Source organism: Lepeophtheirus salmonis, chromosome 10, assembly GCF_016086655.4.
Source record: "Lepeophtheirus salmonis chromosome 10, UVic_Lsal_1.4, whole genome shotgun sequence".
In the NCBI taxonomy this organism is placed as follows: Eukaryota; Metazoa; Arthropoda; class Copepoda; order Siphonostomatoida; family Caligidae; genus Lepeophtheirus; species Lepeophtheirus salmonis.
This window is the reverse complement of record NC_052140.2, coordinates 22,424,587-22,496,675: the sequence shown is the minus strand read 5'-3', so window position 1 is coordinate 22,496,675 and position 72,089 is coordinate 22,424,587. Positions and strand designations below refer to the sequence as shown.

Sequence of the window (72,089 nt, the reverse complement as noted above, 5' to 3'; positions counted from 1 at the left end):
ATATGGACCGACTGCAAACTCAATAGTATATATAGAGTTGGGATTTTTGTAAGGAAAAAAGAGCCAAAGGAGAAAGTGGGAGAGACTCATATGGTTAATATGAATTCATACCCGTCTTAATATCAGCTCTCTTTTATATGATTTTGGGACAAGAAAACGAATTACCGCTATAAGGAACATTTAAAAATAGCATTGTTCCAGGGGAAAAATTATATATATATATATGAATTGCAAATGTCTGTGTATGTGTTAAATTGTATTTAAATTCTTATGTCTATTTTTTTAAACAATATACACCAAAGAAAATTACGTTTACTTTAGAGGGAGAAGTTAACACACCCACGACTGATTAAATAATAAACAAAAAAAGAAAAGAAAAAAAAGAAAGAGTACACGCACCAAAATTTATTTTTCTTTTTTAAATTTGAAATCTAGTTTTTTTTGTTACAAATATGTCAACTCTACTTATATATAAAAATATTTCTACTAACTTTTTTTTTCTTTCTTAATATGACACATTCAGTTGTTTTATTATTTATTAGATCAAAACCCTAAGATACATTCAAAAATAACTTTACTTGAAAGAATAAAGCAATTATCTATTCAATGGTTTATAAAGTGGATCCATATCTTCAGAAACATTTAAAATACAGCGATTTAAAAATAAGGTAGGTGGGGCTTACAATTAGTTTTAGAGAAAAATATTTTTTTAAGAGTTGTAGATAATTTAGTTGGCTAAATATTATATTTTATAACGGAAGACATTCAAGCCTTTTCTAATTAGATAAAGGCCGTTCTGTAAAGGTCTAAAAATTAAATCATTTAAGAGTTATTATTTATTTTTAGACCTTTACGTAAATGACAAAACTTTAGAGCCTCTAAATCCTTAACTGGAGGAAAAATAAGGCTGATTTCAAGTAATTTTAACACATCTAAATGAATCTGCATAATTATTCTATCAAAATAACCCCTATACTTCGGGTATTCTATATTTTAAAAGGGGTGGTGTATATTTGACGCTTAAAGACAAAGTAATTTCTCTGCCTCTTCAAAATAATTTATTACATAAGGTTTTTTGGTCAATGGGAGTTAGAAATGTTTTTCACTAATCCGTAGTTAAATTTAATTATGGTTAAAATACATTTTATTTATACTGAAAAGGTCCTCAAACAAATTAACTTACTTATTGAAAATAAGGGCCTATATCAAATCCGAACTAACAGGTAATGAATATAAATTCGTAGTATATAAATTTACAAAATAAAAGAAGAAGTCATCAAAATGAAGAAATGATAGCCTTTTTGGGTTTAGGATTTAGAAGCTTCTAAAGTTTTGCCTTGACCCCACCCACTCTATTTTTAAATATCTGTATTTCGAATGTTTATGAAAATATCGATCTACTTTAGAAACTGTTTGATATATATGATTGTTTTATCTTTTTGTTGTATTTTACTCTATAAGTAAAAATATGACTTTTTTACACATAAGGTCACGAGGTCAACATTTTGACCTACAAAAATAAAAAATGATTCAACATGTCTATATTCAATTTCCCTCAATTTTTATAATTTAATTTGTAATTACGTAATATATCATATATATACAATAAGTTTTAAGAGATGAATTCGATTCCACTGACATTTTGAGTTTTTAATTGATATTAAAATATATGCCAAATTTGAAAAAAAATTGAAGATGCTGATGTTTTTGAGTGATTGATTTCACTTGGAAGGATCCGTTAGTGAGGTATCCCCGTACTAAATGAACTCTGTTCAAAGGTTTTCCCATTTGGACGTTTCAAAATGAACCCAAAGGGTTCTCATTTCCTGCTAAACCCCCGGGCATAATCTGACATGTGTGGCCCATGATTCATTGTGAAAGTTTCCTAAATTTAGAATATGTTGTTATGCTTTAATTTAATGTTATTATGTACCTTTTTGGCTTACAAGACAATACTACATACTTAATACATACCTTCATACAAATAGTAACGTATCGATGTCATGTGAAAGTTTTACTGTTGCTATACTCAATACATCTACAGTCCACATAGTACATAATGTTTCATGTATATTCAATAAGAGTAAAACAAGTTTGGTCCTTTTATAGGTTCACCTTTCCATGGCAAACCCAAAATACTTTTATGGCCACATACAAGTAGATATTTATATAAGTATCAGAGTTACGTTTTTATTTCTTTCAGGGAATGATTAAATGATGATATCTATGATTCGTTGATCTATTAGAGTTAATGCATGGAATTGATTTTTTTAATGTCCTTTCTCTGCAAGAAATTGCAGCCGATTTCAATACTCATTCTTTATTATCGTACTGAAGTGATGTGTAAAATATGTACTAAAAATGAAAAAAAAACCGACAATGCACAGAGTAAAATCCTGACAATTTGAATAATGTTTGGAAAGGCAAGCAGCTTAGCTGCCGTGGCCTTGTATTTAATCAGCTGCATGCAGCTGTCAGAAGAAATAAATCAATTTCACTCTAATGCAACAAGGACTTACCGGTAGTTGCATAAATACGCGGACTAATTTTTAAACGCTTATAGCTCCAGGTTCCGTGACCGAAAATAGAAAATTCCAGCACAAGTATCTCGCTAAATCTTTTGGCTTTGTTTTTGTTTTTCTTACTCGCCTCAAACAAAGTCGTTTACGATGAATGACGAGGCACAACGTCATATGGTTGCCACTCTCCTCCGCGCGAGTAGGTCAGTCAAGGAGATAATCAAGGACACTGGACTATCCAAGACTACTGTGTTGAAGGTCCAGAAGCTTGTCAAGGAGGGAAAAGATCTGAAAGACCTGCCCATACCCATACAATGACTCCGGATTAGCTCGCTGCCAACATTCCATTTTGGAACAAAAACATTTGGCCACCTCAATCACCTGATTTGAATCTCCTTGACTACAGTGTGTGGTGGCAAATTGAGAAGAAGGCCTCTGCTACCCGCCACCCGAATTTGGACTCATTGAAGGCCAGCGTCAATGAGCAATGAGCAGCCATGGAAGACCATTACATCATCAATGTGTGCAAGGCCTTTCGCGGGCGCTTGGAGGCTGTTATAGCAGCTGATGGCGGTTATATTCTGTAATTATAGTAAATTTTATACCAGAATAAATTCTCTATTATATTACTATCAAAAAAAAAAAAATACGTTATACGAATTTTATTACACATTTAATTATTTACCACATATAGTCCGCGTATTTATGCAACTACCGGTATAACCCAGGCAGCGATAAGAAATTTTTTATGGGGGTGCTACGGAAAAATATGAGGATACTTATTACAACTGAGAATTTTTTGCTAATAAACATTTTATATATGTATCAAGTAAGTCAACAGTAAGAAAATATATAACCCTATATATTTATTTACATAAGTACAATTCGTCTAATTATTGGGATTTAGAGCAAAGACGTCTATAATTTCATCATTCTCATAGTTCTAGATACAATTATTGATAGCATAGCTAAATCACTTGTACGATTATCCCCACTTTTATTTCTCAAATTGCTTTCAAGTCTCTAAATGCATGAAAAACTTATTTCTCAAGCTAACTGACGTTACAGGAAGGGTTAGAGAATGCACATTAGCTTAAATAAATCGATAAAAGCATATCTGTAAGAGCACATGAGATGGAAAAAATCTTTCAAACTATCAATACAATGTCCTTGAAGGGCTTTTCTTTCTGTTAACTGTTGCACTTGATGAAGTTCCTCTGTCAAAGTGTCTTCATTGATTCTATAATGCTTTGCCATGGGTAAGAGCACATTCTTGTCTCAGAAAGTTGAATGCTTTGGATAAAGTACCTGAACTTTTCTCATTATGTTATTGATTTCCAAGGAAAAACGATCTCCATAATTAGTCTGTCCAGTACAAATTAAAATGATGAAATAATTATATTTTATGGACTTTTTTTTGTGAACGTATTAAGAAATGTTTTTTTATGGGTGTCCTGGAGCACACACTAGCCCCTTATCACCGCCATTACCTATAATCAGTAATGTATAAAATATGTCCTGCTGATATGTAAAATAAAATAAATCCAAAATGAACGTTGTATAATCCTGACAATTTGATGAGTGTTGGAGAGGAAAACAGCATGGAAGACAATAAGTTTTATTAGAACAGCTGCAAGCTCCCACTCCGTATATATTGAGGACATATAGGCTGTGATTACCATGACGTAGCTCCTCAATTCTACTCCGAGTCCAGAAGGATTTATAGTTATAACTCTTGAGCAAGCTCTCATTGTAACCACGAGTGCGTGCGCATGAGTCATGTGCACGAACTGGTGGTTGCACTTAGCAATAGATGGTCGCTTTGGTCAAGTTTAAAAGAGTAATGATAACAGCTTGAGAAAATAAAAAACCTGTTCAGTCTGCTAATACAAAAAGTTGATCCTCGATCTAGGACATCTTTTTATAGACCTCTAATCAAGTTGTACATACCAAGACCATCGTTATTATTTATTCCTCTCTATTATGCAAATTTTGACAGGTTAAGATATATTTTCTTACAATGTTCTCAAGGGTAATGTTGCTAAACACATAATTAGCTGTCGATTGCTAGGAGAAACATTGCCTTAGTCACCACTATGAGCACACAGTAGGATAAGGGGATTGAGATCGCAGCGTTACTCCGCACACAATTGTCCAGAAGGCCATCTGGGAGTAGACTGGGGACTGGGAGAAGATGATTTACTATGTCTTCATGCGGTTGAAGGTCGGAGAGGACCTCATACACTCTCTGTAAGCATGTAGGAACCCCTCCGTGTCGGTAAACCATCTGAAGTCGGCCTTCAAGGAAAAACCCGAATTCTTCAATTGCTGACATGCCCAGAAAGATGATCAAGTCCCTATCAGCGGTGTCCAGGGCTCTAAAAAAGACCGGAGGAAGCAGAGATACTGTAGAGCAGGGGTCGGCAATCTATGGCACGCCCAAATTAAAACATATTCCTGAGGTTTGTGTACCGGGCCGTGCAGAATTATTTACCGATTTTTGTTCAGGATATATCGCGGACATAATGACATTTCGAATGACTTGAGGAACAATTATTCATACATTTTTAGAATAATAAAATAGTTTGTGATCAAATTTAATCAATGTAGCCACCATTTGACTCAATGACACTGGTCAGGCGACGTCTGAAGCTGCCACAGACTTGCTGGATGTAATCGGCGTCCATGGAGGCCCAGGCCTTGTTGACAGCAGCCTTTAAGGCATTTATGTTCTTGTGTCGTTTTTTGCAGGCCTTGGTCTCCACGTGCGCCTAGATAAAGAAGTCTAGTGGGTTCAGATCTGTGCTCTGAGGGGGCCAATATTCCTTTGGCCAAAAGTTCATGTTGTCCTTGAGCCACTTCTGAGCCTTCTTGGAAGCGTGGGCGAGTGCTCCATCTTGTTGAAAAACCCAAGAAGAGTTGCCGACTATGGATTTGATCCACGGAAGGACCTTGGCTTCATGGCTTTCCCGTTGGAGGCCACGAGACCCAACATCATCACCGAAGCAAGGTGCTTTGTTGTTGCCACATAGCAGTGCTTATCTTGCACATCTCCAAAGCTCACAACACGGTCATTTTGCCTGTTGAAAACAGGATCGACCGTAAAAGTTTTCTCATCTGAAAAAATGATGATGCGTCCAGATGACCGCTTGATATAATTCAAGATTTTCTGGCACGCTCAAGTCTGACTTCTCACTAACGTTCAGTTAGCAGAGGGCGTTCAGTACGCCTCAGGGACTTTCCTCCAGCCCTTTTCAATGCCCTTGAAGCAGTTGATCTCGACGTTCCCATCTTTCTGGCCATGTCAGCAATGGACCTGTTGGGAGTCCTCTTAAACACTGCCTTTACTTGCCTTGTTGAGACAGTGGGCTTCCTGCCAGCCCCAGGGGAATGCTTGAGATCACCCCCAGCCTCCAAGGGCTTGGAAACGTTGTAAATTGTCTTCAACGAGGCCCCAACCTGTTCTTTAATGTTGTTGTGAGGCACTCCCGCTCGGAGGAGGGCTGCAATTTCGATCCTCTTTGTTTCCTGATTGGACATGGTCTCACGTGTGGAAGTTGTTACGCTCTCACAGGAAGGATTTTTGTTTATTTTAACAGTAAGAATACGAAACAATCAGATTGGTTGCCATAGAATCTCTTAAAAAGTATATTTACATCATCGGTAAATAATTTTGTGGCACAATCATTAATTGGAAATGTTGAAGTTGGTACTCCCTGTCTCAAAGGTTGCTACCCCTGCTGTAGAGTCATTGTGATCCTTTCTGATGAGAAGACCTTTATTGTTGAACCTGTCTTCACTTATTTTTATGTTTCTTTTATAAAGAAAGTTTGCGAGAGACAAGAAAGATCACAACGTGCCAAAAGATAAATCAAACCTTAATTATATCTATAGGATTTTTTTTCTTTTTTGACTATGTACTCATACCTATTATGGAAGTTAGTTATGTAACAGATCAAAGAAGAAACTGTAGCGACGCAAAGATATCATACGGGGTGTTTGAAAACTCATAGAATGTTATTAGTATTTAAGAAATTTTGTAGATATATTTTGTAAACATCCAGTTCGAATTTTTGATGCGATAGTTTTAGAAGTAAGGTCAGATTAAATACACTTAAGTGGAAAATAATATATTTTATAGCCTATATAAGTTTTTGAAACAAACAATCTCTCACTGTAGCTTTACACACATGACATTGACTTTTACGAGGCTAAGTAATCAACTATCATGGCTAGTGGCTATGTTCTACCAAAATAATAATTTGTACTTTAGAATATGTTTGGTAATTGTGATTGTATAGATTATAGAGTACGTTTAAAAAGTGTGAAATAAACTTATAAATGTCTTAACTCTCAAGTATCATAAATTAATAGTACTTAATACCTATAATTTATAACCATATAGAAAAAAAATTAATTTAATACTTAGATTATAAATATGTTTTATTCACATAAATTATAATTATTTTTGTAGCCAGAGTCAGTACAAATTTTCTGACTCCTGAGTCCGACTCCAATAAAAAAAGGCATCTACCTCAACTCCCAAGCCCTTCTTCTAAAAAAATGGCTCCAAAAAGTTTGGACCGGATGCTTATAAAAAGTTGTATACCAAACCTTTTATAATTTAATAATATTCCAAGCCTTTCAAACTGATTTACCTACATATTTTCCTAGAATTCAGGCGTACCCAGGATTATATTTTGGGGGGTGAAGTTTTTGGATTTTTTTTTTTGAAAAAAAAAAAATCAGAAATCAATAGATATTTACAAAAAATTTAAAAAATACCCACCTGTTTCCGAAAAAATGTCATAAATTTAATTTACAACGTTAAATCTTTTTGCCCTGATGTATAATTTGTCCAATTTTTTCATCCTAACCAAAAATATATATATAAGCAAAAATTCTTTAATTTGGGGAGGGTTTCTTAAAAAAAACACCATAATTTGGTTCAAAGAGTTCCAGAAGAAGAACAGAATCATTCAACGAGGAAGTGTGAACGTCTCTTTTATTGTTTAAAGCTATCTTATTTCCTATTAATTATCAAATTCATTTTTTTTCTTCTTTTGTTATATTTAAATATTTTTTATAAAAATGGACGAAAAATGGGATCCAAAAAAAAAAAAAAAAAAAAAAAAATTGGGAAGTGGATACAGCCCCTCCAGGCCACCTCCGCTGGTCGCCACTGATCTGACCTAAACAGCTGACTTCACACTCAAAATAATGACTCAAAAAATTTGGAACTGGATGTTTACAAAAAATAGCCTATCAAACCTCTTAAATTTTTAATAACATTCCATGACTTTTCAAACAGCCTCTAAATTAGAACTATTAGTGTTGAGACTCGGTGACGCACCAAATTTATTTTCGGTTCGGTCTTAAGGGATTTTTCTAGACCGATTTTTCGGTCCAGAGCGTAGACCAAGTTTTTTCAGTCTCAGTTTGTAGACCGATTTCGATTCGGTCTCAGTGAATGGACCGATTTTTTTTCGGCCACGATTAATCGACAGATTTTTTTTTGGTCTCATATATTATGGGATACCTTTTTTTTTGTAGATCAACTGTCACTCATTTTTTTTAAATCTCAAAAAGTACGCGATAAGTTCTTAGATACCGAATACAACTAAGAGACGGCAGGGCCAAAAATAATGCGGGCTATCTCTGTTTAAACTTCGTATAACGTCATTGCACTCGACAATAAACAATTATAAACTTGATTATAAACAATTTATCTGTAAAACCGGTCTAGACCAATTTTTTGGGGAAGGAACTAGACCGAATTTTTCCTTTGGACCGATCTATAACGAATTTTTATATGAGACTGGTCCAGACCGAGGTTTTCTGTTGGACCAAAGTAGTTCGGTCCAGAAAAAATATAACGGTCTCAGACAAGTTTAGCATTTCCAGACCGAAACCCGAATGTAGCCCTCTTTTCACACTTTCGGTCGTGAAAAACTTTTTATTACTTACAAATTAGATATCCACATTATATAATACATAGTCCAAGACTCTTTTAAGCAATTTTTGGTGTTGGAGTTTTATTGCATGACTCTAGACATTCTTTCCATCTTTGATGTGTTTTTTAAAAAAAAAGAAATATTGAACATTTTTCTTGTTGTTATGATCAGTAAGTAGTATTGTGCCAGTCCCTATTTATTGAACCCAGTACAGTCTTAGGACGGGTCCTATCAGTCATTGGAATTGTTCCTTCGGACTGTCAGTACCTTTGATGTATCATGCAACCTTTCATCCGAAAAGAAACATAAAAAAGGCCTGGTTTTTGACTCATTTATGAGTTTACATGTAACTATCAATGTCAATAGAAATACAAGGTTAGACCATAATGTAATCGGGCATCCTAAAAAAATTCAATCTGATGTATTGTATGGATTGCTGGGCAACACAGGCAGATTTTTGACAAAACAAACAACCACTCATAGTCTTCTATGACGTCACTATTGCTAGAATTTTCAATTTAATGTATTGTAACGACTCCTGGGCAAGAAAAACAGATTTTGACAAAGCACGCAAACAGTCATACACTATGATATCAATATTAAGAAGCGTGGTGGAAGTCAAACATCAGTCGTACACGCGTTATGCTATGACCTTGTATTTTTATTAACCTTGAGTAACTATGTAATTAATATGTGGGTGAATACTAGTGTTGAGACTAGGCCCAGCACCATTTTTTTTCGGTTCGGTATTATGCAATTTTTCTAGACTGATTTTTCGGTCCAGACCGCAATGTTAGACCTTGGACTGATTTTTTTCTATCTCAATTTATGACCCGATTTTTATCGGTCTCACTCAATGGACCGATTTTTTTGGTTTCATATATTATGAGGGACCATTTTTTTTGTAGATCAACCGTCATTGATCAAAAGTACACGATATGTTCTAGAGCAAATACTGGATGTATATAAGAGAGGAAAAAATCATCCAAGCTATCTCTGTTTAAACTTTGTATGACGTCATTATATTTGAAATTATATATGATGTTATGTTATAAACAATTTATGAGTAAAAATGATATAAACCAAATTTTTTAGGACCGATCTAGACCCAACTCTTCCTATGGACCGATCTAGACATAAAATTTTCCTTCGGACCGATATATATCGAAGTTTACTTTAGACGGGTCTAAACTGAGCTTTTTGTTGGACTGGATTAGTTCGGTCCAACAAAAAATATAACGGTATCAGACCGGTCTAGAATTTCCAGACCGAACCCCAACACTAGTGTATACCAAGGTTAATATAAATACCAGGGTAGACCATTATGTAATCCGGGTTGCTATAATTTACAATCTGATGCATTGTTCTGACTGCTACTCAAGAAAAACAGATTTTGACGACACACGCAACCACTCATAGTCTATGACGTCAATATTAAAAGCGTGGTGGAAGTCATACATCAGTTGTACACGCGTTATGGTATAACCTTATATTTCAATTAACCTTGGGTGAATAATAGTCAGACATGATTTATTAATCCCCTTACTCCTGAATTTCTATTCAACATAATTCATTAGTATTCACCTACATACTAATGACATAGTTAGTTATAAACTCATAAGCGAGTCAACTTTTTAATAAAATATGACGTGGTTTATTATTCTTTGACAATATTTTACTAATTTTGTATGAATATATCAGGCAAACCAAATTTCATTTTTGGATAATAACCTAAGTTATTAATAATAACAAAATTTGATAACATAATTACGGCATGATAATTCAAAAATATAGAGCATTTAAAAAAAAAAAAAATCAAGAATACCTATTATAAAAAAAATATTTAGTCGTTAATAAAAGGGCCAATGTTTTGATTTTGCTTACGGTAAAATCAGCCCTGCCTAATTCCCACACTTTAACGTACTAAACTAGGGGTACCGCACGAAATGATCTTCTTTAAAGAGGGAAAAGATTCCAAATGACTTTCTTTAACAAAACCAAATTCTGGAATTCATATTTTAAAAAAGAACGAAAAGTGTCCCTGGGCAAAAATGTTGTTACACGCCCTGCAGATATATATTTGGGGCTATGTACAAAGTATGTAGTCAGGTTGAATGGTATAGTGTAATGAATGCAAATAACGGCTAGTTGGAGAATTAAATGACAAAACAGGGAGGACCGGCCCATTTGCCGTAGAATCCGTACATAGTAAAGACTGACTCTGAGTTAGAGTTATGAGTGATTTACGTGCCCAAACCTACATATATAGTTTTATTATTTGAAATCAGGACTGTGAATAGTGGAAGCGTATGGCAGGTTTCTAAACTCCCTTGACTAAAATCTAGTTGTCCTAAAATCAACGTTTTTTTTGTCAAAAATGAATTTACGTTGTTAAAATTTGCAATAAAAAATGCCTACTGTTATCATTTTTTTTTTGTCTTTTCTAAAAATAAAAAATGGCATAGTTTTGTTGAAAAGTCTCTCCCCCCCCCTCAACACCCCACTCCAAAGAAAAGTTTTAGTAACTAACAGCTTGGATTGAAGCCCTTTTTATTTACCCATTTTAACCAACAAAGTATTGAAGTACATGGCAGGATTCTTGTGGAATTAGAAAACAAGTTTATTAACTATTAATTGAAACCCAAAAAACATGCTGTAGTCAATGTGTCCGCCCTCAGAATTCCAGTGGCAGAAGCCTCCAGGTAGTGGCAGAAGCTCGAAGTCCTTTCCAATTCAAAATGAGAATAGTCAAATTCAAAAAAATAGTAACATTCCATTTCAAAATAAGAATAATCTAGTTCAAAATGGAATAGTCTAATTCGAAATGGGAATAGTCTAGATCAAAATGGAATAATCCAATTAAAAATGAGAATATTCAAATTTCAAAACGAAAAACTTCAATTCAAGCTGGGAATAATTATGTTCAAAATGGGAAATATTCAGTTCAAAATATAATAACTCAATTCAAAACAGAATAGTCCCGTTCTTTTGGGGATAGTTCAGCTCAAAATTGAATAATTCAATTCCAAATAGTGAATAACCCAGTTCGAAATAGATTGATTCAATACAAAAAGGATGTAATCGAGTTCAAACTTGGATTTGTCTAAATCAAAATGAGAATAGTACAATTCAAGATGAAAATAGTCCAAGTTCAATTGAGACCAGTCCAATTCAAATTGAGACTAGCACAATTCAAAATTAAATTTTCAAATTCAAATGTAAATAGTCCAATTCAAATTGAGACCAGTCCAATTCAAATTGAGACCAGTCCAATTCAAAATGAGAATATTTAAACTTATTAAGCGTAGTAAAAAAATATTTGGATGTAAAATGAAAAGCAAGAAACCATTTATATAATAGGTAAAATAAAAAGTTCTGAGCGATTGTTAGCTTTATTTTGGATGTATTTGGATGATTTTTACATGTTAGGATTATCCGATTTAGATGATTTCAAACGGGTTTCAGGGTAGTTTTTAGTTCCTTGGCAATAGAATAAGTGCTCACATACCGATCCAAGCCGACGATTTCCATTACTTTATGCACATTTTCTATGATTGGCCTACCAAAGCATGCCTCATCTTCGACGTCCATATGACTAGAACGGAGTCGTTGGAACTACTGCTTTGCTGTTTCATTTGGTATTGGGTTTATAAACTGCATAATTCTTTTGGCCTGCCTCTTCTGCCTTTTCATCTTGGTCGTAGTGATACTCTAGAGTGTATAGACTTTTCTCTTTTTTGACTTCCATGTTGGAACGCTGAAACACACAACTGGGTTCACCCAACACAAAACTCTAAATGAGCTTTTCTTATGTGTACGCTTCACCTTTAAGTATATTTTATGCTTTTTTTGATCCAATGTATTAATTCTGAGATATCGCTCATTAAAGATATCTAGCGAAAAACGCTCAGAGCTCTTTACTTAACTGAATACATCAGATGTAAAAGTCAAAGACCATATATTTACTTGAACTTGAGATAGTCTATATCGAGCAAGTATTTTCTAAAGAAACTACAAAATCAAATAGAGATGTTATATTGAACTGAACGATATTACAATTAATGTAAAATAATTTGAAGACTCACTCCAATGACAAGACAGAAATGATGTTGTGGATTCAACAAGCATCTTTCTTAGTTTAAGCATTGTGTGGTTCTTACTGTCGTTGGTGTGAGGCCTGAGTTGGGTGGAATGATTCGATTCCACATCACCTCTGAAAATAATAAAAAAACTTACGTGAGAATAACACAAAAAAAAAACATTCTTACATCTCTTTAGAGTTATGTATGTATATATCATGAGAGGTCTGACATAGATCTCTTTCCTGTTTCCAAGAGGGAGATGACCTCTTGGAAGGGAGTTTTGTGTATATATTATACTCATAAATACGCATGTCTTAGGTTTGTAATTCTAATTTATTCTGATGGATTTAACCTATGTTAAATCAAGTTGATTTTTTATAGCTCTTGGGTACTTAAGATTCGTTAATTAATTCAAAAAGTATCTAATCAGAAAACTCATTGTACGTATTTATATAATAAAATGTACGGGGTGGGGTGATTCATTGAAGTCTGAGTACATACTAATTCAATATTTAACGAAGGTTGAGTGATTGAAATTAATTCATCTTTCAGTATATTAAGGCATACACAATTAGTTACCAAACAATATAAACTTGAGCTCTCCATCTTATGTACAATTCAAGAAAATAACACATGAATATGTTTAATGGATTTCCATTCGCGCACTCTAAACAGTTGGGCGTCCCCAGGACCACCGTTTTCGCCGTCAGCATGTATGAAACATTGGAGAGGAAGAAGGGCTCTATGAAAGAGGCCAAACTGGACCCGTAGGAGTTAAAGAAAACAACCCAAGTCAGTCACCTCAAGTCCACGTGGGCCCATGGAAGAGATCTCAGGATTGCACACCAAACTGTCCAGAGAGCTAACAAAAAAGAGGGTGGAAAGAGCTTTGTGATGCTGGAGATGCCACTTTTGACTTTCAATTACTGACATGACCAGAAAGAGGAACAAGTTCCCATCAGCTAAAAGTCCGAATGGAGCGTTCAAAAAAGATTCTGAACCACCACAAGGGAATCTGTAGACTCATTGTGATCTTTCTGATGAGAAACACTTTACTGTTGACCCTGTTTTCATCAGGCAGAATGATCGAGTAGTGACACTTGGGGGTGTAGCCGAGGAGAACCGATATTTTATAACCCACCAAACACCCTACTTCATTGATGATGTTAGCCTCGGTTGCATCCAACGGGAAGGGAATGAATCCCGTGAGTTTCACTTTAGCATACATGCTGAAGGCGGATCCGTACGTTATAATTCCGGACACCAAAGTTCTCCCATGTATCAAATCCATCGTTGAGAATTCCCCCTGGTTGTTCGAACAAGATAAAACGCCTGTCCTCACCGCAAAGAAAACCCCAAGATTAGCTCCAGGCCAGCATTCACTTCTAGGCAAATGACGTCTCGCCTCAAGGAAACTATAGCGATGAAAATCGTGTGTATTTTGGGCATGTTAAAAAACTGAAAATAAATATGGTAACCCTGACTATTTGAAGAATATTTTGGAGGAGAGCAGCTTAGCTGTCATGACGTTTCATTAGATCAGCACCAATCAGCTGTGACAAGCGAGAAGGAAATAAACAAGGACATTGGCAAGAATTACTCCAATATCAAACCTCAATTATACTCTAAGACCAACTATGACTTACAATGATCCACTCCACAACAAATCCTCCAGGTTACTCTCCGTCTTTTATGAACGGACACGAATATTCAAACAGGATTTGAATATAATTTAATGTAGTAGGAAAAAAAGTTCACTACTCAGAAGTTAATTAATAATGATCAACGCTAAGGAAAAGATAATTCACTCTGCAGATTATCGATTCCAAAAAAGTGGGCGAGCTAAAAAACACACGTGATTTATATCTATATTTATTCATAATGGGGATAGTTAGTGAGGAAAATCCTTTGTCCAATGGTTATGTTAAAAAAAATGATAATCAATATGGTAACCCTGACAATTAGGAGGAGTTTTGGAGGAGAGAAAGAATAATCCTCATGACGTTTCATTCGATCAGTTACAATCAGCTGTGACAAAGGAGGAAGGAGAAAAGGATAAAAACAAGCACATTTGCTATAATTACTCCGATCCCCAATTTTACTCTGAGTCCGACAAGAGCTTACAATTACAACTCTGCAGTAAATCCTCACACTTGAATGTCCAATCAGGATTGGAATATCATTGAATCTATTAAAAAAGGATGTTTACTACTCAGGAATTAAATAAAAATGTCTACAGCTAAGGGAAAGAAAAATCATTCTTCAAATGACCAATTCCAGAACAACGGGTCAGCTAAAAAATCCACCAAATTTACATTACTAGGGATAATGTTCCTGGAGTTATACTCAACATTTTTCTTCCTCTTAAAAACTTTTTGTTCATACAACTTCTATCACTATTAAAATAAACATATTATTAAAATTAAATACGGTTCTTTTGTTTGAAAGCGGGAAAACTTACATAATCGGAAAGGGATCCAATACTTATTTTCTCCACGAGTGCATGACATTCAATCATTCTATGACGTGTATATCGTATTCAATTGCTTCAATATCATACAAAACAAAACAAAAATCCTTGCTTCCGATAAATATTTTGCAATTATATTTAGCTATTATAATGTCGTATAAGGAAACTTCATTTTGAATGGTAAAATATTCTTTTTTTTAAATTTCCAATTTTGAAAAACTGTCACCATGGGGATTAAGGTAAATAAAATGCATAACGAAAGTTTTATTATTAGTCTATTGGCATGGGGAAGGGGATTAAAGGGGCAGCCGCCTCCCCCAATCCAAATAGTTGGATGGGAGGGGGACAAAACGATTTTTTGCCCACCCCAAAAGCGCTTCGCAACCAAAAAAAAATAATATATATAAGCTACGAGTGTTAAATCTAATTTATACATCCAAATTTAATATTTAGGTACACGCTTTGCGTGCCAATTATACCAGTGAGTATACAATGGATGTACAGTTTGCAGAGGCCTAGGGCTAAAAGAACATAGCATCATTATGGAAATGTTGGAATGATTATTTTTTTTTATAGATTTTAAAGCTTATTAGTACAGAGCATGGTATGCAAACAGTATTGTCTTTTGGCCACACAATACTGTTCTATGACAATTCAATTAATTTTATCACATCTGTCACCAGATGTACCAGCGAACAAGGATTTAATTTTTCCCAAGTAGCTCTTGGACAACTACTACGGAGCATGTGTAGGGATGCATTATTTGGTGAAGTTATGCAACAATCATTGGACTATGCACAAAAAAATGGCCAAGAAGAACCAAAACAGTCTCGTGAAAGGTGAACCTACATTTTTAAGACCCATAAAGATATGTACGAGTCAGTTTAATTTGATACATTAGACAGTGTGATTTCGGGTCTTTTTTTGGATCGATTCTCTTCAGAGGGAATAGTCATATTGAGTCATATCTGAATTAATTTCGACTCAAAGCTCAGCTACGGATTCTTCAGAATATTAGGGATATCACCCTTAAACATACTCCGGGCTAAAAAAAACAACAGTGAAGTACATCACTGATTCGATCTCAGAGACCAACATGAAGAGCATGATCCCGGAGTTGTTAAACTTTGCAGACTGTATATTGTACCTCCGGCTAGAACAACGAGGGCAGAACGTTCTTTGAGTGCACTAAGACACCTCAAATCCTATCTGAGAGGGACGATGTCACAGTCTAAATTGAACTCATTATTAATTCTCAACATGTACAAGGATAGGGTAGACTTGATTGACAATGAAGATCGGGTCTAGCAGTTCATTTCACGCAGTGACACAAAATGGAGAAACGCATTTGCTCTCATGAAGAAAGTTTTAATGTTCTTCAGTGTTCCATTGTTGATCAAAAGTTTACAAAGTTATCGTGGTTCTTCAATCATTTCAGAAAGTGATGTTTTAGAAAGCAATTTTTATTATGATAAATATTTTATAAAAGTGATATGTAAGAAATGCAGATAGTTACATTAAAATTTCCATTCAGTGTTGGTTATAAAATAGCCATATTATTGGTATTTTGTTGAAGAAGGGATAATATATTATACAATTTCCAACAGCAACAACTTATACACGGGCACGTGTGTATATGCCCTTGTATGTGAATGCATGTCTTGTATCTTGAGCTTGTCCTGAGATGAGGTCGTTTGGTTTTGAGACTATACCAAAACATATCGTGAGTCCCCTTAGGTCTTTGCCCTCCAATCCAAAACTGGTTCCAGGGTGCTTGTCCATTGTTCCTCAGTATTTGCTTGATTATCATTTTTTTTTTTGAAAACTAGTGTTGTGGGAGTCCTTATTTGTTCGTTCAAGTCCAGTCTTTATAGATATTTTTCACCAATAATTATTATTGAATAATACCGAAACGAAGAAAATAATGAATCTGAGCTAGAACGCATAATAATAAGTTCTTGTCTCACACTTTCTACTTTCAACTTCAAGTATCTTGTCTATTTGAAAGAAGTTATGTTGAACAAATGAAGAGTTAGTAACTACGTCATTTCAGCTGTTGTCGTTATTATAAAAGATCAAAAAAGACCGGTTCTAGCGCTGAAAAGTATTAATATGACCAGACTGATAGGATTGCAGTCTTTTCAGATCAACTACCAACTGATGTTGTGCTTGTTTTCTCTGTTTCTTTTCCTATGAAAGGTTGCGTGATACGACAATAGTAAGAACGTGAGGTACTTAAGTACGTACGTACAGGAAGTGGGGTCGTCTGAGGTTGGCAGATTATGGATAGAAACTGTGACGAACAAATATATATATAAATATTATTCACAATTTTCTACGCTTCATTCATCTTAATGATACAGGCGGAGGTTCTTCAATACATTTATGTTTCAAGGGGTTTCTTCACGAAGGAAAAATAGTAATAAATTAAAAGCTTATTTTTAAACAGTTGTATATTTTTATATCAATAAATTAAAATAATATAACGTGTCGTTTTTTAAAAACAAATATACCCAAATTTAATATGGTAACCCTGACAATTTGAAGAATGTTTTGGAGGAGAACAGCTGAGCTGTCGTAACGTTTCATTTGATTAGCTGCGAGCAGCTATGAGATGAAGAAAATAAATACAAGTTCCACTCTATATCTAGCTAGAATTACTCCAATATCGATCCTCAATTCTACTCCGAGTCCAACAATGACTTAGAACTATAACTTCGCAAAAATCCTCAGTTATTCTTCGTCATTTCAGTAACCAGGAGTTAAATAATAATGACAACAGCTGAGGAAGAAGAGGTACTGCTTTACTTTCAGCCACTATTGATTACTTTTTACATATATGTTCTTTCTTCAAGGATAATGATCACGGCTTTAGTTAATACAGACCACAATTACAAAATACTGTAATTATTGACTCAGGTCATTCCATGTCAAATCAATGTCCCCCGACCCTTTCAGATTTAGATGATTTTTGGCCCACAAGCTCAAATTTATGTGTAAATTAAGTGTGCAAAATTTCAGCACATATTTTTGAGTCGTTTATGAGATATAGTTACTTATCCCAGTGTCTTTTTTGAACGAAAATTTTCAACTTCGCTTTAATGTTTTATTACCGGACACTACGTTTTTTTGTATATTTTTTAATCCAAAAGAGATTACCTCTTCAAATTTGGTACTTGACTATTTTGAAGTGTGAGGATTCCAAAAATGAAGTCAAAAGTAGAATTTTTAAATTTCTGTTGACCTCAATTTTGGTTTAAAAAGAAAAAAAATCGTAATTACATGAGTGTTTTACGCATTTATATCTTAAACTTATTTTATGCTTTAAATAGACTGACAAAATAAAAATGAATTACAGTCATTCATAATATGGCTTAGAAGTTGAAAATTAAGGAAGAAAATGTCTTGGTCCAAAAAGACACTAGAACAAGCAACTATATCTCATGAACGACTCAGAATTATCTGCTGAATTTGACACACTTAATTTACAACTGAATTTGAGCTTCTGTACCAAAAAAATCATTCAATCTGGGTGACAATTTTTGTTATATTTTGGTCGATTGGACATGGAAGGAACCACTGACGTCACAGATAGCGTTATAAGCTGAAAAGACACCATCTTGGAATATACATACAAGATGCGACAACATACTTTCCTTTGATTTAATACATACGTGACAATCAGTCTGTAAAAGTAGTAGGGAAGTGTGCGTGGTTTCATTATAAAGGCAAGATATAAAGGTTTCTTGAAAATACAGTCTGTCACTATCATGTATTGGAAAAATGAGGAAAGAGGGCTTGCTGTTGAAAATAAAACTCCCTGAAAATTGGGTTGACATTATATTTGTAAAATAAAAAGTATAAATATTTGCAATTTAGCTCCAGGCGGAGATTGGTTAATATCTATGATTTTTTTTTCTTCTTTTAATTAACGATTGACTTGCGTTCCCTTTTTGCATGGAGGGTTTGGTCCACATTTCCCTCGGGACCCGCACATACAACCTTCAACAAAACTCCTTGATCCGTCTTGAAATTTTGACCCCAAGCCTTCTACATTTTTCCCATGGAAAAATGGACCTTCATGTGAATCCTGGTAGATACAAGAAAAAGACACAGTGTCTGACATACTGAATTATGATCTCCTCTGGCCTCATCTCTCTGTCCACAGATTGACTCGGAGTCTACCCCCTGAGTACTCCAAAGAAACAACCTTCCACCCTCCTCCACATTATGATACTTTCCATCTACTTCCATGATCTTACAAAGGGCTAATTGTACACGAATATCTCTAAAAAATATCCTTACTCCTGGGTATAACATATTCTTCGCTTCGTGTCCCTTCGCATCACTTCACTTAGGAAAGTTATTTTCTTATTATTAAAAAGTTGCAATAATTGAAGATCGTTAGATGGGCCCTGGACATCTGAACGAGATTTACTAGCCCCTTTTAAACGGCTGACAATATCTTCGGGGGTCATACTTGGGGATGCCCAGCTTATGAATAGCAATTCTGCCTACGTCATAGTCCAGGAATTCTTTTTTAAATGAGGCTGCACCATTTTCTATCTCAATTAATAGTTTAAAAAACTTCCATTTGGTGCTTTTAAAAATAGTTTTCTTACTTTTCTGTTTTCTATTCAAGGGTGACGTCATCACCATCGTCCATTCAGTTATGGGGTGTAGACTGGCAACAGGAGAGTTCTTTTTTCACACTCAATCTGAGTACTTTGATCCCTATCCTGATTGATTAGAATAAGCTTATCAGCCTCATGATTCCTGGTTGCCTCCGAACCTTAATTATTTAGGGAATTCAGAGGGGGGATTGAGCCCCCTCACCAAAGGACATCTTCAAAAAGGTTAAGAATATATAACTTGATTTTTTTTTTTAAAACTCTCAGTATTCAAAAAAAGAAAAGGAGTTAAATATAAAAAACAAGAAAAGATAGATTTGTACAACCCTGTGACAATGAATCAAAACGAAGAGTATCCAAGTAACCCATTACTTAAGTTATATAAAATATGGGTGAAAAAAATCGAGTATAGTACATTTCCAAGGTTTGTTAAAGGATCATTTCTAATATTTTTTTCAAATACACTCTTTTTAAAAAGGGCATTTCTTATTGCTATAGAATTGACTCTTTTTTCTTATTGAAAATACCTTTATTTATTTTTTAAATGTTTTTTTTTCGATTCGATTATTCGAAAAATTTAACTCTATATCGGTGGATGAAATGGAATGAATTTAAAAATACCCGTATTTGAATATTCTTTGTTTGATTGCAATCTCCAATTACAAATCTGTAATGCAAGGGATCAATTTCATAATCATTGAATGAGCAATATCAAAAACCTTGATATTTTACTTCAAGAATTCTTTAGAAAATACACTCGTATAGTTTAAATGTCATCCTCTAAGGGTTAAATATTTCATATTTAAAAGTAAATACCTCTCATCTATCATCAAATGTTATAAAGATGAGATATAATCAAAATTCAATCCTTTCAACTCATCTTATTTTACCTATATGATTAAATTATTGTGGATTGAACGAGTTTAAATGCCCTGCATGCTGTATTATGTCTTTCCTCATCCTTTAAAAAAGTTACGGGCCCATTTCTCAATGACAGTGATATCTTTATAGTATCTTTTTATTTGGAGAAGTTATGTAGGGTGTATTTATAACTTTCCGTGAAAAACAAAATTCTACTTCATGAGGTTGGAGCAGCAAAAAAGGTCCACTGTGATCGAACTCCATTGTGGAGGACACTATGCTCCTGATGTATCCAAAACGGACCGTCTACATCATCATCAAGAAGTACAAAAACAGGGGTATGTCCAGCAGGTCCAAACAAAGTCCCAAGAGTAACAAAAGAGGACTCCCAGGTTCCTGGATGTGCTTAAGAGGTCCATCAAATCTGACCCTGGTAAATCCATGTCCATCCTTGCCAAAATCCGCTTCATGTACCGCAGTACCATCTCCAGGGTCATCAATGATAACTTATGGTAAAAGTGCTACGTTCTAAGTGTGAGACAACTGTTAACAGATTAAATGAAGCTTACCAGAGAGGCTAGGTGCAAGAAGATCCTGTCTTTCTTGAAGAATACTGGAGGACATTTGCGATTCTTCTCTGATGAGAAGATATTCACTGTTGACAAGAAGAGATATAGCCTAAAGTCCCCATGATGTTTAGGATAAAAAAACCTAGCCAACGTGATGGTCCTGGACGTCATTAACAGTGAGGGTCACGTAATGCAACCCTACTTCTTCAAGCCCAAGTAAAAGGTGAACAAAGAGGTCTACTTCGACATGGTCAAGCCTTAGATGGAGAAAGAGGCTGGAGGCAGAAGTTACACCTTTCAGTAACACTCCGTCCCTCATATAAGGCCAAGATTGTGCAGGAATGGCTGAAAAATAATGTGCATCATTCTTAGGACTTCAAGACCTGGTCTTCCAACTCTCCTGATCTTAATCCTTGTGATTTTTATTTGTAGGGAAAGTTGGAGGGGACCTTTGCAACCTACCATAACTCTGTGGAGGCCCTGAAGTCGTCCATTGTGTCCGTGGCCATCTCCATAGACGCTGCAGAGGTCTCAAAGTCCGTTAAAGCTTTCAGGTTCCGTGTGGCAGGGGAAGGATATATACAATAAAAAGTATTTAAAATTGTATCATTCCCATTTTTTGTAACATAAAGTATTCTCCAGAAGCATTCATTATGGATCTTGGTGGCCTTGGTCCAAATTTACTACAAGACCCTGCATATACTTCTGTATCTACGGTGTGCGTGAGCAAATCGTATCAGGCCAATTCGAGCGTCATAAAGACATAATTATTTGCATTCGATGTTGGACTAAAAAAAAATAATCGTTTGTAAATTTATTCGCATTCATACGCTGTATTACTGGTTGCCATACATCAACAAATAACGACAATGGAGTAAAAAAGCAACAGATTGCAAATCTTTAAAAGAATTCGCAAGCATTGTGAATTGGTCAAGAGAAAGAAAGGAAGTGGAGAACACAAAAAAGATTGTCATTGAAGATTTCTTGACCGATGTGGCTTTTGAAATTGACGTAGAAGGAGTATCGGGAGGTGATGAAGCTATGGTTGTATATCAACTACTCCAAAGAGGATTATTGTCGACAACAAGACTCAGAATCTGCCCATAAGACTATAACAACTGAAGCTTGGTGCAATGAAAATCTTAGCGACTCTGGACTCCAAACGTTTATAAACTCTTGGCATCAGAGATATCTCCGGTTCTAGCATCCCGAAGAGAATATTCTCTTGATGTCTTAGGAAGATTAACTGACCAATTGCACGATTTGCTTAAGTTCCTTAGAATTCATAGTAGTTCATAGATGTTCAATGTCCCATCCAAGGCATACACTCCCTGAGTTTTTATGAGTTTCAAATTGACTGTGAAATAATAATTATAGTTGGTATTATATTAGTAAATGAAATTCCATCTTTAAAGCTCAAACTGTGAGGATCTCCTTATCCTATTAAATCCTCAATGCTACCACTAAAAAGGATGCTTTATTTTGGGAAGGTTTTGATAGTATACTTTACTTCTATAAGATAGGATGCAAAATCCTCACAGTTAAAGGAAGATGGTTAATTGCCACATAGAATCACAAAATACGTATGAGATATAAACACATGAAATTGCAATATAATTTACTTCCAAGGGCCAAGGAGGGAAGCGCAATTGAAGGCTCGAAGCGAGCACATCAAAATCTATAATTGTGATAACTCATAAGTTAATGAAGTATGCTGATATATTATAGAAATATATTATATTCACAATTGCCTGTAGACTTTCATGGACGAGGTCCCCATTTTCATCTTGATCTATAACTCTAGTTCAATAATTGATGAACCATAAGTAGAGATTTCAATATCTTTTTAAGACATTTTAATGAAGAAATTGACTGCATATGAATGCCAATGATTCTTCAGAGCGTACCGTAACATTCCGTGATTTCTTCCCAATACTTTGAAACCTACGTATTAAGGTTTGAAGAATTGTGATAGTCTACCTTGTTGAGCTTTTTGTTTATAATTTCTCATAGGTAGAATAAATATATTGGCTATTTTAATAGCGGTTGGTATGACTGACTTATTTGGCTATGTACCAGATGATTTTGTATCTTTTTTCAGGTTCTGTTTGGAGGAAAGGCTACATGATGCAATAAAGATAACAACGTAATATAAATGATAGAAAATTTGAGCTGTTTAATTACTCTTCTAGAATGATGAGCAAGCTCTCGCTCCAAAATTTTGAGCGCCGCTCACTAAGCCTTTGAAAATAATCAACAAAAAATAAGAAAGGGTACTCGCATAGACTGTTTTTCCTTTTATCATTGCTGACCTTAGTTTGTTCTTTTCCGGGATCCCTTCTTTACCTATGACTTATTTAACTACGATCCATCCAGATATTTATTCTTTAACAAGACTATACCATAACTCCCTTGGACTTCTACATGAATGAAGAAATTTTAATTAAAAAAATTGTTAATAACAAAGCGTTGATGTAATTATAATATTAACTGATTTACACAACTGCATTAATCTAATTATTAATTAATGAACATGTATTTATTCATCTGAAATAATTCCATAACATATGTGAACACCTATCATGGATAATTAATGAAAGTCGTTTGATATTTCAATCCCTATCTTTAATATACATCAATTAATCAAAAATTGATTAGAGTGATAAATTAACAAATTATTGTATGCAGCTTAAACAGTAGTCATTTATTAAAATTGAGTAGGCATATCTTTGAACAAAGGTTTAGCTGGAATAATAAAGAGGTGGGACGATACTTGCTTCTCGACTTGGACTCAAGTCTATGGTATGGACACTTGTGGCTCAATTTGAACTCACAACACTGTCGGCAGAATGTATTTGCAAGAAAAGGTCTGGGGGCAAATTATATAATTGTTACAATTTGAAAGACTATCTTTTTTATTCTAGAAACTGGTTCTTTTTAGAACTAGAACCCCCCCCCGATACCCCCCCCCTCCTAACAGGTGTACCGATCGGCAAGAATCGGCCTGGAGTCATTAGTGTTGAATCGTTCTAAAATAGCTATAGTTCTAGGAACGGTTCTTATCTGTCTTTTCCAGAGCATTAGTGGGCTCCGCTCAAAACTCTTGAACCGGAGCGCACTCATTGTTTTAAATAACCAGCAAAAGTGTGCTCACCATTTTAGCAGTTGTTTATTGTATCTCATGGTATCATAATAACAGGCCCTAATTTCCTTAGTGGAACATCCTTTTAGATTGAAAGAGGCAAGAGTTTATGTTATTTTAAATACCAAGGAGGTCAACTTTGTTGTAGTGGTAGAGAAAACTCTATAAGAAAATTAAAAGTTAAATTGAATAATTAATTGAAGCTGTACTTTTGTTGACCACACATCTTATTAATTTGTAATATAAGGTGTTTGCTTTAGTTTTTAGCTATAATATGAACGAAATGAAAAAAAAATGATCAGAGTTACCATGTTTATTTTCAGTTTCATTTCATGAAAAATGTTGTAGAACACATAATTAACTGTCCATTGGTAAGAAAAACATTGTTCTAGTCGCGTCCATGAGTACACAGTACGACGAGAAGAGGATTAATATCGCAGCGTTCCTCCGTATGGGATTATCCCATAAGGCCATCTGGGAGCAGCCTGGGCCTCGAGGAAGACGATTTACAATGTATCAATGCGTTCGAAAAAAGAACAGGCAGAAAATCCTCCGTCTCCATCAACCTTTTCCGTTACCTTTTTCTCGTAGATATACATTCTCTCCTGCTCTGAGCATTTTTTAAAACTCCATATCTTCTTGAACTTCATCCATTCCTAGCGTTGAACGCAGTATTTCTTCTGCTTTGGAATTAGATTTATCAAAAAGCATATCCAGGTTTTTTTTCAAAAATTTATCAACATTATGTAGATGAACTTCTAATGTCCTTTCTTTGTGTTTATTTAAAGACTGCCATTCTTTGTAGCACTTGATAAGTTTATCCTTGGCACAATCTTTTGTAACTCTCGGTCAGGTCCACCTTTTCCAAAACAATTGGACTTCATGGATAACGACTCCAGCTTGTTTCATATCTAAACTTCTCTTGCCTAGTATTTGATTATACTGTAATCAAACATGTTTTATATTATGAAAATATTTCAAAACTTGACCAACTTTTGGCAGGGTTGATGATTCCATCAGAGAAATAGGTTAGCCTAAATAGGGAATTTCTGTACAGTTTCTAGTAGCAAGTGTAAATTTAGACATAATGTACTTTAAAATTGACCTTAAACAACACAAACTAGTATATTTATGCAGAAAAATGCCTAAATTAAACAAAAATGAACCTAAGATAGAAAAGGAAAATTATTTAAAACTCTATAAAGTACAATATTGATTTCTTGTTGTATCAGAATGAAAATATAGGTCAAACAAAATAAGTTAATCTATAGAATTAGTCATATTTACTGAAATATAAAGTTTTCATGCGCTGAAACCATCACAAAGGTAGCACTTTTTCTCTTTATAATTGTGTAAATCCATAAACCTCTAGGGCTGGCTGAATTTGTAGGATATCTGCATGGTTTTTGTTATGTTAGTTATATATTGAAAAATCTCATAATAAGACAGGACAGGTTTTATGACCTCAAATCATTTTTTTGGGGTGGGACACCATAGTACACACTTATCTTTGAGGATACAACATTTAGTTTAGTAGATTCTTTTCGAAAACTTCCACTAAATATTTTACACAATTCAACTTTTTGTTGATTACAATAAGATTTTGAAATTATTTTATGCAATAAAGAGTAGAGAAACTTCATCAAATGCACTACAAATAATATAGGATTCAAAAGCCATAATGATATATATTTTTGTTTTTTGTCAATTCTACTTTCTAACTTTGTCTTTGAATTTCAAGACTCAGAAAACCAATTACAGGCTGCAATTCTGAAAGAATAAGATCATAAGAGTTTCCGAAAATGATTTTAAAACAAGATTACAAATACTGAAAACCTAAGAAATAAAAATATACCTGCTTCGAATGTTCCTAATCTTTCATTCACAATTTCAAAAAGGTTAACTTTATAATGATAAATGAAATGGGTCTCTCCTATTTGATTTGTCTTAAGAAAACTCCAGTTATTATCCTATAATACTCTAAATGATTTTTGGTGTATGCAACCCTCGTCCGGAGGCCTTCAAGGAAGCGGGGAGTGCGGATTCGTTCACTTCTCATTTTGTGGGCCTTGCAGCAGACCTTCCCCTCAACCTCCCAGGCATTGGAGACCCGGTACACCGTGGTCTTGGAATAGTTAAGAAGCTTGTAGATAGCAGAGGGCTTGTGTCCCGCGCGAGCCAATTCGAGGATGGCGTCTCTCCTTGCTTGTTCCATGATGACTATTGTTTGTTGTCAAAACAATTATGGTGGAAGTTATAGTGTATTGTTCCGCAACCTTTTATATTAGTATGATTTAACCCCGAATATCCACATTATGGATCTGGATGAAGTTTAAAGTAGTTCCAATTTATCGTGTACACCCTGTAATACACCGGTGTATTCAACCCTCGTATTATAATTTCTGCATTCACTTTGAACATGGTGCAATTGGTTCTTCATACTGACATTGATATTCAATGTCCAATCACCTAAAGGATTACTTTGTATTTATTCTTTCAACCGTGAGGCTAATTCTTGAGGAAGACGATAAAAAATATGGCAAACATTGCTTTGCCCTCGAAATTACATACAATTTGAGACACAGAGTCTTCCAAATACGAATATAAGTTGAGATACTTCAATATTTATCATACACCTGATCCAAACATTATTGTAGATACATATAATGGGGAAATGTATTTTTTATGTTTAAAAATCAAATGGCAAAACCTAATTGAGTTTGAACAATATCACTCCCTTTTTATTTCATCCACAACAGAGAATCTATGTTAATTCCCGTGTTAAAAACTAATATTTCTTCCACAGAAACTAATTTTTTGAACAGGAATAAAATGTTTTTGACAAGAAAACTTGTGTAGAGTAAGTATTTCAAGCTGGAAATGCAACATATATTACCTTTAATATTTTCTACAAGTCGATTCAAAATGAAGTTTAGATCTAACATTTTATCTGTTAAAGTTAGGAATCATCTTTTTGAGACAGGATGCACAATATATTAAACGTAAATCTTTAATATAAATTAAAAGATCGGGTAAGTGATCACATGAGATATGTCGAAAAATGTTTGGAAGCAAAGGGAGAACACTTCAATTCGAGAGGAAATAAAAAATCCGATATGAAAGTACAGGTGCTAGAACAAATCCGGCATATAAGATCCGATGCTGATATGATACAGATGCTATTGGTTGGAGAAAAGTGATGGATCCATCAATTTCAGTCAAAAATACGCACTGGAATGAATAGACATTGAATTGGACGTTCGTTAAATTGACTGTTAAACAGTTTCATTTTAAAAATAATCCCTTTTTTCGTAATATGATTATGTGAGGTTACGATCCTGTACACAGAAAATATTCCGATATTTTATTGTTCATGTATTCCTAGTTTTAAATTTTTAATGTTTTTATTTTATGTAAAGCTTGGGAATTTTTAGAATTTTCTTATATTATTATTTCTGAAGAGGTCTCCAATGGAGACAAAGTTGATTAAATGTTACTTATCTCTAAACATCTTCGTTTTATTGTGTTGGTTGAGTCAAGTCCGTCTTCTACAAACTTTGACATTTAAGGATCGAATTAAGAAAGAGAGATGATCGGAGGGACAATTGATGATTAAATAATCAACATTATTAATATTATAGTAGACAGTATTGAGTGCGTGCTATTTTCATTTCGTGACTGAATATTATTAATTAATTTTGCTTTATATATTAATAGCTTAATTACTATGTATCTTTGAAGGGCCTACTCTAAGTCCTTCATCATAATGAGTCTTTTAATATTCTATTTTAAATAGTGAAATGTAGACTTTTTAAAATATATAATTGTACAAAATACACTTCCTCTTATATGAGGTGTGAGGTTCAGTGGGTAAGTCTTGTTTCATTCCATATTTATGCTGGAATTTCAGTGGTTCTAATTATGGTGCGTACTATCAATGAGTCCTATTAATATCTGGAGGGAACTAAGGGTCAATCACTTAGCCTCATGTAGGAGGATGTATATTTTTAAGGTTAAAAATCAAATGGCAAAACCTAATTGACTTTGTACAATACTACTCCATTTTTATTTCAACAGTATAGGAAAATCTATGTTAAGTCACGTGTTACAATTAATATATCTTCCACCAAGATTACATTTTTGAACTGAAATAAAAATGTTTTTGATTAAAAAACTTGCGTAGAGTGAGTGTTTCAATCGGAGAGTGATATAGATATTACTTCTAATATTTTTATACAAGTCATTACAAAAAAATACCAAAAGTAAAGTTTAGATCGAAAATTTTAACCGTTAAAGTTAGGAGTAATCTGTAAGGATGTACAATATATATAAAGTAAATCTTTAGTAGAGAATTAAGAAAGAAAATGAGGATCGAAGGGTTGAATGATGATTAATTGATTAAAGTATTAATATTATCGTATACCGTATTGTGTGTGTGTTCATTTTTTCACTGAATATTATGAATTAATTTTGCCTTATAGCATATTTACTATGTGTTTTTGAGGGGCTGATTCTAAGAAAAAACAAAAACAAAACAAAAATACTTTGAAGAGGTAATTATAAATTATCTTTTCACATTTATCACAGATTGAATGTATTTTTACACCTACACTACTAATTATGTTATTATTATTATATAAAACAAAATTAATAACAATTTTCAGTGATGAAATCAAAATGACACGGACACAATACTGTCTAATATAATATTAATATTATAAATCATCATTCAACCCTTTGATCCTTTCTCCTTTTTTTTAATTCTCTATTAAAATTTATATTTTATATATTGTACATCCTTTGCTAATGACTCCTAACTTCAACAGATAAAATGTTCGATCTAATCCTTACTTTTGGTAATTTAACGACGTCATGACATCGCAATGAAGTGATACCAAATCTATCGCACAACCTCATCAGCCAGTGGATTTAATAACATTTTAAGGAAAATATAAAGTGGCAGCTTCTTAGTTAATATGTACAACCTATTTTATTCTTCAATAGAAAATTGTTTCTCCTTTATTCATAAGTCATGTGACATTAGGTCACAAAATTATCAAAATTATAAAATTAAAATAAGAACATTTTCCCATTAAATTAGATGATAAAACTAATTGTTTCAATCTATACATGACATAGAATTTTCAAAAAAGATTTCTACATAATCCCATGGGAAAAAATTGGCTCAATAATGGGCTTTATTTGGTTATTTTATACAATGAATTTAAGAATCCATTATTAAAGGTATCTACGTGATGTTATAATAAATATCTGTAATATCAACATTACAAAAGTCAAACAGAAGTATTTCAAATCTTCCCAAATCAATATGAACGGCATATTCGTAATGGAAAGTCTCGTAGTGGATTTGATGGCATTTATGTTCTTCATAATGATAGCCATTAATTTCATCCAAGAAGAAGATGAATTATATTTGAAATATTATTCTCAAATTGGACTTGTTCGATAGTTTTGGATCAGAACATTTTCTTTTGGAAGGATTTTGAATTAAACGAATTGGAAATTTGGACTGCTTTAATTTAATGTTGTCAATTTATTTAAGAATGCATCTTTTATTTATTTAAGTATGCCCTTCCTCACAATGAGACCTTCCATCTATTTTCGTGACACTTAGAATTGGTAATTATCCGAATAACTCGAAAAAGTCGAGATTCTTCTCTTCATTCGTCGAAATATTCTTCACTGTGCGCTCCTGCGCTTCACGTATAGAAGTTGAAGTTATTTAGTTATTATTAAAAGGTTGCGAGAATTGCACTTTAACTATCCTCTGTCGCTGTCTCCAATTTCGAGATAGAAAGAGAAAGTATGACGTACGGGCAAACTTTTAGAGGATAGATACCCCATTGTACCAATGAGTTCTACAAATATGAACTTATTGCTACTATCTAGCATTAGTGTTTTGTTAATCCTTATTTATTCGGTCCAGTCTTAGGATCTGTCCTAGGTTGGTCATCAGACTGTCAGTATGTAACTGATTAAAACAAGAAGAAATAAAGTTGAGTGACGTCATCAAGCACCGCATTTCATGAGTTATAGGACTGAACTGTACGGGACTGCAGTCTTCAGTCCTAAATATGGACTGATACAATACTATCTAGCAATGCTATAGATAGAAATTACTCCAATTTCGATCCTCAATTCTACTCCGAGCCCAACAAGGACTTTCACTTATAACTCTGTCATAAAACCTGAGTGTTACTTTTCAATCTTTCAAGCACTAGTGATTAGTTTATTATTAAAAGTTATATGTTCTCTCTTCAAGAGTATATGAATTACGACAATAGTCAATCACTCTTCCATTTGGTTATTATTTCCATCTATGAATATGACACCATGAGCAATGGCTACACATATTTGTTGTTAAAAATTATATATTTTCAGACAATCAGACAGAAATACAGACAGACGAACTTTGTTTTATTAATATGTGTAGTGTAGATATCCCAGAACTTGTCTCTACATATTTCTTTATCATTGGTTTGTATGTTTGTCGGCACTATTATTATTAAGTGTGCGCTTAATTATCTTAGAACTAAGAAATAAGTATGACAATGTTGTTTTGGGCGTGTGTTTTATTTCAGTATATCATTAAACACACGCTCGAGGCTGAAGACTTACAATGCAAGACTTTACCGGCTAATCCAACAGTAGTAAGCAGCTTGCCTTCATGAATTAGTCATATCCATTATGTTTCTTATTACTTATTACAGGAGTTAAGTAGATCTCTGACAATTAGTCAAGATGGAAGATGAACTGGATGTAAAAATCGAAATTAAAATGGAACCTTCGAATTCATATTCAAATGATCAATCAGAAATCTTTAAACGTCGAATGGAAAGTTTAAAACCAATGGAAAAGAGAACTGCTAAAGCTTTTTTGGATTATTTGATCCCTGAAGCATACCTTTGGCCCATTAAGGATGAATCTGTGGAAGATGCTAATAGCCGTAAAAAGACTAATTCTAAAACTCTTATTGTAGTAAGAGCTAAAAAACGGCGTATGGACGAAACAGAAGAAGCAAGATCATTGCGTCTGAAGACTAAGAGTGATAAACTGCGTTTTATAAGATTAAGAGAGTCTGAAGAAGCTAGAAATCAACGCCTTGAAAAAGACAGACAACGTCACACTGAAAAGAGAGCTCAAGAGTCTGATGAAACTAGAAATCAACGCAATGATAGACAAAGACAGCGTATGAGGAGAGTAAGAGCTCAAGAGTATGGAGAAACTAGAAATCAACGCCTTGAAAGAGACAGAATATATCACTCAGAATACAGAGCTAAAAAGTCTGAAGAAACTATAAATGAATGCCTTAAAAGAGAAAGACAACGTCAGTCAGAATATAGAGTTAAAGAGTCTGATGAATCTAGAAATCAACGCCTTGAAAAAGACAGACAACGTCACTCAGAATACATAGCTCAAGAGTCTGAAGAAACTAGAATTCAACGACTTGAAAGAGAAAAACTACGTAGGAGAAGAACGAGAGCTGAAGAGTCTGATGATAACAGAAGTCAACGCCTTCAAAGAGAAAAACAACGTAGGAGACGAACAAGAGCTCAAGAGTCTAATGAAACTCGAAAACAACGCCTTCAAGAAGACAAACAACATCAATCACAGGCCAGTGCACAAGAGTTTGATGAAACTAGAACTCCATGCCTTCAAACTTGTCAAATTTTTGTAGAAGGACATCTAAAAGAGGGTTTCTTATTGGATGATTACAAATAGAGTAATATTCAAGTATACTCGAGGGCCCGCCGTAGCCAACTTTTTGATCTTCTTTTCACCTCTTGGTGTATAGCTTTGGTGCATATACATATCCAGGGTTGTAAATCGTAAGCCTTTTCGGTAGGTAAAAATAAAAGAAACCTAAAATTAACATGGCAATCCTGATAATTAAAGAATATTTGGGAGGAGAGCAACTTAGCTGTCATGACGTCACATTCAATTAGCAGCGTGCAGCTGTATAATATGAAATTTTCTCGCTGAAATTTGTGGCCATATTGATAGTGGAAGTTCAATTCGCCAAAATAAATCACCTTCCAAGATTTTCAAATTTAAGAAAATATAAATGCTGAAGAATAAAATTGCATTTGATACATTTTATCACTTATAGAAACAATCTTCAATTTTTGTATGGATTATATTCTAGTCAATAACTTTCGAGATTCAATATAATATTTTTACTTAAGGTTAGATTATTTTGATACTGATTGACGTTGCATTTTTGCTACACTTTGTCAATAGTTAATTTATTTTAAACTAAATGAAAAATTCTATCCATTTCAATGACAATATCTCGTTTTTTTAAAGATAGTATATATTTATAGTACTAAGTTTACTCTTATAAATAAAGTTGTTTGAAAGACTTGTATAATTCGAGCCCGGATTCGTAACTATATAAACTTGAATACAACTCTAACTTTCTACTCCTTATAAAGTTCGAGAGATGCCCAGGTCCCAAGGAGTAACTTGATAGTGCATTTGTGAGACAATTACAAGAAATCAACTTTAAAAAAATATATGTGGAAAGGAGAAAAATGGGTTTTTCTATTTTTATATCAAAAGCAAAGTCTTTTCTTGTAACACGAAATTTGAGTCCTTTTAGATAAAAGTTCTTATAAGGATGAATAAAAATTGATGTTGGTATGATTAGGTACCTAACCGGGCTCATCTGAAATAAGTTATTTTTTTATATTTTCAATCCTTCGAGGCCATTTTTATTTTATCTATTTTCGTCATGAATTCTCTGAGTTGTTCTTAATCTATTAACGATATTTTTGAATATGGTCCTTACCTTGGAGCATGGAGACGTAACATTTCGTGATGTGGATGCAAAATAAGGACGTATAATTAAAAAGTATATTCAAAATGGTTAAATTATTCCTAGAAATGTATCTAATGTAAAAATAATATATCATATCTTGAGGAGGCTCAGACGAGGATTTACATTAGATATTTGCAGTTCGGAGTACTGATTATTTTTAGTCAAAAGCATACGATCCTGGAAGAAACGGTAATACTGAGAAGAAAAAGTTATTGGCTATATAAAATATCTCTGAATACTTGGAGACAAATTTTGGACAAGATAACAGATACTCTCTGTCCAATGCACAGTCGTATTCTATTAATACAAAATAAAATTACTCCACACAAATTTAATTGACGAATTTGAACAATTTTGGTGGAATTTCAGATTTTTTGCACTTCAGTTGAACTCAGATCTAACAAGACTTGTTGCAATTTCTCACATTTATAATAAAGTATAAAGAGGCATGAAGCACGGACATTGAAATCACACAACCTCATTTTTACTGTAGGGAAACATTCATTAAATAATTCTTTTACAAATATTTGATACATGATTTAAGAGACAAGCCAAGTAACAGTAGGTTGCAACTTGATGTACATGAAGATTATGCTCATAGAACCATTATATAAATTAAATAAACAACATAGATAATAATATTTAACTTTCTTCGAAGAATAGACCTCGTCAAAGATCAATGATAATTTTATTTTCGTTTGAAGTCAGCTCAGGTACACGGTTTAATAAATATTTCCTACTAGAATTAGCAATCCCAGTATCCAAGTTGAATGCCTGAGATAAACGTGTCAAGTGTCCGGGCCATGGGAGGCAAATCAAATCTTCTTTGACTAAATGTTTATATAGAGTGGGACTACAATTTTTCCACTGTAAACATGAAGTAAGTAAGCCTTGGGAATATCTGCGTTGCTTGGGAGTTGTGAAAGCAAGTTTTAATTGTTCTATAATAAAATCAACGTGTCGAACTTCACTGACTTGATCTAATACCACACTTTCCAAAAGTTCAACTGCCTTGTTTATAATCAATTTTTTGGAACAAGTCAAAGATTTTAAATAGGAGAGAAGGCTCCCCACTTGACTTGTAGCAGTTATTTTAGATTCCTTACAGATGTGACTGACATCGCTCAAGGGAATCTGCATAGTTTGATGATATAGTTGAATTTCCAAATTTTCCTGAACTTTAAGTGAAAATCTAATTTCTTGATTTTCCCAATCAAAAGAAAGAAACATCATCTCGTTATTTCTGGAAATCTCATCAATTCCTGATGGAATATTGCGACGATCAAATTTTTCCAATAGCTCTCGAATTGAATCCACTCTGTCAGAGTCCAGGAACTTTTGATAATCTTCCATGCTTTTTTTTCTTTTTTTATTGAGTCTGCAATAATACAAATTGTTTAGTAGATTGAAATTTATGTTATCCACGTTGTAGGGGAGAATAATACCATTTGAGAGAATTGAATTTAAGAAGGACTTTTCATGAGGCGTTAAATGTTTTACAATTGCCTTTAAAGTGCAGTTTAAACAATTGTCAAAAATTTAGAGGGATTTCAGATAATAAATTTAATGACCTCGCTGATGATGAAGCATTATTTGATCTAGGCTTAGGGATTCGTTTCAGACAACTTTTGGGAATCCCAGTAAAGACGGAGGGAATAGCATCTGCCTTTAATATGGACCTTTTGGCAATTTTGTTTTTAGTTTTATCGAATTCGTTTCTTCGACTGACATAGTCTTCAATGACGAAATGATTGCTGCACAATCGTGAATGTATTGTTGGCTTGTAGTTGGCTCTGAAAATATTGATTTTATAAAATTAATATACATTTGTTTCACAAAGTGATCATTAATTTTATTACTTTCAGTACAATTAAAAATTGCCTTTAGCATATCATACCGAGGAATAGCAGTGATCCATTTCTTCATTAGTTCTTTATTTTTTAAAGGAACCCTGTGGAAGACCGTAGTTGGATCTTTGGCTTCCCCAGGGTATCCCGTTCTACATAAGGGGGCAGAACAAGTATTTGGCATGTTGAGTTAATCAGAGAGGATTTAACTAAACTATCATATGATTATTCCATTACTTTAATTAATCTCAGTCAGATTAAATTTCGAAGTAATTTTTAACTAATTATGAATAAAAAAATATAAAAATTTCTTTTTCCCCACAGCAATTTTTGAGTTAGAGGCGTGCATCATCCTATGTTCAGCTGTACCTATTATTATAGCTAAATTATTTTTTAGCGGAGCATTTTGATAGTAATTAATCCTGATTTGTACACTTTACAGAAAGTTAATCAATATATTGATGTAATATAAATTGTAGAACATTATACCAAGAATAGTAAATTAACTTTATCTCAATTTTAGGAGGAACAATCGTATTTTGTTTTCTTGTGATGACCTCACATATGTGACAAAAACAAAATTGGGTGAATTAAAATTGCTAACAAAGGATCGACAAGTTATTTAGTTCTTATAAAATACAAAGGTTTCGTTATAAATAAATGGGAAAATGTTCCGCAAAATATCGATATAGGAATTGTTATTATATGGTTTTATGTATTTTTGCCGCATGAGGACATGAAATATTTGCCAGGTGTATAAATGCCTGTCTTGGGATCGGAAAGTATTTCATTTTCACCATCAATTTCAAATTTATATAAACTTAGAAAGTCCTTGTCTAGGATGGGACATTGAACATCAAAGACCATGAAATTCCAATTAAAGAGCGAATCGAAATAAATGATACACTTCTACTTAATACTTCCATCTCTTATCACTCATTTCTCTCTTGAAGTTAAGTTTAATTTTTCAATTTTTTTTTCAACAGCTGTGTATTTAAAAAAAAATCTTCAACAAATTTTATATTTAAACTTTAATTTTTTTGTCACAAATTTATATTTAAACTTTCATTTTTGAAATTTTTTTATAAACAGCTGTGTATTTTTGAAATTTTTTGTGAACAGTTGTGGATTTTTGAAATCCAAAAAAATTCTTTTTTTGTGAATAGATGTGGATTTTTGAATTTTTTTTCATAAAAATGTAATATTTGAATTTTTGTGAACAGCTGTGGATTTTTGTAATTTTTTTCCCAAAAAATATTAATTTTTATGAACAGTAATGGATTTTTGAAATTTTTATTCAAAAAATTTTTAATTAAAAAATAATAATTAAATTTTAGAGAAATGATTTTAGTCTTGGTTTAAGCATAAGTAGATATTATAAGTTTAAACTTTTTTGAATAAAAAAAAATAATATCTCTTAATTTACGTTAAATTGTTTAATATTATATTTTTATATTTTCCCATTTTTTGCATTAAATAATTAAAATTATGAATATTAATTTTAACTATTTTATTTTACAAACAAAAGTTCCTCATTTAAAAAAATACATTTAACGATTAATAATATTAAATTCCCAATTTATTAGTTTATAACATACAGTATACTGTTTATTCATTCAGTAATTTTAATAACTTTTCTGTCGTTTGTTTCATTGAATTGAGCTCTTTGTTTTGTTCAGCAAGTTGCTTATCCTTCTAATCTAATTGCCTCTTTATGACAGCCAGATCCTTTTCGTGAATTAAATCAATTTTTCTCATTCAATCGTGAAGCTAGGATCTCAGATATTTCCCCCTAATCCCAAATCACGAACCAAATCATTTAATTCTTGCTGATCAAATTTTTTATGGTGACAAGATGCATCTTCTAAAATTTCAAAGTACGTATCATTTCTTTCTTCAATGTCCCCTTGCTTTTCTAAAAGAGAATCGTATGTTGGTACCGAAATTTCATCAGAATGAGGAATGGGTCTGGTCGCTGAACACAAATTTGAATACGCAATATGTTTTTTATTTTTATTCGTAAATCCAAATGTCTTCACTAGGCAGAAATAACAATCAGAGAAATTATCCTTTAGTTCTCGCCAAACCATAGGTTTACCAAACAGCATCTTATTCAGTTTTCCTTTGGACCATCTACTTAAATTTATCCTACAAATATTACACACATTGTGAGGTGCCCACGACTTATCTTGATTACCTATTGGCATTTTAAAATAGGGCATGTAAGTTTGCTTTGTTAAATAATTTTTATCCCTCCTCTGACCTATAAATGTGTAGCAACCCCATATATAGCGCTATATATAGCGCTATATATAAAAACCCTGGATAAATCGTGTTAAACTAAAGGCATTAATGTAATATATAATGAAGACTTCGTCATGTTTTTCGCCCGATCATCCCAGGATCTTGTTCCCCACATTTTGTTTGGTTTAAAAGTGAATAATGACCTCTCTTTCTGAAAATTTTCAAAAGGACTTTGATCCTATACCTATTGTCGAAGTGTAATGTATTCGTGATTCCTTCCCCCTTCTTCTCTTCTCTTATTTTCTTGTATATATATATATGTGTGTGTTTAAAGTACAGTGTTTTACCTAGTATAAATAGTCTTATATTTTATGTATGTATTAGAGTAGGTTTTTGTATTATACAGAATACAAATGTTCTTATAAATAACCGTTGTATTATTCCTCCACGCCTTTCCTTCTCCTCACTTCTCTCGGTCGTCCTGGATCTCTCAAACTTTAAATAGTTTGTGTCTCCTCTCCCTCGTCAATACACAGCACGAAGTATATCAAATATGTTCATCATAGTCTGAGCCGTTATTCTGATATCAATTACATTTTAGCATATTTAAAAAAATAAACAATATTAATCATAACTAGATTCAAGCATAGTACAGGGTGCGAAAGGACAAATTGAGAAAGTCGAAGATCTCTTATGACGGATCGTATGGTAGGGCAACAATAATCACTGCACAACGGTCGTACTCGAAGGCCATTTTCAACACTTTGTAAAGTATGTTAAGACTGGTACTACTCCTCCTTGAACTGAGAACAGAGTTGTTATTCTTCTTATACGCGATTCAGATGGTAAGTAAATAATTCCAGATTCTCTAATTTGATTATATAAAGCTGGGCTTGTATTGTGCCAAAGTATTGAAATTCCTAAAAGTTCAGGAGTGTATCTTGGTCTTTTTGCACTAACAGAGTGAAGGTGAAGTTGTTCTTTAATAAAGCTCATATGACTTTTCGAATTAAAGTCTTGAAGATGTTCTACTTCTCTCAATATCTCAATGGCATACTTTATGCATGAAACTAGTTTAGGTTCATTCTGTTTATTTTTTAAATATGCTGAAATGTTATTTATATCAGAATAACGTCTCAGACTCTTTGATGAACATATATGATTTGGGGGAAAAACTTTACAAACACTCAATTAGATTATAAATAAGTTTCGTTTACATGAATTATAATAATTTTTATAGCTGGTACAAATATTTCCACTCTGACTCAACGACTCCGCAACCCTACATAGGAATAAGCTACTTTATACTGAGAAGAATCCTTGAGTATAATTTTCTAGGCTTTTTGTCTTAAATTTGTCAGTGGGCTCAGCTGTCGCTTCCCCCAAATATCCAAATTTCTAGGGGAATAAAAAACATTATATGATAATTTACAAGATTATATCTATAAACTTTGTATAGATATAATACCCTTAGCAATTTTCAAGTTGTTCTTGTATTGTATGGTTTTAACTCCAGATGATCAATATCATAGAAAAAAACGATGGAACATGTTCGAACGCCCTGCCTCCGGTTTCCTTAATTACGAAAAACGAAATATGATATATTCTTCAGGAGCACTACGACCAAGGTGACAAAATGGAGGGGGCAGCCCATAAAAATTATACGGTTTATGGACCCAATACAGTATCGAACGCTACAGCAAAGCAGTGGTTCCAACGATTCCGTTCTGCTAATATGGACGTCGATAGAATTATGGAAGTCATCGAGTTGGATCGGAATACTTATTCCATCGCTCAAGAACTGAAGATTAGTCAGAAAACCGTTCGGAATCATCTAAATCGGTTAATCCTAAATAAATCAATTTTATTGTCAAAATAAAACGCTCAGAACTTTTTACTTTACCTATTATAGTATCAAATTTTAAGTGGCATCCCTGCCTATAACCAGTGCTGTATGAAATATGTACGACCTTTTGTTATATAAAAATACGAGAAACCGAAAATGAACGTAATCATCCTAAGAATTTGAAGAATATTTGAAGGAGAGGCGCTTAGCTGTCATGACGTGTCATTAGATCAGCTACAATCAGCTTTGACTACGACATATTTTATCCACCTCTACCTATAACCATGACAGTTCATAAAAAGTCGATAAACATGCAACAGTGTCAATGAGTATTAAATTTGGCACATATCCTTATTAAAACCATACGTAACAACCCCTGAAAAGTGTAGCAACTTTAGTTTAATTAATTAATTGCACTTTCTTATATAACATGAGTCTATTGGTTGCACTATACATGGAAAGGAAAAAAAAATTCTATCATATATGCAGTCATAATTTGTTAAATCAAAAAATAATATTATAAAAAGTAGCATATGGCCACTTGAATGCTCATAACTATTTTTAAGGTTATTTACCTAAATCCCATACTAAACAAAAACGCCTGAAGATAAAAAAAAGATTCAATCCATAGGTTGTCGCATAGGTGTAAATTAATGTCACAAGTGATTGTTTTACGTTCACAAAGTTATAATATCCATTATCCCATAAACTGATTTTATGTAAAATAATATGTCATAAAAAAAATTTTAATATTCAAACGAATACATAAATAGTTTATCTATAAAAGACAAAATTGGTTAATTATTATTATAGAATAAGAAGTCCTCTTTATTCCATTTTAATTTTTATTAAAGAAACTTCTTGAATATAAAATGGAAGATGAAGGTACTCGATGATTTGAACTCTGAGCGTTTAAGCAATGGATTGAAAAAAATGAATCATCAGTCTCTTTTGAAACAAAACTTGAATGGAATCAAAAATAAGGAACGAAAAAAAACAATTCCTCAATCCTCATTCTCTTCCTCCGAAGACGTTCCATAATCTCCTATACCAAGTAAGGCTCCCTTATTCTCCATGATACTCTTTGGTTCAGGATTCTGCTTTTCTGATTCAACCTTCTTAGGGGAAGACGGATGCTCTTTAGTTAAATTAGTCGTAGGTTTTGAACTATCTTCATTTATTTTGGCTCTTTTAACGAGTACATTTGAGGTATCAGATCCTTTTGATGGCCTTTTAACAATTGATTTAAGGAGATTGGACTGAGCGGATTTCTTTGTAGATACTTTAGGAATTGGAGACATAACTTTTATCTCGGATTTGATTCTTTCGGACTCTTCTTTTTCGTTCAGTCGCCCTTGAGGATTTTAAGAGAACAAAATATGAAACATACATTTTTATATGAATAAAAAATCCGTGGAAAAAATTAAGAACTTGAAGCGTAAATTAAAATATCATTTGGCAAAGTTAGTATTGATTTTTTTTTTAATAAATAAATGAGGTGTTTCATATTTTGTATGCTATAATAATTGTCTGCCTTGTATTAAGCGATAGGCTTGTATCTCGGCCAATTCCTCATTTTCTATGCGTTTTTCATAGTTTTCAATGTTTTTGCTCACTTTATCCAAAAAGTCGGCTTCGTCATCATCTATTCCACGAATCTGATTTTTCAATTTATGTGCCTCTTCCCACTCTAATTGTTTTTTCTCCCTATTTGCTTCGAGTCTTTCAAATAAACTACGAGAATCATACTCTGGTTCAGGGGCTGCCTCTGGATCCGACTCTTTTCGTACTTTGTCCCATTCATCTTGTCGCGTTTGTCGAGCTTTCTCCAAATCGTTTTCAGATACAAATCCACTCGCCATATTCTATGTTGTATATTCAAATAATATACCTGTAAATGGTTATAACGATACTTTAATTTAATGTACACATCGTTGACAATCGAATATACATTGGAGAGAAGAAATCAATTCATAAAATTGATTAATAATAATAATATAATATGTAGTTGGATTGTAATATTATTTTGTTAATAAACTCGTCAACGATGAAAGAAGAGGTTGAGTTACCCTTATTCTATGACGAAAAGATTTCCGTTTGCTAAACGTTTTAAAGAGTATTCATTGTATGAACAATGAACGTTTTTTATCACTTATTCTTATAATAACACTTAAATACAATTATTTTGCATGTAGTAATAAAAAATATCATCTTAAAATTAATAACTATATCATATAAAATCGCAACATTTTCATTAAGATAAAATATTATTAGATGACATCATCGATGACGTCATAATGCTTCAATTCCTAAATATAAACAAACTTGGGTAGTTGTAATGACATGTAGGGAAGACCGATGAAGTATGTCATGCTTAAAAGTATACTTTTTTATTTATATTTATTAACATTAACTTGAGATACGAGAAAGTCTTTTGACTGTTGAAAATGAATGGGCTATCTAATATCCATTCAGAAATCAATTAATGTAACGAAACTATTTTTTCCTTTCTTATGTTCTGTGAAAACAAGTGTGATCGACCATCCTATTTCAGGCTATCTTATTTACATAAGTAATCATGTTAATTCATTTTATTTTGATTTATCTATATTCTAAATTAAAATTTCCTATTTATGAGTCCTCAATTATTTTATTTTTTAGGGATGTTCATAATGGCGTTATCTCTCTAACACCAAAATACCCTTAGTATTTTGTCGTCAGGTGTCGACTGACAACGGACTTATTTGGCTAACAACCAGATGATTTTGGTCCTTTTTCCGTTTATTTTTGGAGGAAAGGTTACGTGATACAATAAGGATAACGACGTGTGATATCATCCTATGAATCCCAGACATATTATATAAAAATATTTCGGTACATTTATAGAAGTCAACAAACCTCTCACTTAAAAAATATGAAATACATAGATTATTATATCGCGCCTGTTAGCGTAAAATCAAGTCATAATGTTATTTAGTTAATGATCTTCAATTTTACTAATAAATTATTCTTATCAACCTTTTAGAGACCTCCCAAATTGCATTTATAGGAGCCAAAATTGATCGTTACAATACACCGGTATGTTCGAATGAATTTATTTGTTTTTATAAGAGAGTAAAGTTCATTCATACACATTATTTTTTTTTCTCAAACTCTTATCAATATTCTTTCATTTTTGAGGAGAGAACTCATACGAATTAAGTAGTTACGTGTCATGACGGTGCTCATAAAAACGGAGAGTAACACTCAGGATTTCTTAGGGAGTTATCTTCTATATTTAAGGTTGATAATTTTGGTAAGAATAGAAAAGCGTGCGAGGAGAAGAGAAGAAATACTTATGGCATCATTGATTAAATAATATACATCTTCTTCTATCAAGAACGTTATCATTCCCGCCTTTATTATTCAATATTAATATAATATTAGATGCTAATAAACTGAATAAAATGCCTAAAATAACGTCGCCTTTTCTCTGGATTTCTAAAAATGGAAGCCCAGGAATTTGGAAAATACTTCCCCTGTTTATAATTACACGCCACTCATTATCCTCATCTCATAACAAGAGTATGGATAATCATCTATAAAATCAAGTTAACGATGAATACATCAAGTCAGACTTTAACCTTGATCCCACAAAGATGCTTATTGCATGTAATATAACCTTATCCATTGCTAATCATCCTACGTTCAAATAATTTATGGAGAAATACATGGGTAAATTCTTCCCTTCCCGAGGAACCATCATTAATTAATGGTCGATGTTGGTAATGATGTCATTTATAGAAATACCCCCTTTGTAAATTGTGAAGTTAAGATAATTTTCAGCGTGTGTAGAGTCATCCACACCAAATTACGAAATGGAACTCTGAATTTTGTACCATCTAACAGTAAGTATTCATTTTTTTAAAAATATAATCTTAAAATATGATTCTATTTTAGCTAAAATGATCAAGAATTATGATATACAACTCATTAAATGGCAAAAACAAGTACTTAAATGGTCACAATAACGGGAGTATTAGCTTTGGATGGTTTGTAACTAGTTTGTCTGACATTAGTTTCTTCACTTAAAGACTTGGGTAATAATATAATATAATATTATATATTTAATAAATATTACTTTTTTATCACTTAAGGATTAGCTATGGTTGATAAGCCCCAAGAAATGGTGTTCAGAAAACTCATAAAAGGCAAAAACAACTGCTTAAATGGTCACAACAACGGGGGTAGTTACGTTGGGCGAAGCATTATAATTAGCAATTGTGCATATCCTTCATGATAATAGTATGTTGGTTTACAAGCATAAATAACGGGGGGAAATCTTTTTTGATGCCCTTAATAAGGAGTAATATCGCTGGACATTACAACATAATTAGCTTTTGCACTAAATCTTTACGATGGATTTAATTCTAACCTTTTTTTTATTAGTATATTTATTGTCTAATTTTATGATTTTGACATTTACTTTATTATTAATAATTATTTAGATCTCATCGGTAGAGATATATCTATCATGTGCACAATTGTATATAGCAATTTCCACATAAAGAAGAGGGGCGATTATCTTTTTGATTAAACTCCACGTCTGGCTTGTGTTTAGCAACTTAAAGTTATGACATATTTAACTGAATTCATGTCAGAACAAGAAAATATTATTTGGATCAATCTATTATTTCAATATTCTGTATTTATAATTTATTGTTATTATTAGTTATATGATTACAATTGTTTAATTTTGTATATTTAACATAAATGTATGATGGTTTATTTTTTAGTATGTAGATTATATTTAATTTAAGCCTTCTTTTTAAACTTGGAACTTCAAATATATTTTTGAAATACTCTACTTTGTCGTTTCATTAGTTATTATTCTGTGAATATGGTTCATAATAAATTACAATTTCATGGAGGGGGACGTTTTCTAATCTACTGTAACGGATAAAAAACGTTTAAGTCAATTATACGTAGTATATCTTCATAAAACATTTTGCTAATAAATACTTTCGTTATACCATCAAAAATCATAATAAAGCAGGCAGCTGATAATCACATCAGTATTTTAAACAATGGTACCATAAGTCTTTCTCTACCCCTTCTCCTTGCACGCGTTTTTCTCTATAGAATTATCAACTTTATCTATATTATTAAAGCAGAAATTATCTTTTAGCCGACGCTTAATTACTTTGAGCAACGCGGGGTACTACCATTAATAATCAATAATTCAAATGATTTCCATTATAAGAAAGAAAAATTTTAAATTTGGCTGTATATATATAAAAATATTTATCTTAGTAAAAAAACAACAACTATTTTCTATTCCCTCAAAAACAGTTTTTATCCAATATTTCGAAGAAAATTTGATTAAAAATTATTTATTTTTTTAAAACCACAATGATATAATATTAAAATTTGGGAACTCGGTAGAGCGAAAAAACTTCCACCTAACAATAAAATTGAGTTCCGTATCTCAATTATGCCATTTTTACGTTTTTTGTTATCTTATATTTGACCTTAATATCTCAAAATTTAATGGCCTCTTACTGTGACCATATACTGAGACAATTATTTTATTTTTAATGTTCGTTTAAATGGTTAGATGGAGTTGCACTGATTAAGTATAAGTAAACATTATAGAATAACAATTACTCGCACTAATCTTGTGGCAAGTACATGTACATAAAGGATATTTCTTTCTTTAGGAATCACTTTTACTGGTTTTATACCTTGTCCCATCCACTTAAATGTAGCCCCCTCAGGATAGTTCTCCCTCTCTAATGCGTAACTCATTCAGACCCTCAAGATCATACGCCCCCATTGCTGTCGACTTAGCAAGAATCTTTCATTTTCGGAAAACATTATAACCTTCACCTTGCCCCATAATTCCTCATTTTATCTACGTACATTGAGTTCAAGAGAATGATTTCTCCAAGGCGCGTTGTCTATGAGCTATAGCGATTCCTATATATGATTTATTCATTTTAACACACAAAGTATTGATGTCCATGGCAGGATCCTTGGTGAATTAGGAAACAGGTTTATTAACTATTCAGTGAAACTCAAAAAAACATATTTTAGTCAATTTATCCGCCCTCAGAAAGTGATGGTGAGCTCTAGGTAGTGGTGGAAACAGCTGAAGTCCCTTTGGATGTACTCAGCGCTCATAGTGGCCCAGACTGTGTTGACAGAGGTCTTCAGGGCGCAGATGCTCTTGTGGCATCTCCTGTGAAGATCTTTACAGTCGACGGATGACTCTTCAAGTAATTAAGGACTTTTTTGTATCTCTCAATCCTTAAAGCCTTCATTTTGTCGGTGAGGAGATATCGTGGAGTCATGACAAAGCTCTTAAGGTCATCATGAAATGCCCTCCTGATGGTGATTTAGTCCATGTTGAGCTCGTCATCCTAGCGATGCATTGATGCTTGTTAGATCTTTCTTGATCTTGGTCTCCAGGGACTTGATAAATGTTTCATCTCGCTTCAAACCATTTCATCCACTTCCTGCCTTCCTTCTGACTCCTTTTCCATTCTCCTTGGCCACCTTAATGTTTCAGACTTTACAGTCACCCCGACAATTTCTGAAACTCTTTTTGGATAAATATCTGCGTTGAGAAGATCCGAAACCTTTTGCCTTTTTCATTCCTGTTCACTCATTTTTTGTCTGATTTTGATCAAATTGAAGGAGTACGCAAGGAAAAGATTCATGTATCGGAACTTTGCTTGATATGCCACCTTGTTGCACTCTATATGTGCTCTACAACATTGCTTATCGGAACATTAAAAAAAAAACACTCTTAACCTCTCAAAATTTGCATAATAGTTATGAGTAAATAATAGTGTTAAGACTCGGTCCAGCACCGATTTTTTTGTTGTTTCGGTGTTAAGTGATTTTTTCTAAACCGATTTTTTGGTCCAGACCGCGGTCTCAGACTGGGGACCGATTTTTTTGGGTCCCTATTTATGGACCGATATTTTTCGGTCTCATATATTATAAAAGACCTTTTTTTTCTAGATCAACTGTCATTCATTTTTTTCAAAAAAAATCTCAAAAGTGCGCAATAAGTTCCAACACAAATACTGTATACATATAAGAGACGTCGGAATCTAAATTAGTCGGAAGAATCTCTATTTACACTTCGTATAACTTTATTGTACCTGAAAAAACATTCGTAAAGCATTTTTTGGGACCAAACTAGACCGAATTTTTCATATGTACCGATCTATATGAGACCGGTCCAGACCAAGCTTATTAGTTGGACCGAACTAATTTGGAAAAATATAAATGGTCTCAGACCGGTATAGGATTTCCAGACAGAAACGTAACACTAGTAAATAATATCGATGGGCTCAGTATAATCTTCATACCAAGTTTGTTAAAAATTGATTCGTAACTTTTCCCATAATCCTGGTGACTAACTTTCAAACAAACAGGGGGAAAACATATTCATAACCCCTGTTCAACTTTGTGGTGGAGGTAACTATGCAGATTGTTACGTAAATTTTATAATTTTTGTCTTGATTACTAATGACGATTCTTTTTTTTAACAAGTCGTTCGTGTTTCTTGGCATTAAATCCTTTTTTGTCATGTTTTTTTCTTTAAGTGCTGACAATCCTAGTGGGGTGTAATTTAAGTACGCACCACAGTCCTTGAAGGAAAATATTTTACAAAAAAAAAAGAGACTGAAAATAAATTTTCATATATTATTAGTTAGAAAATACCCTTTTAAAATAAAAAAAATGTAGACATTTCTTTTTGAAAATAATTAAATATATTTGACCACAAAGAATATTCAAGCCGTATTAAAACAAATATTTCAAACACTTAAGCATCAAACAGTGAGTCGAATATACCATGAAAATTCATTCTACTAAAGTATGAGTAATACATCTTTTTCAAATCATTACGAAAAATACTTGAAAAAAATATTATACATCATTTGTTTTATACTATTACATAATGAGTTCCGTTTAAGGCTATTTCATTTTGTCTTATAATTGGGTATTTTTATTGAAATGAATAGACTTGTATAAAATATTATCTTAACGCGTGCGATAGTTTGGGAATCTGTTTTTCATTTTCTAAAGTTGTCATCATTATTCTTGAAGAGACAACATCTTAGTATAAAGTAATCACTTATGCGAGTCCTTATGAAAGATGGAGAGTAACAATGAGAGTTTGTTACAGGGGCGTCCGCAGGGGGTGTACTGGAGGGTCTGTAGCCACTGCAAATTAAAGAATTTTTCCTTTTGACTTGAACATGTAAACTTTGATTTTTTTTCAAAATGATCTAACATGTGAAATTTAATTTAATTTATCTATTTTTTGTGAATAACTATGTATTTTCAAAAATTTTCTCCGAAAAATTTGTTATTTAATTCTTTTTCCCAAAAAAATTAATTTTTGTGAACAGTTGTGGATTTTCAATTTTTTTTTTCATACAGTTTAATATTTAAAGAATAGCTATGGATAATTTTTTGTGAATGGCTGTGGATTTTTGAAATTTTTTTCCAAAAAATTTAATTTTCGAACTTTTTCAAAATGTTTTTAAGCCAAGCCCTCCCCAAAATATAACCCTGTACACGAAGTGGGATTTGTGTTTATTTCCTTCCCACAAAGCTGTTTGGAGCTGATCTAATAAAACGTCATGATAGATAAACGGCTCTCCTCCTAAACATCCTTCAAATTGTCAGATTACCACGTTCATTTTTGGTTTATTTTATTTTTACATAGCGGTAGGATATATTTTAACTGGTAATCCTAACTCTAATTCATGTGACTAATGACAAGAGAGACGAAGAGTAAGGCATAAGATTTGTTGGGGAGTTATAAGTGTTGGACTGGGAGTAGAATTGAGAGTCAACATCTCTGTAATTCTTGCTTATTTCATTCCTAGATTCATAGATGTGGAAGAAAAGTTTTTGATTTAATGAAACGTCATGACAACATTGCTGAGTTCTCCCAACATTCTTCAAATTCTGACGGTGAATACGTTGATTTTCTGGTTTTTAACGTACCGGCTTGTTATACTTTTTACAATTATACCCAGTCCAGTGAACGAAACGCAAGATTAAACAGCCTTCCTTGGAACGTTAAAAATAAGATTTTAGCCTTCCGTTCCAAAAGTACTTACAAAAAATTAAAGAAATCAAAATTTATATTTTTTGTTACTTTTTTAAAATATGATTTAAAGGGTTTATCAAGAAAAGACGAACACTTGTGCATAGTGACACTGGCATAGGGAGTGGGGCTGAGGGGCACTTTTTGAAGCCTCTTATCAAACATACAAGTTTCTAGTACTCTACCTTAGCCCAAACATTGGAACTTGACCTGAGTCATGTATCCATGGTTGACCGTGAACACTTACTTTCCCTCTGGGTATATGGACTTCACCCAGAGCAAGAGCACCTTCTTGAAGATGTCTTGGTACTCTTTGGCTTTATTCAGGAACCAATACGGAAGCATCCTCTGTCCATCGGATCCCACGATTCCCAGCATACTAGCAGATCTTATTTTTTGCAACTATACACAACACAATATTAAATTTTCTAGTAAAAAGCAAAAATTCCTTAATTGGGGTGGTGGGGAGGGGGCATTCACCCACTCCAGCCCACCCCCTACGAACGCCCCTGGTACCGGTCATGTCAGTCTTTGGGATTGGTCCTTAAGAAATAAAGTTGACGTTAGTCAACTTTACCAGACTTAACTGGATGGGATTTCGGTCTTCAGTCCTAAATAAGGATCGATACCACACTATTTATCTCTAGTAGCACTCATTTCGGGACTGATGATGTTCTTTAGTTACTCAAGATATTAAAAATACCTATTGTTCGATAATAAAATCCCTTATTATGGTTGTGTAATTTATACACAACCAGACATCATCGATAAATTAAGTGCTTAAAGTAAATAATCTTTAATTTTATATGTACGTATTAGCAGAATTATTAAAACAATATTCCTAGTCACATAGTAGGGAAGACCGGGCCCCTTTTTTAAGATCAAAAAGGCTACATCCATTAAATAAATATCACAATTGTAATATATATATAAGTTTGTCTTTCTGTCTGTATAAATATATGAAAATGAGTGACGGGGTGCACTGTATATAATTGTGATTGAACATCCATAAAAAAATCCACATGCTGATTCCGATGTGATTCTAGAAAAATACCCGATTTTTTAATTATTTATATACTTGTTAAAAATATGTACTATTTTGCTATAAATTTCTAAGAATTACAATGGGTAAAATAAATCGCCTTCCTTTATTGAATGTAAATAATATTTAAATTAAATAGCTAAACACGCTCGCTGCTAAACCTCACCTAGGCTCAAATTCAATATTTACCTCAGCAACTAAAGTGCAACAGAGCTTATGTTTTTTTGCCAAAGGTTACTGATCCATTTTGATCAAACTTGGTACGAAGATTATATATGGTCGGAGTCAGAGGTTTTTAATTTTGAGAGGTCAAAGATCAAGGTAATCAAAACTTAAAAATGCCTAATTGACCATAACTTTGAAACAAATTGAGGTATATAATCAGGGGTGAAAATCCAGTGTAGAATGGGGATGTGTAAAAAAAAAAGAAACCGAAAATCAATATGGCAACCCTGACAATTTGGGAAAATATTTTGGAAGAGAGAAATAATAATGCGTATGATGTTTCATTAGATTAGCTACAATCAGCTGTTACACGGGACGAAGGAGAGAAGGAAATAAATAAAGACATTTGCTATGAATTACATACGATCCCCACGTTCTGAAAAAGGACTTCCAATTATAACTCTGCAATATAATCCTTTTATGAGTACATACGAACGTTAAAAAAGGTTTTCTATTTATTCTAATCTATTTCGAAAAGAAATTTCACTACTCTCTAATTAAATAATAATGACAACTTCTAAGGAAAAGAAAATTAATTCTTCAGACAACCAATTCCAAAAAAATGGGATAGCTAAAAAATACACCGGATTTTCATCTTTGTACATAACTCAATTATATTTTAGAAGGAGGTTTTGCACTCTACAGAACACCCATTCTAATGAGATTCCACTTTCTTTTGTTTGTTATATAAGGTGCTGAGCCATAGTTACACACGCTCGTTGTTTAATATAAATTTTGCGAGTGAGATAAGATTAGAGATTTTTGTCAGTTGATGCCTTTGCTCAATGGTTTCTTGCAACTAGCCGCCTTCATGCATTTGTTCATCTATGGCTCAGAGGAGCAACGGCAGAATATATTAGGTTAATTAAAAGGCTCTGAGCGTTTTTCACGCGATGTCTTTAGTGGGCTAAATCCCACTATTAATATATAACATAAAAAAGCTTTCAGGTATATAAAAGTTAAGAGTACTCTTAAAAAAAGTAAATTGACTATTTTGTGTTTGGTGAACCCAGTTGTGTGTTTCAAAGTTCCAAAATTGAAGTAAAAAAATAAAGAAAATTCAAATTATTCTACAGTATCACTATGAGCAAAGTGAAAAAGCGAAGGAAGTGGGCATAATAATTGTGCTATTTATGGACCCAATACAGTATCGAATGTAACATGTTTCCAACGATTCCGTTTTGGTAGTATGGACGTCAAAAATGAGGACCGCTCTGGTGGACCAATCATCGAAAATATCGATAAAATAATGGAAATCCTGGAGTTGGATATGCATGTGAGTATTTATTCAATTGCCCAGGAGCTGAAGATTAGCCAAAAAACCGTTTGGAACCATTTACAAAAGGCTGGTTTTAAGGAGAAGCTCGATGTGGATTTGCCACACGAATTGATGTAAAAGAACCTTTTGGATGGAATTGATGTTTGCGACCCTATGCTCAAATGATGTGATGATGAAGTTATAGTCACGCAACCTTATGATTTTATAATATAGTTATCAAAAATAGTCTAAAAAATGGGAGGCAATGGCTTCTTTTTCCCTACGGTTCCCGCGTCATTTACTCGGAGTAATTGAGCCAAAAACAAAGTGTCTAGGAACTGTTCCCTGTCTCCTCTAAAAACAGTGTATATTTTATGCTAACGGTAAGGCTGGATATTTTACTAATCTTTGTATGTGTCGGTGTGTATGTAACCATTTTGACTTGGATAATCCGATCTACAAACATTGTGCATCTATATTTCATGGGATTTTCTTATTCCTCTTCTCAAAAGGTTATCTCTATCCATTATTTTGACATTTTATTAGTGGACCTATAATGAGGGGATTCTATTTAGTTTTCTTTTCATTTCATACACAAGTTATTTATTTATACGGTTAGACTTCTTGGTTCATTAGCCTCGTAAATTGCTCCGAATTTCTTAAAATAGAGAGTAGGATGAAGGGGGATTTGGTTGGGGGAGTCTTTAAGAGGCATCAGGATTATATATTTTTTTGTGGGTTATTTGGGGGGGGGGGGATTTGCATATGTGCATGGAATTTTGGAATTGTTTAAAAAAAAAATCCAAAAAATTCAAACTAAATTTTTGGGATAAAAAATATCAAAAATTTAATTTCCAAAGCTATTCAAAAAGAAAAAAAAATTCAAAAATCTACAGCTGTTAACAAAAAATTTCTAAATTTAATTTAAAAAAAAAAAAAAGTTCAAAAATCCAAATCTATTCATAAAAAATTTCCATAATTAAATTTCAAATATTATTTTTTTGAAAAAAAAAAATTCAAATATAAATGAAAGTTTTTGGAATCAAAATTTCAAATATTGAATTTTTTCGAAAATTATTTTTACACCTTTTTTCGCGTAAATTTTTTTCATTCTGACGAAAGAAAATTCTAGTATAGAAGAAAAAATCGGGGGTGGGGGATACAGTCCCTCCATACCACCCGTTGCTGACGCCCTGGACATTGAATATACGTGTCTGTAAGAATTTAATTTGAAAAAAATTTAAAAATCTATAGCAGCTCACAGACATTAATTTTTTTTGGAAAAAAATTTAAAATCCATTACTATTCACAAAAAATTGTATTTAAAAAAAAAAAAAAACAACGTTTCCTAAATTTTTTAGTTATTCACAAAAAAACAAAATAATGTCAAATTCACCGTTGTGTACAAAAAAAATCATAAATTAAATTTTTTCAAAAATCCATTACTATTCACAAAAAAAATTGAATATTCGGGTTTTTTTTTAAAATCCACAATTGTTCACTAAAAAATTAATTTCTAATATTAATTTTCAGAAAAAAAAACCAAATATAAGTTCAATTTTTTGAAAAAAAAAATTTCAAAAATTAAATTTCAAATTTTTTTCGAAAAACATTTTTACCTTTTGTTTTGCATAAATTTTTTTATTCTGAATAACTTTTTTGATTTTAAAGGAAAAATTCCTTAATGGTGGGGGGAGGCTACGACCCCTCCAGGCCATTCCTTACAGACACCCTGGACATGGCACTAAAGTAATTAACAAGGTGACGAAACGCGCCAATAAGCTTGTCGTATTATGGTCGTACCTATTAATTATCCTCATAACTTAAACACTTAAAATTTTCCAACTAAATTTCATCTTTGGTAATTTTTTGTCATTTAATTCCAGAAAAATTTTAAAGCTAATATCAGTAGCAGTTCCAGATGGAAACCCTTACTCTACGCAAGTTTTTCAATGAAAAACTTTTTCATTTCACGTCAAAAATGTTGTCCCTGTAGATGTGATATTAATTGTAGCACATGACTTCACATAGATTCTTTAAGGCTCTATTGTACAAAGTCAATCAGGTTTTGCCATTAGTATTTGAAGCAGAAATAATACGTAAAAGAGGTTGATTATTACAAAGAGCAATATACTTTCCTTCTTTTTGTTTCTAAACATACAAAAACCCACAATATTTAGCTATGATGCATACAATTAATACGTTATTGAAGCATTATACCGGAGCAAATTACGGCATGGCGATTTCCAGCAAACATGCATACCGGATTATGCAGAAAAACAGGTGGCAAACCATATCAGACCGATTGCTGGGTTGAAATTAAAGCTAGATATCGGAATTCCTTGGCCTTGATCCACAGGTTTGGGAACCACTAATATAGATCTTTATGGACACAGCACAACTTGTCCAATACCCCCCTTTGTTTGTTTGTTCTTGAATGTGAATCATAGTCACAAATAAATACATTATTGAATATCCCGCTTAAATATGCTGAAGAATATCGTTCAATCTGTTTACTCCACTCCTTAGAAGAATGCTTTTAATTTGATAGTAATTCAAATTGCAATTACAGGATCCTTCATCATGTTGTAAAAACATAAAAGGACATGTTATAGCCAGGGGAATAATATTTAACAGCTAATCCCAGACAGATGAAACATAGGTGAATACATTCAAAAACATCTGTTGCGAAGTATTTATCTTACTTAGAGTTACAATGTCACTTATCAATGATGTGTTCTATTCATAGATCCCTTTTCAATGGATTTATGGACTATTCGGATTCGGATAAAGATCATGTATGGACATGACTGGGGAACAATTTGTTGCAGCATGCTGTATGGAGACAGTTGCGACACACTTTGTTTTTGCTCAAGTACTCCGGTATAGTTCGACCTAATTTTAACATGAACAGACCACTTGCTGGCTGTGCTCAAGAGTTCATTCAAAGCAAATCCTGGCATCTCAATGGCTGCTCCATGCTTCGAGGAGGTTCATCAGTAGGAAGTCGGTGGCCAGGGTCATCAAAGACCACTTTGGCATGAAGTCATATACTAAGGGATGGCGTCACCTTCTTACTAGGAGGATAAAGGACATGACGTTGCAAAGAGGCAAGAAACTCCACCAAATTTGTAAATTATATCCAGGCATCCTAAAGCTATTAAGTGATGATTCAAACTTCACCTTCGCCATTTCCTATAACCCAGAGAATGACCGTTGGCTGGCAGAAGATGGAAGTAACCAAGTTCTTGTCCAAGATAATGACGTTTGGCTTGATCTCCAGTGACTGGAATGTGATACCGGCTCACATTTTAGACAACGGTCTCAAGTTGAACTCCTCAGTCAACGTTAACCTTCTTAAGAATATTGTGATGCCATGGCTGGAACCCACATATCCTACAGATACAAGGCTCATATTAATTTGAAAAAAAAAAAAAAAAAAAAAAAATTGTAAAAAATTCAAAAATTATATTTCAAATATTATTTTGCTGAAAAAAAAAAAAAATTAAATATAAATTTTTACTCTGCTGCATTATTTGCCGAAATGACGATATCATTTTCAAGTAAAAAGCAACAGTTCCTTAATTTAGAGGGGGATTACAACCCACCCAACCCATCCCCTGCGGAAGTCCCTGATATTATACAATTTGTCGTCTTATAATTATTGCTTAAGCTTTATTAATGTTTTGAGAAAAAGGATATGTAGCAATTCTACCCAGTCTACCCTACATTAGACTATGTACGTCTAATGTATTCCAAGATTAGATAAATTAATCAAATTAATTCTTAAGGACGGAAGCAATAAAATTTGATGAACTCGCAATGAATACATGATGCCTCCTACATAATTCAATTTCATTTCACTCAAATGATTATTTATTAACTTTCACTAATAGAACTGTTTGTACCCCTCATAAAGATTTATTGCTTTTGAAACATATGATACATTAAAATTGTCAATTCAATTTGTTGAATATTAAATGAACAAAGTTGAAATAAACACTTTATTAATTTGCTGCGAAATAATAAAGCTGTTAAACAATTCAAGAGTCCGGGAATGTTTTTATGTGTACTAACGCCAGATATTGGACTTGGAACCAGATTCAAAGTACCTGGGTACGGTATGAATCAAATTATACAGGGTGGTACATTGAAATCGGAACATTAACTAATTCAATAATTAATGAACGTTGAACAATTTAAATTAGTTCATATTTCGATATATTAAAGAATAAAGTATTAGTTATAAAACAAACCAAACCAGAGCTCTTTAGATTACGTAGATGTCGAGAAATTGACACTTGAACATGATCGACTAATTTCCATTCAAAAAGGCCAAAAAGGAGACGGAGGAGGTAAAGAAAATAGTCAAGGCCAATCCCCTCATTTCCATGAGGGCCCACCTTTTAGTTCATGTCGAGAGAAAGGCCTGCAGTGACCGTCATCCAAGCACCAAGGCCCTCATAGCCACTGTCAGCAAGCACTCGGACGCTATGACAGAGGACTACATCTGCAGCGGGTGCCAGGCCTTCCACCACCACCACCTGGAAGCTACCATTGCCACTATGGGTAGCTAAATCAATGATTAAGAGAGCTCAAATTTTAATATACCATTCAGTACCCACTTTCAAATAATATCACACCTAAAAGTTAATCAGCTTGATTTGTTGATATGAATGAATGATACTTTGTCGTAGTGTACAAATGGATTCCCTACTCCAATTCGAGAAAAATAATCCTAGGTTGCTTTTCTGTTGACAGGCAACAGAAGTTTATAACACTATAAAATAGTTTTTCCTTTATTTAGTCTTAAAACTGATCTTTTTCTCAACATTTTGCCCATCTTTGTTGATAAAATAATTATTTTTTTTGTTAGTAACGTATTTGTTTTGCAATTTCTTGCATGCTTTCAAGCAAACAAATATGTATTCATATGTATATTTTTGAATACATAAATCCCATACATCACTAACATAGATCATGGGTCTAAATATTATTTTTCTGTGTCATTTCTTTTCCACAGGAGTGTTGACACAAATATTATAGACTCTATAATGAATCACATGAATTGCAACATAATTTTGCAAAATAACAAAAAACAAATTTTAAATATTTAATACATTAATTGAAAGAGATCTTTGTCGTCATGTTTTTATGTTGAAGTGAAAGTATCAATTCATGTACTATAGAGCGTTTTTACGTGACGTCAGCATTGTTAATGTCGGCCATTTTAAAAGTTCCTGAACAATCAAGACTGAAAACTTGGTTTCTTCATACGAAGAAAAATGGTAAACTATTGAGGATGTCTATATCTGAAATATACAGGAAGTTATTGAAGCTTTTAGTAGTAAATTTCTAACAAATGGTTTACTTATTGTAAATTATCCGTTGCCATGGAAGTTGAAAGTAAATTTTATAAAAATATAAACGTGCAGAATGCCCATTTTGCTGTGTAAAGAAGTTTAATAATAATTCATTGTGGGAATATGCTCTTTTATAAAGAGATAATCATAATTCCCAGGCAACACGGACAAACCAACTTCATCTTCTTATGATAAATGGATCCAAAGATTCAAACCAACAACAACATGCAGAGAGAATAATTCATAAAATTTTACACTCCAAATTTTTTGTTCTATATTAGGTAAGCAGAATAATTCTAATTTCTTCATTTCCCAGGCAACACCAAGCCACCCTACTCTAGTATAGGTATATATATACGAGCTGTGATCTAAAAGTAAGACGATTCTTCAAATTTTTGCAGGCAAGGTACATTAAATATCCTCAAATCTTTAATGTTAGTAAACTCACCACGAATATATATTTACTCTTTCAGCTATATAATATGTTTAGTTTGTTTGTGGGAAGCGGAACGGTTAGAAGTATTTTGCGGTTTCGGCGATTATTTCCTATTTAAAAAAATGGATCAAATAATTTGATTCAAATTTTCTGTTTAAAAATGAAATTAAGGTCTCTGAAACACTTGAAATGTTGACAAGGGCATAGAGTGAAACTCTTCTCAGTAATAAAAAAAATGTTTACAAGTGGCCCAAACACTTCCAAAATGGCTGGGAAGATGCCAATGACGATCCTCGCTCTGTATGCCCAAGCACGTCAACAACAGATGCAAACGTTGAAGCAGTGAATAAAATTGTTTTTCAAAACCGTTGGATCACTAACGCTTGGGGCATGAGACGAGTATCAGTGAAGTTTCTTCCGAAACTGCATAATCTTGACCAAGATAATCATCGTATTTTTGTTGGCCAGAAACAACACCACAGTCATGCCTCAGCCGCGATATTCACTGGATTTCGGCCCATGTGACTTTTTTTGGTTCCCAAAACTGAAAAGATATATGAAAGGATGGCGATTTGCGTCAATTGAGGTGATAAAGACTGCATCGCTGGTAAAGCTCATGCCTACACCGAAAAGTGCTTATGAGAAATGCTTCGAGGATTGGAAAATGCGTTGGCATATGTGTATTGTATCTGAGGGGGATTATTTTGAAGGGGACATCATAAATATTGGTGAATAAATCATTATTTGTTCCTAAATAATATAAAATCCCCTTAATTTTTGAATACACCTCGTATATTTTGGCCATAAAGAGAATTTGGCTATCATATAGAAATATAAAATTATAGTTATTATCAAAAGTAATATTTTAATACAGTATCGATTAAAATACATTAGAGGATTTTAATATGATTAACAATATTAGTTGTATTGTATATATAATTCATTTTAATGTTGTGAAGTACTCGTATATGGCAAACATACTCTGTGAGTACTTGGGGGAAAATTTTGAAAAAAAAATTCAAAACTCCAAAGTTATTCACACAGAGTTAAATTCTTGGTAAAATATTCCAAAAATAAACAATTGCTCACAAAAAATTAAAAATATCAAAAAAAAAAAAAATTCAAAAATTAAAATTTGTTGAAAAAAATTTCAATAGAAAATTGTTTTTTTTGGGAGGGGGGGGGGAATTCAAATATGAAATTTTTCGCTCTACTCCATAATATGCCCAAATGACCCTTTTTTAAGGAAATAATTTTCCTGTAAAAATTTTACATCCATACAAAAAAATATATAGTAAAAAGACCAAATTCCTTTCAGCCCCTTCAGCCCACATTCCCCGTACGCCCAGAGACTATACAGTAGCCTTCATTCCAAAATTGAGAAATTTATATAATTATCTTATAAAAGTTTTATTTTCTAAAGAAAAATCGAAAAATCATGCTCCTTATTTTCAAAAAGAAAGGTTTATGGTTTAAAATAAATAAAAAAGATTTGAAAAAAAGAAAAAAAAAAAGAAGACGGATATAATTAAATATATCCGTCAAGATTCTGTGACGACACTGTGAATTTATTACTCCAGCCTTATAATTTTAAATATTGTAATAAAATAATTTATGATAAAAAATGCTCGAAAACTGGGAAGACTCAAATGGAATACAAACTTAACGTGAACACGGTCAGTGCAGATATTGTTATTTTAGGGCAATTAGTTTTGTAAAAGGAAGCTTGCCGTGGGATAACTAGCCCTGGGAAAATTCGCCTTGGGAAAATATCGCCGGGCAGAGGAATCGTCTTGGATCTGGATCTGTAACCCTTGGAAAAAACATAACCTTTGTTCAACTTACTTGCTGAGGTAAATATTGAATTTGAGCCTAGGTGAGGTTTAGCAACAAGCGTGTTTAGCTGTTTAATTTAAATAATATTTACATTAAATAAAGTAAGGGGCTTTATTTTATCAATTGTAATTCTTAGAAATTTTATAGCAAAATTGTATTTTTTAACTATTATTCAATATATTGAAGAATCCGAATCAACATCTGTTTTTGTTTTATTTTTTGACTCGTTCCATCGCTAATATTAAGGGGACCTATAAAATTAAACCCCTCAAGCTATAAAACCTTAAATATAGTTGGCTGATTTGATAACCGTTTGTTGTGTTAACTCGCATATTTTAGACGTGCATATATTGCATTTCCTTTAATTACGATGCAATGTATGACGTCAATGAAACTTCTCTATAATATTTGTTTATTTCCATTATACATACAAAAAGAATTTGAATAATTTCACAATACCCTAAATCTCTTGGGGGGATTTACATGGGTACAGTTGAGTATTAACTCTGTTGACTAATCTTGATCAATAATCCACCTCTGCATTAGGAGAGAATGTAGAAGAAGAATAATAAGAAAAACATGCAGGGAACGAGTAAGGCACACTCAAAAGATGCCTTATCTAAGATATTTGAAGAATTTTTTTTTTTACAAAAATGTTTAAATTTTTATTTATAGTTTTCTTCTTTTGGATGGATTCCCGCAGAGGAAACCAGATTCTTTACTTTGAAACATATACATAAATATATATTTAGGATTTACTTTTATACGTTTTGAGATGGAAAACATTGATACTGATATTTCTATATATCCTTATTGTCAAAATACACTTTTGCAATTATCTTATATTGTAATTACATGCGTCAACCCAAAAAATCTGTTGATTTCAACAGAGCTGGGCAGTAAAAAGGGTTTATATTATACTTTTTTTACCATCATTTTTGTTCCAGTATTTTGATACTTTTTGAACAAAAAGTATTTATCAAAAGTGTAGTTAAAAGCAATGTGCAATTGTCAAAAATTGGATGACTTTTTTTTAATAAAAAACAATGGGTGAGGAAAATACATTTGAGGAGGCGTTATGTCATCCGTGTGTCAACTTTTTCATGACGTCATACAGTTTCTAGACCCGTTCCAATAGCTGTTTTATTAAGTACCGTTTAAAAAACACAGTTACCACTATGGTAACGATATACCGAACAAATCTTGTTCCATATCTATTCGAGTAGTCTTGACGGTCTGACAACGAATCTATAATTATTTTTTCCCCACTAACAAATCAGTTTTTTGAGGATTTCCAATTGGAAGTTTTAAGAATTTTTATTTTCTTACCTTTTTATGTGAACAGTTACCATTTCTATAATTAATGAGGGTTGAGTGATTGAAATTAATTTATATTTCCATGTATCAAAGCATAAACAATTACTTACAAAACAACACAAATCTAGCTTTCTAGGTTACATACAAGTCGAGAAAATGACAATTCAACGTGATCGGCAAATTTCCATTCGCCCCCTCCAAGCAGCCCGGCGTCTCCAGGACCACCTTCTACACCGTCAATAAGACCGAAACGTTGGAGAGTAAGAATGACTCAGTCAAAAAGGCCAAAGTGTATCCGGAGGAGTTAATGAAAAAACAGCCCAGGTCAATCTCCTCAAGTCCATGAATGCCCATACAAGAGATCTCGGGATTTCACACAAGAATGTCCATAGAGCTATCAAAAAAGTTTGTGGACTAGGCCACTTTTGACACCAAAAATGAAAGAAGCTCATCTCCTCCGTTGCCAGACTCTTTTCAACTCTTTTTTGATGTGATTTGTGGGATGTTTAGGGGGTGGAGAATCTAGGACATTATAAAATTCTCAGTGGTACAAATGGATGTCAGACAACTTTGTAGTAAGATCAATAGTCCTTATAAAAATAAATATGTTCTCTGCGGAATCTTATGTTAATTTCAAAGATGGGCTCATTTGTCATGTGAGATTGTTCAATCCGAAGAAAATGCCATTTAATGGTAAAAAAATGTGGGTTTTTTTTATAGTTCTTTTTGTCGAAAGCTGATAAAAAAAATGAGAAAAAAAGCAACATAGTTATTTTACTAAATTTGAAGCAAAGTCCCAATCTAAATGAATCTTTAGTACCTCAAGAGGCAAGATAGAGTTCCTTTCAAGTTGATTACTACTAATTCCCTGATAATGAAAAATACAACTTTTCTAAGACATAAAAAAATTAGGCTTTCCTCGGGTTTTTTAGATATTTTATTTTACATCAAATTATATTCAATTTAGAGATAAGTCTTTTTTCATTTGTACTACCATTTCATAAAGATTTTTGAATTTTTTGTTTGTAAATTTATCCATTTCATTCGATAAATATATGAACACAAGGTCCCCAAAATTACATTACTTCAGTTTATGCTACAATGTGTGATAATGTCAGATAAAAATATCTATAAGGATATAATAGAACTTTATTGTATCTCGAAACCTTTCATTGCAAAAGAAACAGAAAAAAGAAAACTCAATTGGCACTTTTAATGCAATTCTTCCTAACTAAGAAATTACACAGGGGATAACTCTCAATGATAATAGTCCCTAATTACTATAATCCCTGAAATTTCAGAATTCAGATGACTGAGAGAAAAACTGAGATCCGTTGTGTACTCTGCGCTGAATAATAAATTCCTTTATGGGTTTGAATTCATTTCTACAAAATAAGTGTTCACCATTGTTATTACTCAATACTTGTCAGAAATTGCCTTCACAAGAACTAATTCTAAATAAACAAATCAAGGTTCAAAACACATCTAAGGAGTAAAGAAGCAGACATATCCACAGCTGACGTAAAATACAGTGATCATTTTTGTGTTAGTGAAATAAGGCAGTGTGATAAATACCTTAAATAAACTTGATACTATCAAGTCTCATGAACCAAACGGGAGTTTAATTTGATTTTCTTTTTTTAAATTTTAATGATTTATAGATGACATTTTGTCCCTAGGTACGTACAGCTGTCATGCTGATCTTGAACTTGATATTTATCAGTTGAGTCTGTTCTATTAATAGTATGACAACATGCGCGCTTCTTATTACCACATGATACAAATATATATATATTTAGTTGATTAAGGGAAATGGTTTTGTTCTACATAGAGGTTACAGGTAAGTTAATAGTTTACCTTAGTGGTTTATATACATACAAATGTATGTCAACATTAATGCTGTTCGGTATAGAGGTCATGTTAAAAAAAAACACCAAAAATTAACATGGTAACCCTGACAATTCGAAGAATGTTTTGGAGGAGATCAATTTAGCTGTCATAGCCTTGTTTTTTTAGATCAGCTAAAATCAGCTGTGACAAGGAGAAGGAGGAGGGGAAAGAAAAAAATCAAGGGCATAGACACAAATTATTCTAATGTCGATCTTCAACTCTACTCCGAGTTCAACAAAGGATTACACTGTTGACATTGTTCGAAAAAAAATTTGAAAAACAAACCGCCCTACTGGATATCCTTTGCGTGTTAAATGTTAGGTAAATTAGGGGGAGTCTACATCCCTAAATGCTTCACATTTAAACTTAATGATCACATATGTACAATTTTAATTCGTATTGGGACCGGTTCGGATCATAAATGTAAATAATTGGGTAAATACAAGGTAACCAAACTTTCAGATCCAGAACCGAAACCAAAATTATACGAATACTTGTCCCGAATTTTATAAACATTTTATCCGAACTTTGGACCTGAATAAAATAGGATCCGGATTATGAATACATTTTTACTGATTCCGAAACAATATATGTACAACTCAATCCTGGATATTTTGATAACGAACAAATAAGGTTAACCTTTGTAAAAACGAAAGGGATTTCAACATTGAGGCTTTATCACAGACTTGTTTATTGATATATCCTTGTATTTTTCAAAGGGATTTCCCTGGGATGCTACCATGGCCTCCAAAGTGGCCCCAAGGGTAGCATTAGCACTCTTCTCGACTACATTCAAAATTGAATAGTCGACGGAAGAACAGTCTATCGACAGATACAAATTGTTGACCCATTATGCCTTAACCAATTCAACAGTTCCTTACCTCTCTTTACCCGATTGGCCTTGGCTGCAGTTTAAAGCAGTTGTCAATGTCGTAGTAGATAAGAGGCCTGCCCCAAATCCTGCACATACCTCATAAAGGTCAAATAATTGACATTGAGAGTCTTGGCACGCTGCCTCATCGACTTGGCTGGGATCTGGTAATCGCTGTGCCTACGTCCACTATGCTTCCGATTTCTCAGAGTCTACCACTGCTAAGGGGCCTCTCAAGACTCTGATCTGAAGCCACCATGCTTTTAATCTTATAAACAAGACTCTGGGAGCATCCTATGAACTTCACAATCTCTTCGACACTTACTTTTGAAAGTTTACTCTTTAATTGTTGATTAATTGGAGTGGTCCCCTACTTTTAATAACGCAAGTTAGTATTTTGATATATTCAATCTAAGCTAATTCAGATTGATTTAAAGTCAAGCCCACAATTTACCCTCGCACACTGAACTGTTAAACATATTTTCATTATTAGAACAATTTGTTGTAATAACATTGGACACGTCTTTACCTTTACCGTATCTCGCAACCTCCCTTCAAAGTAGGTGGTAGTTAGCCAATCCTTCCATCTATAGAATTATTATACAGTACTATTTGATAATTGTTCACAAATTAATAAGAACTAATTCGTAGCCAACCAATCAATACTATTAAACACTAATTGGAGGGAAACTTAGAAGAAACATCGACTGGTAAATTAGAGTAAATTTTGTAAAGCCTATCATAATAAAAAGTTATAAATTTTATGTTAAAAATTAAAAGTTTATTTCATAGATGAAAAGGTGCTTTTTCTATATTTGGATATGCGTATATATTTGTGGGAAAAGTGAGCAGGTGGCACGGGGTTCATGGTTTTCTATTTATGTCTTTTCTCATTATTCTACCTTTTTTTTTTTTTTACATAAGTTGGTCCCATTATCCTGTAAGAATAATAATAATTGTTATGGTGAGGAACATGCTGTCTTAACAATTTTTTACAAGAAAAAAAATAAATTTGTGGACTCGAAAAAAGGAAGATGAAATATCAATCAAACATTCTTACAAATTTAAAAATGATATGTATATATATATTAGAAGTGTATAATTTATGATTCGTTTCATGATAAATGTTCTCAAAGAGGGGTGTCTAAGCGGTGGCTGGAGGGGCTGTAGGTTTCCAAAAAATATCATTCTTTAAAATTTTCCCTCTAAAATAATTATTTTTGAAATTTTTTCCCCAAAAATATTAATGTTTTGTGAAAAGTTGTGGATTTTTGGAGATTTTTTTTTCCAAAAAAAATTAATATTAATAATTAAATTTTTGAATTTTTTTTGAACAGCTTTGAATTTTTGTCCAAAAATATCATTTATTGTGAATAACCGTAGATTTTTGAATTTTTTTGAAATAAAATTAAATTTTTCAAAAAAAAAAATCATTTATTGTCGACAACAGTGAATTTTTGAAATTTCTTTTCAAATAAATTTAATTTTGAAATTTTTTTCCAATAAATTTCATTTTTTGTCAAATACTCTGAACTTTTGGAATGTCTTTTCAAAAAAATTTCCTTATTTGTAAATAATTGTAGATTTTTGAAATTTATTGTATGAATGATATTTTTTATCAACAGCTGGGAATTTTGAAAATTTCTTTCCAAAAAAATTTCCTTGTTGTGTAAATAATAGTGGATTTTGAAAAAAAATTTCTAAAAAATTTAATTTTTCAAATTTTTTTCGTAAAAAATTAATTTATTTGAAAAATTGTGGATTTTTGAGTTTTTTTCTAAAAAAATTCCTTTTTTATGAATAGCTATAGATTTTTGAAATTATTTTTCTATTTCCCCAATCCCCCCCCCCCTTACCTTAACAAAAATATCATGCAGATCAAGTAGTAATGATGCATGTAGGCCAATGCTTAAAAAGACTTCAAAAAATATGAAAAATTGACCTCATGTATAAATATTTGATATATTCTTATTTTTAAACTAAGGAGGACTGGGTACAGTTGTAACTAGTACATTATCAATGAGGTTTTCTTCAAGATATCGGATAACTACAGACTTCAAGACGCAACAATATTTTGCTATCCATAAATATAATTACCCTAATTATTCACTATTTTAAATAATAGTTAAAAAATGCCATACTTTATCTTTATATAAGATCCACCTTGATAACCTCGGCCACACAGCGTCGGAACTTTTAGAAGAAACGGGCGACTTCGTTCGTATCAAACTTAGCTATTGCACGGGTAATAGACTTCTTCAAGGCCTCCTCAGATGAATGATACTTGACCTTTTTTTTTTTACAAATTATTGACTATTTTAACAAGATTTTTAATTTTATAAATGCTAAATTTGATTTTTAAGAATTGAAGAAAAGTTACCAGAGACAAAATTAGTCATATAACTTTATATATTGATGTGACAAAAAAGAAGATTTTTGATAAAATTTTGATGGTAAACATTTTTTTAAGATAAGGCTATAACTTTTGACACATTTCGACCAAATATATAATAATTTTGACAACAAAAGTAATTATGTTGGATTACTTTTTTGACAAAACTTGTGCAATCAGCCAAAAGTAGGGGGGAAAAAAATGTTAAAACTCCCCTCTGTCTCCTCTATAAGTTATTTATATCCTGAATTTTTATTTTATTTTCCACAAGTTGTCTACTACACAACAGCATCAATTTCCAGATTTTTTTTTTTTTTCATTTGGGTGTTAATATGATTTATAATATGGGTCGGATAAACTTTCATTTTGTGAATTATACATTCATATTTCAAGAACATTTTGCAAAAAATAATATCAAGTTAGTTTTTTTTTAGTCTTGTTTTATCTGTCGTGTGTTACATATGTATGTGGCATTGTCAATATATAAGCAATCTTGAACACAAATCAAAAAAAGTAAACCAGCCCCAATATATCATTTAGATATTTGAGTCAATTATATGCTTAGCATTCAAATGTGTGGGTAGAGTTAAGGGGCTCAAGAGTTTTTGCTATAGTTTAGAACCTTTATTTGATTTAAGATACTTAATTTGGACCTCGTTGGGGTCCTTTTCAAATAAAATCTGTCAATTTTTAATTCATTTATTGTGAGGATCAACTTTTTGATACTTATAGTTAAAATGAAAATTTAAGAAATTTCGTAGGGTTGTTTTTTTAGCACTTTCTGTTCGAACTTTTTGGTGTAATAGTTTTAGATATATGGTCAGCTGTGTAGGTTAGATTAAATACTCTCAATCGGAAAATAAAAGGCAAAAGAAAGGAAGTTACCGTTCGACTCCGCAACCGACACACTGATACCAACATCATGCACATGTTCTCACTTACAAACCAGACTGGCTGGACGGTCAAGAAACGACTTAAAGCTGAAAATAACGTTAAATACAAACATCAAAGTGCTTGACTAAGCATAATAACTCCACAAGTTGTCCAAAGAGGGTTTTGAAACCAATGCAAGAATAAAAATGATTGTGCTGGCCATGAAAAAAACAAAAAAGTTGCCAAGTGTAGAGTGTTAAAACCGGCCGTAAAAAATGAGTCATTAAGGCTTCAGAAACAACCTTTACATAGTCAGGTCCAAAAAACCCTCCTATACAACAACAACTTTTGCTTCCATTTTCTATTTAAGAGTATTTAATCTGCCGGGCATCCACAGGATTATATATATATATTAGGGTGGCTTGGTTTTTGGAATTTAAAAAAATCCCGATATTTAATATTAAAAATGAAATTTTTAGGAAAAAAATTTAAAAAATCCACAGCTGCCACAAAAAAATTAATTTTTGACAAAAAATTTCAAAAATTAAATTTCAAATATTACTTTTTTTGGAAAATAACTTCAAAAATCCATGGCTATTCCCAGAAAGTTAAATTATTTAGATAAAATTAAGAAATTAAATTGAAAATAAAAATATTTTCGAAAAATTTCAAAAATCCACAACTATTCACAAAAAAAATTAAATTTTTCGGAAAAAAATTTCAAACATCCATAGCTGTTAACAAAAAATTAAATTTTTGGAAAGAAGTTTCAAAAATCCATAGCAATTGAAGAAAAAATTAAATTTTTAGAAAAAATATCAAAAATTAAATTTCTTGAAAAAAAACTCTAATATTAAAATTTTTCGATTTTTTTTTTTCAAAAATCCAGGACTATTCACAAAAAAAGTTAATTTTTTGGAAAAAAATAATCAAATTGCAAAGCTGCTCAAAAAAAAATTAATACCAAACTCATCTCCAGAGCTGTTAACGCATCCAGAATAACCATAAACATAATTCAATCGGTCATTTTCTTCATTTTTTAAGAAACCTTAAATCTAAGAAACTCTTAATCCTGTTATAAACAGGCAAAGGGATGGATATAAAACCCTTGATAAGTCCCAAGAATATAGGATATCGATGAGAGAGAACCCCTTTTTATAACCATTTTCCACAAGAGTATTTAATCTGACCTCAATTCTAAGGCTATCAAATAAGGCTAAAAAAATACTTGTGATACCTATTAATTTCTTCATTTTAATAACATTCCAAGACTTTTCGAAACACTGCAATGCAACATTTGCGGCGCGATGAAAGGGTTAATAAGATTTTTTTTTTTTGGGGGATATAAATTGACGGTATTTAGTCGAATAATACAAATTTAAGTCACACTTCATTCTAACTTACTTTTGCGTTGACGGGCCACATATTCGTCTTCAATATTCGTTTTGACTCTACAATGTAAGTAAGTAATTTTTGTTTATGTTTGTTTTCTCTCCAATAAAAAATTTAAAGACCCTACACGAAGTCTGACAACCTTTCATATAATATATTACTCAATCTTGATTATCCCACTTCCATGCCTTAAAAAAATCGTCTTAAGTTTCATAAACAAAATTCTTTGGGGTTTAAGTCTGAGATTTTCATCATCAGGTTGATATCAAGTAATAATATTTTTTTTGTAAAAATAGGTCATATTTATTTTATATTTTATTGAAAGACGCTCCTGACTTTTAAATCCTCTCAAAAATTTAAAGGAAGAATTAATTCAAAAAGAGAAAGAAAAAATTGAAAATTGAAGAAGACTTGTCAGCTATTAATATTATTGGGTCAATATCATAAATTTTGTTTGAATATACCTATAAATATATACTAGGGTTAGATTCGTGTCTAAATTTTTGAGTTCCGCATCTTCAGAGTTTGTGTTCGGGATAATCTACAAATTTTTGAGTTTGGTAGAGTTCAAGTTTAAGAGTTCTGCGCTGAGGGTTTGTATTCAAACAATATATCAATTTTTGAGTTCACTGGAATTTGAGTTTTTAAGGTATGTGGTTAGTGTTTGACAGGGGGCGTTCGCAGAGAGTGCGTTGGAGGGACTTGAACCCCCCCCCCCAATATCCAAAAAATTTAATTCTTCAAATTTTCTTGGTAATTTTTTTTTAATGAATAAATATGGATTTTTGGAATTTTTTTTCCAAAAAATTTAATTTTTCAAAAAAATTTAATTTAATTTTTTTCTATTTTTTTTTTTTTCCAAAAAATTTAACATTAGAAATGTAATGTTTGCTTTTTTTTTAAATTTAAATTTTTTTTTTTTTAATAGCTATGGACTTTTGAATTTTTTGTTTTACCTATGGATTTTTGGATTTTTTTTTACGAAAAATTAATTTTTTTGTGAAAAGCAATAGATTTTTTAATTTTTTTCCGAGAAATTCAATTTTTAAAATTATTTTTTTCAAATTTTTTGTAAATAGCTATGGATTTCATAAATTCCAAAAACCAAGCCCAACCAAAATATAATCCTGCAGACGTCCCTGTTCTTGTTAGAGCAATATATCATTTTTGAGTTCCGTCAAGTGTTCGTATTAGGACAAGTTACCAATTTTTGAGTTGGATAGAGAGTTTGTGCTAGAACAAATTACGAATTTTGAAATTGAATGGAGTTTTCGTGTTAGCGAAGGTTACCAATTTTCGAGTTTGGTTGAGTTCAAGCTTTTTAGTTCAGTTTGTAGTTTTCTTTTATAAGAATAAGGAGTATTTCTATCAATCTTGGAGTGTTTAAAATCCCTGTTATCTAACAGAGATTTAGTAAAGTTCAATGTTCTTTACAAGCTCGAATATTAATACTGGAATCAAACACTAATATGTTTGTACATAGACAGACGATTTAATTATTTTTTAAAGACATAACATTTTGACTCGTAATATCATCAATGAATATTAATATGCTCTTAATCGTTGTTTTTTTTTTTCTAATCACGATTCATCTCATTCATTTCCAACTAAATTGATTTGTAATATATCTTAAGAATAGGATATTGAGGGAAAATTGAGGGCCGTTCATACTTTCTGCTCATTTTTGAGCATCTGAGCGTGAAAAAATGATTGATAAACAGTCAAAATCTTGAACGACGTAGATTTCTTCGCTTTTTCTTCATTATTGTCCAAGCATATATTTAACCACAAGAACAAATCTATAAAAACAATTGGCGAAATAATAACAAAAGAATGATTTTGGTACAAATTTAGTCCACCAGAGGTCATTGAGAGAAGCATGAATTATTAAATTTTAAGGCTAAAATAACGACACGGAAAATTGACCACAATTATACTTGGATAAATTTGCACCAAAAACAGATTTAAAATGGCGATGACAGCCTGGATACGCAAATGGCAAACTACTACAAATATCCCCTATCTTGTTCTCCAGATATGAATCCCTCTTTTTTTCGATGCTTGAATTGACAGACTCCAAATTTGAATGAGGAATGGAGTTGACCTTGCTATCATCCGAAATAATCCAACTGTTTAAGATCTGGTGACGATGGAGGCAAATAGTCCTCCAGCTAAACATTTGAGAAAGAACTCTTATGGGGATTCTGCACTTTGCCTGCTGTGTGCACTCCTGCATATGCTGAAAATATATAGTTGTCCAATGCTGTTACAATCTCTGATAAGCTCTGTTGGGTCTGCTGCGATCCGCTTCAAAAAAACCTCCATAAAGCCGTCCTTTAGAAAAAAAATAGTTGTCTCTGATTCTAACTTCCTTTTGAGACTTATTCCGTCTCTTTCCTACCTTGCCATACGTTCCATAGTGCTTAAACTGACGCCATTAAGGGCTGAAATCTCCTCTGTATTAGCCTGGCATCCAGTGGATTTGATACTTGATATTTTTTTATCATTTTAGTTATGTGAAAAGCTACTCAACTCTTGTATGAAACACCCTCCGTTTTATATTTAAAATGGCGCTATTTTTACAAATAAGGACCCTATACATTGGATTGTCTATCCAGTATACATAACAACACTCTTAACCAACAAAATTAAATAAACTGTTGAAACTCTGGCGGGGTATGTGCACTAGAATCAACACAAAAGTTTTATATTAGTGATGTCTTACATTGATGAAAACATTATTATTCATCACACAACTTTCCGTTGCTGTTATATTTCGAAAAAGTTTGGTAAATAAAAGTTGTACCCTGTATACAGGCTTGATCTTATCTAGTGGTGCACATTTTATTATTTTCAATTTTTGAAAAGTAAAGTTTAAATAAAAGGTTCTGTGTGGATATCTATTTAAGGAAATCCTCTGAAAATACTGCTTGGTATAACTTTGACTCATTATATGAGCCCTCAGCTCTAATAATTGCCTGTATACAAGGCCTAAATAGCTTTTTGACCTTGATTATATAGTCAGATTCCAGCTTAGTCCACTCCTTCTTGATGGAAGCCTCTAGAGGCTGGACACTCCTGTGAAGAGTAGGACAACCCCTTTCCTCCAGATGCACCTACATAGAGTAGTTAAAGGAGTATGCGTTTGGAGAGAAAGGTGGCCACATGTTGAGGTCTCAAAGGTCTGGAAAGTTGTCTCTTAGGAAGGCCTGGGTCTTAATTGTGCGATTACTATGAGCTCCATCTGGAGTGAAAACAAAGTTGTCCTCGAACTTTTCTCTGGCCCAAGGTAGAATTTTCTTATCCAGAAGTTCCATATACGCATCTGAATTTCGCAACTTCTTTCTCTTCACAAAAATGAGAGTTCAGACTTCACCTGTTCTGGCCACTGGAATTTTAGTTTTGAAGACATGTCTCAATGAATCTGATACATTGAATGGATTTTCATTTGTGATATGGAGGCTGTTCTGGCTTTTAAAAGTGGCATCAACACTCATAGCTTTTTTCATCAGAAAAGAGCAAAACTTTGCTTTAATTTTTGGTTGATTTTGAGAAATTTTTGAATCAGCTTTGGTCTTTCCAAACGTCTCAACTTGCTCTATTCAGAGATAATATGTCTTGAAGATGTATGAAGAGAAAAATAAAAGGGGATTTTCTCATTTTTTTAAATTTTTGTTCAAGATTGACACATCACATGTATTATATACAAAATTGATTGTTTCGACCATTTTTAATTTTTAATAAAGGGATATTTATTTTTTTTCTTCTTCTTCGGGGGTATTATAAGAGATTAAAAGCAAATTTGATAATCCAATAATGTAAGTAGGATCTTTGAAGTGAAAGTTCTGTATATTACACAGATGTATAAAGATATATTTCAATACAATTACGTCAGAGATTCAATCAGATAATGATCATAAGTAGTTTGTCCGACATTTTAGATGTGAGGAAAGTATGAAGAAAGGTGGGGCTGGACTATGTACGCATGCTTGTCCCATAATACACTTGAAACCAACCATATACAAGCATATAAAAACACTCAGCGTTTTCTAATCAATGTTTGATGATAATCTCAAGAGCAGCAGAATGAAACGCAGCTGTGGTTTGAAATCACTTGAGATCCTCATGGAGCGTTTTCATGTGACGTCAGCTTTGTTGATGTCTGCCATTTTGAAAGAGACGTATATAGTCCAGTTTTATAATAATAAAAACCAGGAAGGATTAAGGAAAAATTTGAAATATTGAATGGCCAAATTGGACGATCAAATAAAAGGATTTAAACCTTCACTTGCTATTAAAAGTTTTCAATGGACTTTCTTCCATAACTTGCAAGAGTATGATTGGAGATCTCCAACAAAAAGGAATGTATCTGCTTTAATAGCAGGTAGCCATCTTTTCATTGTTCTAGAATAGTTCTCTGAGATTTATTTGCCTACATTGAAAATAATAACCTTTAAAAGAGAAATTTTTGTTACACACAAATCTAATTAACTCTGCCAGTTTCTGGTACAAAAACGAGACATCTTTATATTTATATTGTCCAATCAGGGGTGTCTGCAGGGGTAAGCGTGGGGGGGGGATGTACCCCCCACCAATTAAGGAATTTTTGCTTTTTACTAGAAAATTTAATATTTGAAATATAATTTAACTTTTCATAATTTTTTTCTAAAAAAATTAATATTCGATGAAAAGCTTTGGATTTTTAAAATATTTCTCAAATAAATAAATTTATATTTTTTACATAAAATTTTAAATTTTTTAATCTATTTTTTGAAGTTTTTTTCCAAAAAAAATAATTTTTTGTAAACAGCTTTGGATTTTTGAAATTTTTTGTGAATAGCTATAGATTTCATTCTAAAAGTTTTATATTTAAAATATTTGTGAACAGTTGTGGATTTTTGAAATTTTTTAAAATTGTTTTCCAAAAATAATACATGTCTTGTGAATAGTTGTAGATTTTTTAAATTTGTTTTCAAAAAATTAAATTTTCTGTAAACAGCTGAGGATTTTTGAAACTTTTTTCCAAAAAAATTAATATAAAATATAAAATGAATAGCTGTGGATCTTTAAAC

General features: G+C 32.5%; 2 protein-coding genes, 1 long non-coding RNA gene and 1 other non-coding gene across 5 annotated transcripts; 2 read left to right on the top strand and 2 right to left on the bottom strand.

Annotated features, from left to right (window-relative positions):
* Nucleotides 1-30,059: 30,059 nt before the first annotated feature.
* Nucleotides 30,060-32,625, top strand: LOC121125543 (uncharacterized). The gene is made up of 2 exons (XM_040720741.2): nt 30,060-30,899; nt 30,960-32,625. Exon 2 carries the CDS (start codon nt 30,991-30,993, stop codon nt 31,969-31,971), a length of 981 nt encoding a protein of 326 aa, XP_040576675.1. The 5' UTR covers nt 30,060-30,899; nt 30,960-30,990; the 3' UTR covers nt 31,972-32,625.
* A 1,081-nt stretch (nt 32,626-33,706) lies between these two features.
* Nucleotides 33,707-35,521, bottom strand: LOC121125554 (uncharacterized). The gene is made up of 2 exons (XR_011782027.1): nt 34,968-35,521; nt 33,707-34,863 (listed from the first exon to the last, which is right to left on the bottom strand). It is a non-coding gene; the product is annotated as an uncharacterized protein (transcript).
* Nucleotides 35,522-37,950: 2,429 nt separating this feature from the next.
* Nucleotides 37,951-43,835, top strand: LOC121125411 (uncharacterized). The gene is made up of 3 exons (XR_005866650.2): nt 37,951-38,006; nt 41,669-42,894; nt 42,947-43,835. It is a non-coding gene; the product is annotated as an uncharacterized lncRNA (long non-coding RNA).
* LOC121125410 (PSME3-interacting protein) lies at nt 39,616-41,066 on the bottom strand. Of its 2 annotated transcripts, XM_040720608.2 has the most exons (3): nt 40,959-41,066; nt 40,542-40,898; nt 39,616-40,361 (listed from the first exon to the last, which is right to left on the bottom strand). In XM_040720608.2, exons 2-3 carry the CDS (start codon nt 40,867-40,869, stop codon nt 40,012-40,014), a joined length of 678 nt encoding a protein of 225 aa, XP_040576542.1. In that variant the 5' UTR covers nt 40,870-40,898; nt 40,959-41,066; the 3' UTR covers nt 39,616-40,011. The 2 variants fall into 2 exon arrangements, with proteins under 2 accessions (XP_040576542.1, XP_040576541.1); XM_040720607.2 differs by having other exon boundaries at nt 40,542-41,051.
* Nucleotides 43,836-72,089: the final 28,254 nt, after the last annotated feature.

Excerpts from the sequence above, each read along its gene's own strand:
- LOC121125410 (XM_040720608.2), bottom strand. The coding sequence starts at position 40,869 with ATGGCGAGTGGATTTGTATCTGAAAACGATTTGGAGAAAGCTCGACAA. Across the intron at positions 40,362-40,541 it reads AGCCTATCGCTTAATACAAG|GGCGACTGAACGAAAAAGAA; the intron begins GCAGACAATTAT and ends AAAATCCTCAAG.
- LOC121125543 (XM_040720741.2), top strand. The coding sequence starts at position 30,991 with ATGGAAGATGAACTGGATGTAAAAATCGAAATTAAAATGGAACCTTCG.